The sequence below is a fragment of the Falco biarmicus genome, chromosome 3 (genome assembly GCF_023638135.1).
Source record: "Falco biarmicus isolate bFalBia1 chromosome 3, bFalBia1.pri, whole genome shotgun sequence".
Lineage (NCBI taxonomy): Eukaryota > Metazoa > Chordata > Aves > Falconiformes > Falconidae > Falco > Falco biarmicus.
The window spans coordinates 20,993,020-21,065,108 of NC_079290.1; the positions used below are offsets into that span (position 1 = coordinate 20,993,020).

Sequence of the window (72,089 nt, forward strand, 5' to 3'; positions counted from 1 at the left end):
GTTTTGTCCAAGGCTTAGCTTGCTAGGCATCCTGGGGTTTCTTTTATGCATCTAAATGCAGTGATTTTACACTTTTTGCAAGTGAATATGAGGTTTCCAGAGATGATGTCTTGCTTACAAAGATCTTCTGGATTTATCACACAATGAAGTGTCAATTGAATGGCAGCATTTATACTCAACATTTCAAACAAAGGCATGCAGATGTTTGCCTTGTGCCTGCTACAGAATATCTCACATAACAGGTAGGGTTTTTGATAGCCCAGTCCTGATCTACATCAAAACATAACTTTCTTATTTAAATATGCAAAGTTAAGACCAATATATTTGTTCCGTGGCCCATAGCATTGCTACATCTGTCTTTCGCTGCTTGTGTGTGGTCATGCTAAGCTCCCAGCTCATGTCCCCTAATGGAGCTGCCCTGCTCTTGCTGCTTCCTGAAAATGGGACTGGAAGGTGATTTACTTTAAAACTGCTGATCTCACTTGTGCACTCTCACACTCCCACAGGCAAGCATCAGGATGTATACACACAGGCAGTCTGTCCAGCACCAAAGATGCCTGAATTCAGGTGGTCTGCCCAGGGTTCCTAGTGGATGACAAGACACCATCTATCCAGTCCTCATCTTGTCTTCTCCTGGTTTGGGAACCATGTTCTGATTTCTGCACGTGCCTTTTTTGTATCCTTTTGGGCCTGATGGTGATTAGTGTCTCCATCCCATCCCACCTCTGTGAGTTGGCAGGGTTTATTCACTGTTCTTTGTCTCTGACCTGGGTGTCCTGAGAAGCTGCGCTGCACTTCACTGTATGCTAGGGTTGTGATGAGCTGCTATCTCTAGGTGTCTTCAAAACATAGTCAGGCATTTCCATTCATTCCCCATTCACACCAGTCACAACATTTCCATTATTTTTCTTTACACATTCTGCACAGGTTTTTTATGCACTGAACACTTCCAGTGGTGGTCAGATCTAAAGATGTATCAGGGTGCCCCTTTTCCTTCCAGAGGAATAAATCAAACCGTACTAGCAAATTTTAGACACTTTAATTTAAGAAAAGATACGTTTCCAGAAGGAGAGATAAAGGGGAGATGAATAAATTTTCTCCATGTCATAAAATAAATTCAGGCCTAGATTTAGAATTGATTGTGTTTGGCAACAGAAAAATACCTGTCTTTACTGTTTGATTCAAAGGCTATTGGGCAGAGCGAAGCAAGGATTCTGGATGGGAAAAAAAGCCACCAGCTGTCTGATAGCAGTTTTTGTGCTGCAAATGTCATTATCCATGTAAAAGAGCAGCGTTACAAAGAAAGGCATTTGGAAAAAATATGGGCATTCACTTTCAACAGGATTTAAAACTGGGATCCAGCACAATTTGGTCCTTTCTGTCACCATAATGTACCTGTTTGCAGCTTCTGCAACAAGTGAGAAGATCCAAACATTGCTTATTACTATCACCCAGATTTACAGTTTATATTATTTCTAGAGAAAGCCATGTTTCCCTGAGGAGTTTGTGACCATACAAAATGAATTAAATATGTCCAGGACTGTTCTCCAGCGCTGAGGTCAACTGGTATGCCACAGCCTGCATCCATCAGTCCCAGAACATGTCAGCTATGTGAAGACCGCTCATGGGAATGATTGCTTGGCCATGACAACTTTTGAACCTTGCCTGGGAATATTTAGGAGGGAACTAACTGGCTTGGGGCAAAATCACACCAGAGTTTGTTCTAAGAGTTTACTACTGTAAATGAAGGGGTTATCATTCCCAGGACCTTTGGCAGAGTTTAATTTAGGACTAAGTTCTTTGAAAAAATACAACATATCTCAGCATTTAGAGCCAGAGGAAAGGAAAGACATACACTGTGCTGTGTCTAGATGGTTTTTCTTTTTTATTTTCCTCCACGTCTGCTTCAGTTGTATTATCTCCGGAGCGGATATAACAGTATTTAATCTTGCTTCTAACTTTCTTCTAGGAGATTATGTAGATATTATTTAGATAATAATTAGATTTTCTCTAATATTAGATCAGATCCAATGTTAGTATATATAACTTTGATTGTAACAAGAAAATATTTCTATTTCATAGATAGAACCAGATAATTAGTAGAGAGGATCATAAAGTCAATACCTTTGAGTCCCTTCCTCAGATTTGATTAAATGCTAATTGCAGGACTGCTGTTTGCTCATGATAGTTAATAGGATATTTAACCTTGCATGTTTCCTAAAACATTAAGCTTTTCTTTATTTTTTTGTTGCTTCTTTTCCTTCCAGCCTGATTCTTAGCTACAGGCAGTTAATCTCCATTCTACTGCCTTCATCATTTAACAGAAGACACAAATGGATCTGAGATTTTTCAGATCTGTATTTGACAAATATTTTTTCTCCTGGTGATGGCCTGGGAAGTGTTTTTAGAGTGGTTTGGAGACAGAGGTGATGCTTTGCCTGGGACTGGGGAAAGAACATCTGTTTTCTTTCTTTTTTCTTCTTTTTGTTCATTTGCTCTTCTTAAACCTCCACTCCTTCTAAATCACAAACTGGGGATGTTACCGGACTTATTATCCTGTCTCCCAGTGCCTTGAACAGTTTGTGGATGTGCTTTTTAACAGAACAAATCCTTGTTTCATGGTAGTTTTCCTCCAAAATTCACATCGTCAACAGGGAAAGTATAAAGTCCTTGCAACTGCTAGGTTGCCGTCAGTGATGGGAGCAATAGGCTCCACATGTGTGGCAATTAGAACAGCACTAGAAAATGAGATTGGTTATAGAACAGAAGATCTGTTCAATCTCTTCAAGCAGTGTGAGCTGCCAGATATAAAATAACTAATGCAGTTGCCAAGTTACCAGGATCAGGTCATGATTCATACGGCAGCCAGCCATATTAGGAAATACCTTTAAAAATAACTAGTTTGAAGGAAGGCTATTTTTAGCTATACTTTAATAACAAAACAACTGGTCTGCTTGTTATTTACCCTGAATGATTTGCTAAAAGACCAGCTTTCTGTCAGAATAAAGCAGACTTAATTTTAAAGTTACATATATAGTCAGTTCACAACAGCCATCTGTGAATGGAAGACTGACATCCCACAAGGACACTTAGGTGTCTGGATAAATCTAGAGAAATCCAGCACCTCCTTATTAATTCCCCTGTGTCTGGTAAGATTTTTTGCACGCATATGGGTATGTAACATCATAGATGTTGTGTCTGCAGGCCAAGACTTGTTGGTCTTGCAATGAGAGGTACAAGAGAAAAATAACACAAACAGACCATGTAATCATCCTAAAATAAACATCTGATCATCCTAAAATAAAATATGCAAGGTCAAGGATTTATAAATATATAATGATAGGCCAATTCAGTGATCACGTACTGGGGAGCAGATCTGCAGTTGCAGTAAAGGTCAGCTCAGCAGCTTCTTGTGCTAGCATTGACTTGCTCGAAAGCCTGCTGCACTGAGCTCAGGGATTAATGGCCTTTTGGAACAGCTTCTTACCTGGGCTTGCTGCAGGACCAGTGGTGGGAATGGTGACTAGGCTGCAGGCAATGCAGCGGAAGAGCTTGCGGTGCAGTTGCATTTTGGGTTAGCCAGGTCAGCAACTGCTCTGACTTTGTGAAAGCAGCTCCTCATCTGTGTGGACACTGCGTGGTGACAAGCTGCCAGGAATGGACAGACACAGTCACAACCGACTGCATCATTCACAAACGAGGCATTTCATCAGCTGTGTTCTCCCCACAGCCAGTGGCAGGAAAGAAGCACAGGGGCAGGCTGAGCTGTGCCCTGTCTCTTGAACCCTTGTCATCGGAGGGGAGCAATGGGGTGTTCATCCTGGCCTCAGGAGCCCCACGGCTGGCTGGCTGCAGCGTTTGGGGGGTGTTGTGGGGAAGTCTGACCACTTGCCTGAGCTGTTCTTGTACTTTCCCCTTGGAATCTTAGGCTGATCACTTCTGGAGACAGTACAGGGCTAGACAGTCTGCTTGCATCTCCCTGTTCTTAGATTTTCATTTACTTAAGGATTACCTCTGGGATTTCTTTCTGTTTCCATTGATTTTATATGGCACTGAAATGACAGGCTCAGACTAGATGCCTTAGTTTTAGATACAGTCAAATTATATGAATTCTTCCTTAAAGTATTAACATTTCTACTTTGGGAAAAGCAAATATACAAAAGCTTTTCACTCCTTGTCCTGCAAGTAAATCTATAACAACATTTGGACTTCGCATGCGTTTAAAGGTTTATTAGTGCCTTAATAACTAAAATGATACTGAACCATTTTGGCAATTATGATAACACAACTGTGCATGAATAGAATATTTCTCACTGTACTATGGTGTAAGCTACAATATGCTTGCAAAGTAAACCTGCAAATACTTGCTGCTTAGCCTTTCTTGTCTCTGAAATTTGTAATTAATTCAATCAGGGACTTTTCTGTTTACTTGAACTGGCTTTGATTGGAACACTAGTTAAGATAGCATTATGCAAATTCATGGCAGATGTGTAGAAAATTATTTTTCAGTTGTTAATAATTTTGTTCAATCCCTGTCTTCCTAGACAATGTTCCTACAAAAGACTTATTTCCTTTTTAAATGCTGCCTTTTCTTTCCCAGGGCCCTAAATACATTTGAAAAGAGTGAGAGGATTTGCTTTAAGCTAAGGAAATTTCCTCTTCCATATCCTTCAAGACACCTGAAATGCTGGTCCCCCAGCTGCCTTTAAAAGACCTTCCTGAGACGGAGCCCTCCCTCTATCTCAAAATTTTACATAGAAAAGTGGAAACTGCTGCAATGTGGCTGTCATCAGACCTGTGCTGCTTCTGCCATTACAACAGGGGTGTTGCATCATGACAAGAAATGCCATTTTCTCTTTAAAGGTAGAACCAAAAGTTTAATCAAAAAGAGTAGGCTGGAAAATCCTTCATATGATTACTTTAGGCAGGTTGTCTTCATGGATTTATATGCAGTTCATACTTAGTTTACTACTTAGTAAAAATTTTCAGTCAATGGGAATTAATGCTCAACTATTACTATTAATTGAATACTTTCATTCTTTAGTTATATTTTAAATCAATTCCTATATGTCTAGGTAATGAAATGTCATTCTGCCAACCAAAGCAGTTGTTATACTGCAATGCAGGGGAAGAAAAATATAACATGCTGGTGTAAGGAAAATTTGTCTGGCTTCACCTTCCTCTTCACTCAAAGTTTTGAAAAAAATTGCACGACAGTTCTAATAAAATTCCAGAGATATAATGCAGATACAATACCTCCAGAGTTGTTCTCATTCCAGTGTTTACAGGCACTAATACCTGTGAAATAGTTGGAAATCTTGCGAAAAGAAAAACAATTGAGCATGGATGTGAACTTACTTTGCTTCTATTGCTTCTCACCTCTATGCAGACGTATATGTTTTCATCAAGCTGTTCCTTTGTACACTACAAAAAAATGCATCTGCAGGATAATCTTCTTCCCTGGCCTATTTTTTGCAAGAGTCCTGAGAAGATTCTATGTTTCTCCTTTTTCAACAAAAATAGCTTTCTAGCACAACAGAAATGTTCGTGGAAAACATCTGCTTTCCCTCAAAGCCTGTTTTTTGTCAGGAAATGAAATCCACACTCAAAACCCTTTAATCCAGAAATCCAAAATTCATCTGATTTATGCTGGCATACATTTACACAAATTTCATATATGTAGGTTTAAGACATTGCATAACCACTCACTATTAACATGTCCCATAGAATTACCAGCCTTATTTTTGTTTATTCAAGAAACAGGGGAATGAGGCATCTTTACTTCTGCAGCTTCTGTCATTGTAAACCTCAACTGCTGCTTTCTGCTATATCCTCTTGTTATTTTCTTGCTGTCATCTGTAGTCAACAGTCCATCCATCACCGTTGCTTTGATGATTGCCAGAGCCCCTGCATCGAGACCACACTGTCAGCTTGACATCCTGCATGTGGAATAACCTTCTCCCTGCAGCAGGGATTTCTAGGAGCTCACATGCCAAGAGGACAGGCTATTCTTTGGAACTGATAAGCATGCAGAAAACCTCTTATCTTTCCTGATGTTACCATTCTTTTATTATTATTGTCTGTTTTGATTTGTCTTTTTGGTCATTTTGATTTCTCTCCTATGCTCATGTTGCTGCTTTGACACAATCTCTTATCAAGGAATACCTTCTGAAAGAACTGAACATGATTTTATTTACTCGGGTGACCACAGTGAGCAGGATTGCATTGTGCATCTGTATTAGGTCTGATTTCTCAGTAAACATCAGCAAAATGGTGCTGTGAGTGCTAACTCTCCTGGGTTTTCCTTAGTTTGCATGAAAGCGGTTTTAAACAGCATATTTTAAACTGGGAAACAGTATGTTTGCTTTCATCTTTTCCCATATGTGTAACAGCCCCCCACACCACCACCTATATGTATAAAACTATTGAGTTAAATATATATATATATCAAGCAAGTCAGATTCAAGGCATGAACAGAGCTGACATGGAAGTTACCATGCTATATCCCATGGCATGGTTTAGCTTTTGAAGTGGCCGTGCATCCTTGCATAGCTGGGAATTCCTCGGTGAAGGAACTCTATGAATGCCATTTCTCTACCACGTCTATGCAGACTGGGATATGCAAGCAGGCCCAGAAGGTTTCCATTTTAATCAGTCATAGTCAATTAGTACACTTATGTCTTTCATTAGATTCTTTGATGAAAAAAAAAAAAACCACAGAGAATTTTTTTAGTTATATTTTGGTATAAAACATGTCCTTTTTCTTCTCCCCAATGCCTACTTGTGCTTTTGAGAGCATTATCTTGAGCAGCTTTTTCTTGTACTCAGAGCCTTGTGTTATTAAATTGCCTAATTGGTCAGTCCCACAGTATGGGAATAAAACATCCCAGAGCATAGGATCTTGCAAAAGATCTGTTTCAAGAGCATCTTCCCTTGTTGCAGATTTTTGCATTTTTCATTGATGCAGTCCAGGACTGCTAAGGCAACAAAGTGTTCCTGTTCTGATGTTTGGGAAACGATGTTGCCACAACGGACTTGCGTATTCCCCACCGTAGCAGTTTTCCCAATTGTAGTCAGCATGATGCATACACAACGACAAGGCGGCTTACAGTTTTTCTTAACTTCAGCAGAATCAGCTAAAGTATGTGAAAAGTGAGGAAGCTTGAACATCTGGTCAGAGATGATAAACATAAAAGTTATATTGGGATAAGGCTTTGCTTTCTACTTTCTATTACAAAAAAATCACTCTATTTTTCACAAGAAATCAGGAAACGGTCATTTCCTCATAGTTACGGTTAACAGCCAGCATCTTCAGTAGTAGACCAAATACTTGCTCAGTTTATAGTTTTCCAGATACAGCTACAAATGGAAAGGCAAAGTCCTTCAAATAACAGAAAGTGTTAAAAGAAACTAATAAGCAGCTTCTGCGCAATCTTGAAGACAGCATTTGACACAGCATTAAGATGAAGATGTTTCCAGAATTGGAGGAAAAGTATTTTGGAAAGGAGCTTCAATCCAAATGTTGAAAGACACTGAATTGTACAAAGTCTAATGAATACAATTTGAAGCAACTATCAGAAAGGAAAATTACATTTAATATCTCCATGGCAGAAAGTGCACCAGAAAATAAAGGGGAAACTGCACTTCATTACTGGAAAAATGAGCAGGCATCATTTACTGAAGGCAATCAATTCCTGAACTGCCAGTAAGTGGTTTGCCTGTGCCCATGGTGTCCACGTATGTCAGGAATTCATCAGTTCCTCTCAGAAAATTTATGACTAACTCTGCCATTACTTGGTCAGATAAATTCTGATTTTGGTAAATATGTGTCATTCAAACATATGAAATTGAAAGAAAAAATGTAAACAGCAATAAATTTGAACATTAATATCCACAATCATAGCTGTCAGTTTTCCAAAAAGATAAAGGTCAATCTCTCCCAATCCTAATTTTAAGCTAGTGTGTCCAATACTGGCTGAATCATACGTTGTTTTATGAAGAAGGTTCCCAAAATAGTTTAGATGCTTTTTTTCAGAGACATGCAAAACACTCCCAAAAAGGAGGTGTTACGCAGCCCTGGAGCAGGGATCTGCACAGAAGCAAAGGATGGGAGCAGGGACAGAAGTAATGAGATGAGGACAACCTCCCCCACCACAGCAGAACCAGCCACTTATCCTGGCTTTGTGTGTAAGCAGAGCTGCATGGCTGCCAGAAGAAGGAAACTACAAGAAGAAAGAAGAAATGAAATCAGAAGGAAAATATGTACCTGTCATGCAGTTGCATTGACTCTCCCGATTTTTTAAAATATAATTGTTGCACTAAGTGCCTCATGGGACAAGGATAAGCTGCCAACCTGGAAAAGAAATTGCCCTCAGAAGAGCAGAAAGGACAGAAGGGCACAACCTTTTGTCAAAGAAGACAAGAAGACTATTATTGCCCACCCCCAAGCACTCAAAGGTCATGCTCAAGCTCCAAATAATATAATACTGGCTTGAAACTCATAAGATTGAATGAAAGGTTAGATTTATTATATTTACTGCCTGATTCCTGAGCGTGGTAGTAAGGAGGCATTTGTGTTACTTTTTCAAATTTCTCAATGACCATTAGGCTGGACCTTGTGGCTGCCTTTTCTTCTTTTAACAAAAGGAGCCGAGATTGGCACAGAGTCACTTATTTCCAGAGGTAAATTTCCAGAGATAAACCATAAACTACTGCAAGAATCAATGAGATACTGGCAGTTGTCAGCACCACGTATACTAAAAAGTGGCAGTAATGTGACTTCAGCTTTGCAGAAATAAATAATACAAAGTGCAATTTCAAAGTGAGCAGGATTGGGGGCAAGAAAGGCTCTTGTCAGATTCATGCTCTCATTTCCCTATGGCTATCTCCTGCTGACCAGATGGCAGCATTTCCAAATGCCTGTCTTCAACTTTTCTACTGGTCACAGGATTTTTATGGTAGTTTGAAGAATATTCTTCTTTATCAGCAAGTCTTTCTTGCCAAGAGTCTTTTGCTGAAGAATTTTTGCAATCTAAAAGCTTCTCTGTGTCTACAGAAGTTACCTTACAGATGAAGGTGTTTTGTTTAACATAAAAACTACCATAGACTTACAAGTTTAGACTTAATTTGGTATCTAGTAATCCAATAATAACATTTCATGGCCTCTAGGACAGAAGGCCGCCTTGACAGAGTAATAGTTTTTTCCATCCCCATTATTTGCCAGATATGGGTCAAGGTCTATTTTTAGTGATGGTGGTGTGAGCCCAAAACAGTTCTGTTGAAATGAAATGCAGTGATGTGCTGGTGTGAAGGAAGGCATTTCAGCTCACGTCCCATTCATCTATTAATCTCTTATTTTTATTTTTCTTTCTTTTATTTAGTTTGGATGCTTGTCACCGTGACTGTGGCCCTCACAGGGTCCTGCAGATGCACTATAGCAGGAGACTCCCTTGCGCAGCAGCTCTGCATGGTGGAGCCCGGTGAGGCACTGGGGTCTGCCTGCGTGCCACCAGCAACACCGGCTGAGCTCCTCTGCCTGGCTGCTGTGGATGGGGTCGGTCAAAAGGCAAGGCTGAGACAAAAGGTTTATTAAAGTTTAAATGACCTGGTTGCTGTGAAGGTATCTTTTATTTGTTCTGACATCTCCGCTGTCAGCAGGAATGACAAAGTGTTCATCACTCACCTGCTTTCTCTAGAACTGAGGGAAATAGTAATCTGAAGGGTTTGGCTGGGGCATCCAGTCAAGAAGAGTCACAGAGTTTGATAGTGTTATGGCAAATGTTAACAAACCGACAGGGCAAGGGTTGCCAAAAGGAAGCTGAAAGGACACCAAGACACCTTCACTACTAATGTCCCCAAGGTGCCCTTTTCAGGGGACCTTTGTGGCATTTGGTGAGATTCTCCAAGCAAGAATCCATTTTGGACCCGCCAGGAGAGAGCAAACTCTCCAAAAGGCAACCAGGTCCCCAATTCTTGCTGAAACCTGTGGCTCTGAAGAGCAAGACCTGAATTCTCGGTGCTAGGACAACTTGCAAATGACTGACTGCAACTGTGACAGTAGGAAACAATGTCTTTTTTTCATGTCCTTTTTATGTTTCCCCAAACTCTCGGTTACCCTAGCATTACCTCAGTCTCATTCAGTTCCTCCTCAAGATGTTTCCTGAGGTGCTCAAACACATTCATCAAGCTTTCTGAAGTGGAAATATAAAACTGAGTGTCATCAGGATGCCCTTTAGGCCATGTCTCCTCTGAAACAAATTGAACATTTGTAAAAGAGGAATTAATCTGCCTTTCTGTTAAGACTCAGAGGCTGAAGAGGAATTGTCCTGCCCTACCCTCAGACTTTCTTTCTCTTCAAGGGTCTGCAAGTTAGTGAGTTTCACATCTCTCCTAGCTTCAAAGTTTTTGCTAGATCAAAGTAAGGACATCGAAGGACTAATATGAGTTTCCTTGTCTCTAGCAGGAGATGCTTCTCACTCGCAGTTACACAAAGCAGCTGGCAAAAACATCTGACTTCAGTAGATGGCCATCCAACTGCAGACAGCAGAGACAGGGACTTGTAAGGACGAGATCTTCATTATGGGCTGCTTTTCTCTTATTTCTCACTAAGTGCCAGGAGTGAAACTACAGCCTTAAATTGATCGATACTTTGCCGTCACCTTGAGAAAAGTAAAGATTTCACCTGCAGAGTTTGAGACTTTTCTTTTCTGCTAATGTGTGCAGAGAGGGCAAGGGTAGGCTTCCTGGGGAACCAAAGTGAAGAAAGACTTTCCATTAAAAAAAGAAAAAAGCTTTGTTTTATAAATCGAACTTAATCTCCTGTTTGATATCCTGTCCAAGGAAAGGACAAGGCAGTGACCACTGTCTATTTAATATTGCTAGTTTAGAACTGAAATAACTTTTGTTAGAAGTAAGTGACTTTGTGTAAGTACTTTTATAGTGATAACAGAGCATGTACTAGTCATTTGGAATGCTTACAAGTAGACCAGACAAAGTTAGGATAATCTTGGATCTTGACCCTGCTTATTTGGTATTGTAAGAGTTAAAGACTCTAATACTTTTTTTATTCTGTTCTAAGAAATAACTAGTATTTTGTATTGCATCGCAGTTACTGTATGAGCATTGTAGATGACCTTTTATTTCTCTTCATTAAGACACTGGTCATATTTGACTGTAACTTATTGAGATCAATAAATGCTTAATGTGTTAACTTCTCAGTCTAATTTTATGTGGCACCTTGCTGAACCAGCAAAAGGAATGGAGGACAGATTGGGTTGTGCAGTGATATCTGAGAGAGGTATTTATATACAATAGCTATGGATTTGTGACATGTTTGCCAGGATTATTAAACTTTTCACATTGGTGTGTCCTGTAACTGTCCATAAAATGAAGAAAGGGTCATCTTGCAGTTCAAATGCAGAACTTGGTTTCAATAGAACAGGATTTAGTTCCTATCCATGATGTAGATTTTGACTGTGACCTTGGGCAAATCACTTATTCTCCCTGCCTCTCACTCCTCTGTAAGCTGAAGGAGGGATAATAACTCCTTAAAGGTGAGAATTAATATGTTAGTTTTCATGTCACACTCACACTACTATTCAGCTCAGGGTCCCACCTCTGGCTTTGAGCTAAGACAGAGCTGATCAAATTGTATTTCACCAACAGTTTGTTCCAAAGTGCTCTTTTGATGTTTAGACACAGTTATAGATAGTGACTGAGCTGAGACTGTTCCTAAAATGGACAGTTGTACCCCAATAGATTTGAAGACCTTTGTTCACCCTGTCTTTGGTGTGGAGCACTGTCTTCTTTCTCAAACATTAAGCCAGATCCTGCCTCGATCTAACTCATTTCAGAAGCTGAAGGCTTTCTGGGTACCCAGCATTTCCACATCGCCAGTAGTAGGTCTTCATTTCATCAGTGTAAGAAGGCACAGTTGGAAGGAACATAAGACCTTGGACAAAGAATTTGTTGGGTTTTTTTGTTATAAATTACACAGTGATAACAATTTACATAATTCAGTCTGGTCCAGAGCATGCTAAGGGGCATGAGTATCTACTTATCTGCACAGCACTTAGCCAAGGCAGCCAGCAAACACATAACTCAGTTATGTTTTGTTAGCAATGAAGATTTAATCATCTTCCAGGACACTCCAGATGCTCAAAAGTTTGCTGTTGAAAAGATTAACAAAAGGCCTTTGTATAATTGTGGTGGGTTATACGTAATTACTAGGACACATTCAGTACTGTGGTGTGGTTCTTTGCCATTTACAGCTGTAGTGGTTTCATCTGTCTCTCCTTCACACAAAGTAATCTTCATGATTTTATGCATCTGGCACAGGATTTGCTTAGTGTCAGTATGTCACAGGGCGTGGAAGAGACTTAGGAAGGTCATAGCTGTGCCCTTCTCTGCCTTTCTTCCCTGGTATTTGACAAACAGCTCGCACAGTTTGCTTCTTTTTTCCTTCCCAATGGACATGTTCCAAGAGACATTTGGGTAAAATCAGAAGAATTTCTTCATGGCACCAGGGTCCTAAACTCTCACCACATGATAGCTACATGGTACAAGCCACAACAAACCCCTAGATTTGCCATATGCCATTGCCTATCAGTGATGGTTAGATGCAGTGATAAAGTGCTATGTTAAGCGTTCTGCATTTAAAATCCCAGAAAGCATCCAAGGCAGCAGGACACATGATGCTCTGATCCTGTGAAGAAAGTAATTGCCATCTCCTCTCCATCACAAATGCCAAACAACTCTGGTTACCTGTTGGGTCAGCCCTCATGCTACCTGAGGTGCCAGCAACTAAAATCAGCACACTCTGAACTGAAGTTGCCTTTCTTTTAATGCCAGAAAAAAGGGGGGGGGGGGGGGGGGGGGGGGGAGGCGGGGAAAGCAAAAGTCATACTGAATCTGCCAGCCAGCCTTTGAATACAAGTACACAGAAAATTCCCAGTATACAAGGGATCAGTGCAGAGAGCAGCACTGGAATTACTGAATATAGCTGGCAAACTATAAAAAAGAAAAACAAGAACCAGTTCTGTCTGTGTTATCTTAGATGAAACTAAATTTTCTGTTGGAGAAACAAACTATCTTAAAATGAAAACAAAGATAAAAGAAGATATATTGGGCAAGAAATGGGCATTATTCTTTTAACTTGTGTCGAGTGTACTTCATCCTGAAATGGGAACTGTGATAGAGAATTGTTTGTTACTGGCAGCTTAAGTTTTCAAATTAGAATCAAAATCCCATTTTGTTGGATTCATAAAGGGAAACAGAGAGCTTAGAGCTGTCCTGAGGCACTGCTGTGGTCTAGAGTGCCTCAGGGGAAGTTTTTAAAAGTGCCCTTAAAATTAAAGAGAAAAATATTTCCACAGAGAGGGTTTTTTACATCAAAAGGAACAAAGGGCATGTTGAAACTGTTCAGATTTGCAGAATGCAGTGTAAAAGCAAAGGTCATGAAAACCAAATATGAACTAACAAGCACAGTTTACCAAGGGTGAGCTAGGTGTTTGCTCAGCTCCAACTGTGCCAGGACTCTGAGAGACACAATCCCTACATCCTCTTGGGGGAATCTCCATCCTTTATTGGATGTGGGGGGAAATGTAGTGACAAAGGATGAGGAAAAGACTGAGGTGCTTAATTCCTCCTTTGCCTCAGTCTTTCATGTTAAGACCAGCTGTTCTGAGGGTACCCAGCCCTCTGAGCTGGAAGACAGGGACAGGGAGCAGAATGAAGCCCCCATAATCCAAGGCAAAGTGGTCAATGATATGTTACACCACTTAGACACATACAGGTCTACGGGGCCATATAGGATCCACCCAAGGGCAATGAGGGAGCTAGTGGAAGTGCTCACAGAGACTGGAGGTTAGCAAATATGATGCCCATCTACAAGAAGGGCAGGAAGGAGGATGTGGGGAACACCAGGCCGGTCAGTCAGACCTCAGTGCCAGGGAAGGTTATGGAGCAGGTCATCCTGAGTGCCATCAGGTGGCACGTGCAGGACAACCAGGGGATCAGGCCCAGCCAGCGTGGGGTTATGAAAGGCAGGTCCTGCTTGATGAACCTGATCTCATTCTAGAGAACTGACAAGGCAATCTGCTTAATGGATGAGGGAAGACTGTGGATGCTGTCTGCCTAGACTTTAGTATAGCACTTGACACTACTTCCCACAGCATTCTCCTGGAGAAACTGGCTGCTCATGGCTTGGACAGGTCTACTCTTCACTGGGTAAAAAACTGGCTGGATGGCTGAGCCCAAAGAGTTGTAGTGATTGGAATTACACCCAGTTGGTGGTCTGTTACAAGAGATGTTCCACAGGGCTCAGTATTGGGGCCAGTCCTGTTTCATACCTTTATCAACAATCTGGACAAGGGGATCTAGTGCACCCTTAGTAAGTTTGCAGATGACACCAATGTGGGGGGGAGTGTTGATCTGCTGGAGGGCAGGAGGCTCTGCAGAGGGATCTGGACATGCTGGACCGATGGGTCGAGGCCAGTTGTGTGAGGTTCAACCAGGCTCAGTGCCGGGTCCTGCACCTGGGTCACACCAGCCCCACGCAGCGCTACAGGCTTGGGCAGAGCGGCTGGAAAGCTGCCTGGGGGAAAGGGCCTGGGGGTGCTGGGTGACAGCCGGCTGGGCATGAGCCAGCAGTGTGCCCAGGTGGCCCAGAAGGCCAACAGCATCCTGGCCTGTATCAGCAGTCGTGTGGCCAGCAGGACAAGGGCAGTGACCGTCCCCCTGCACTGGGCACTGCTGAGGCGGCACCTGGAACCCTGTGTTCAGTGCTGGGCCCCTCACTGCAGGGGGGACACGGAGGGGCTGGAGCGTGTCCAGAGACGGGCAACGGGGCTGGGGACGGGGCTGGGGCACAAGTCTGATGGGGAGCGGCTGAGGGAGCTGGGGGTGTTCAGCCTGGAGAAAAGGAGGCTGAGGGGGGACCTTGTTGCTCCCTACAAGTACCCGAAAGGAGGCTGTAGGCAGGTGGGGGTTGGTCTTTTCTCCCAAATAACAAGCAATGGGATGAAAGGAAATGGCCTCAAGTTGTGCCAGGGGAGGTTTAGATTGGATATTAGGAAAAATTTCTTCACTGAAAGGGTGGTCAAGCATTGGAACAGGCTGCCCAGGGAAGTGGTTGAGTCACTGTCCCAGGTGGTTTTTGAAAGAGGTGTAGATGTGGCACTTAGGGACATGGTTTAGTGGTGGCCCTGGCAGTGCTGGACTAATGGTTGGATTCAACGAACTTAAAGGTCTTTTTCAACCTAAATAAGTCTATGATTCTGAAGCTGTACCACATAGCAGTGACCTTGTTACTTGCATGTAAGCTGTACATTGATGAAATTGCTAATGGTATTACTGAGAAAAGTCAAAACAGCATCTTCTGAACAAGTGCCCTTCAAAACCAGCCTTTGCCTTACAAAAGCAGACACAGCATGCATGCTGCATCAGTCCCTTCAGTAAATTTGCAACTGGAAAAGGCTCTGCCCTCATCTATGAATAGGTTGCTTCAGTTAAGCTTGGAAGAATAGAGATAATTAAGCACTGCATGCATGCTGTGTCCCCTGAGGGAGAAGGGCTGATGCACATAAGAGGATTAGTGAAGGAACTTCAGTGAATTGATGTAACATTCATCTTTATATTAAACTTTATATCAAGGCCCTAATTTCAGCTTCCAATGAGAATTCATGGGTGAGGTTAGTATTTATTGAAAGTCTGTACTTCGAAGTGACAAATACTCAGCTTAACCTCTTAAGATCTTAGTGCTAGGGTAGGTATGTCCTGATATAAGACTAAAGAAAATTTTCATATAGGGTTCTTTCTGAGATTTCATTATTCTTTAATGGTTAATTCCTTTGGTCAAGGTCTTGTCTGTGATTATGATTTCAAACTCCTCGATACAAGAAAGGCATTTACAGGCTGGAGCAAGTCAATGGAAAGGACACCAAGAGAGTCAGGGGCTGCAGCACATGATGCAGGAAGAAGTGGAGAAGAGTCTGGAGAAGAGATGGCTCGTCTTCTCAAAGAAGATCTTACTGCTATCTGCAACTGCCTGATGGGAGGATACAGGAAAGACAGAAAAAGGCTTTTCTCAGAGATGGGGACAGTATTGGAGGGCAACAGACCAAATATGATATTTGGGAAATTCCTCTTTGATAGAATGAAAACTTTTATCATGATGGTGATTTGGAATAAGTTGCCTGGAGAGGCTGTGCAATATCCATCCTTGGAGACTTCTAAAACTCAACCAGAGTTGAGCAGCCTACTCTAATTAGGCCTGCACTGAGCAATAGATTGGACTAGATGACCTCCACAAGTCCCTTCTGACCTAAATTATTCTATGGGTTTATGGGTCAGATCAACAAGATGTTTTCATTGGTTGATCCAATGGCTTCTGGTTTCCACACTTGGAGATAATGTCTTCTGAGGTGTCAGCAGGGAGGAAATCAGAGGGAGAAGAAGTAAGTCTTGCTCCCAGCTTCTGCTATAACGGGTACCAGCATGACCTGCCTGGATCTTTCTTCATAGTCCTGAGCAATGCATGGGCCACATTCAGGCAGAAGGAAAGGTCTGAATGACAGCACCATTGGTGATGGCTAAATTCAGCATTTGGAGCATACAAGCTTTGTTTCTGTGCTGTGCTGCTGAAGGGTTGGGTTTTTTTCAAGTGAAGGGATAAGATCTTTGGAGGTCTTGTAAAACACTGTGTTTCTGCTCCAGATGCTGGTTCAGGCCCTTAGAAGGAGGAGGAGAGGAAATGATTAAGGCCCTTTGGTGCAACCATAAAAAAATAAAAAATTATAAAAACTCTGCTGTGACCAATCCTGCTTCTGCAGTCTGAGGGAAATACATCAAGTGAGGTAAATGGGAGCAGATAAGGCCTGAGAGCATTTCACTTGGGTTTTCCTTTAAGAGCTAAGCACTACCCTGTTTTTCAGGTTAATCTTGGCCCTTCATCTCATTCCACACTGGCATGCTTGCATCTGAAGGAAATATTTATAAAGCAGAATAATTCACAGAACTCTTTTCCCTCCTATATGAACCTACTTCTTATTTTATTCCTTTTCTCCACAGTCCCCATATGCATTTGCCAGCTGAAATTGTGTTTGTTACATAAGCTGTCAGGTTATCTGTGTAATGTTGTGTTAGGGATTTAACTGGAGAAACAAATTCCCTTGGTGTGCGAGTAAGATTAGAACAGCATGTGTATGTGATGGATTTGTGGACTGAAACTCATTCAACTTCAGTTTGATTATGAAGGCAAGGTTAAATGTGAACAATATTAGCAGAAGTATAAGCCTGACTCTTCAAAAACCCGTGAACTTTAAAATCTCTGCAAAACTGTGTTTGGTGCAACAACATTCCATTAAAATTGGCATGTCTTCCCCTCTGGTTTCTATTTCTACCCTTAAGTAACTAAAATTGCTAAATACTTCAGTAAACAGCTTTCCTAGTTGCACTTATTTTTCTCAAAGCCAAGTCTTCTAGATGTCTTCACAAGAAGAGTACACCCAGGTTCACATGCACTTTTTGGAATACTAGAAAGAGCAAGGCATCACCGACGCCACAACTCACTGTCGGTGATACCATTCCCACAGAGACACACTGAAACATCCCCAGGAGCGCCCTGTGCTCTGCTGTCTGGTCTGGACATGGCGATAACACAGGCTGGTACAAAAGGCTGTGCAGTACCAGAGTCTGAAGCTCACTGAACACACCTTTCAGCACACCCTATGGAAACACAGGCCAGGGAGGACAGGCTTAATGTCACATTTCTGCCATAAGATTTGTTACCCACAGACATCCCCAGACCAAAGGCATCCTGAGCATTGAGAGGCCACCAGTATCAGCTGTGAATGGGGCACATAAGACCGGGTGAAACACACTTCCCACCCAAACGCCATGCCTATAAAGGAGATCAGTGTAACCATTGAGGCTGCCACGTTGTATTTCATGGTGTTTTCAGACTCAGGAACAAGTTAGCTGGGGTGGTTTACTTAGCCTAAATTCCTAGCAAGTCTGCTGATGAACTAACCAAACATACAGGAACATCTGGATTTGATTTCACTGTTAAAAAAAAAAAAAATAAAATAGGTGTGGATATGTTGTTTTAAAGAGACCCTTTCACATAGCCAGCATCAGTGAGACAAGTCTGCTGGCTGTTGCTGCTTAAGTTACTTTCTGTAGGTATTTACCTCTAAATAGCAGTACTTGTTTCTCTGTATGTGTTTCTCTGTTAGAAAGCAACACTACCACCGAAACACACTTCAAACACCTTTCACATAGTCCACTACAAGAAAACGGAGTAAATAAATCAGTTGCTTATGACCTGATGGTGGCCCATTGTCTTTCCTGTGTGTACTCTTGTTAATGATCAACTGAATGATGGAAAAACAATCAGCAAGCAAACTGAGTTTTTTAGGCTTCTCCCTACAACTCTTCTCCCTTAGGTTTCTGTAGGAACTAGACAACCTCTGCATTGAGCTCTTTGGCTGTTGGAATAAAAGCTGACATCATGCACAGTTGTACTTCCAACCACACCATTCAGAGGAGTCAGCGAAGTTGGAAAGACTACAGTGAAAGGTTAGCTCTGTTGTAACTCTGTTTATCTCCTGCTGTTGCGGTGCAAGGAATTGTTTGAAAACTGGAATTGAACATTGGCAGCACCAACATTTCTGCCCAGTATGCTAACTGATTTGCCTCATTACCTGTATTCTGTGATGGCAGAGATTTCAGTTTCCCCTACTTGACAAAAAGTTCGGTTGTCTGCAGAGAGGGACAGACATGATGTATACATACTTCAGCATGGATTTACTGTTATTTCATGTCACAAAGTGCTGTGTTTTGAGGTAACACCTATTGGTGGTCCTGGAGGTTGAGGGCAGATTCACACACTGCAGATTGTGCCTAGGTAAAGCAGCTTTGTTATAGTATTTGAGCAGAGAACATATAATTTTTAACTACTACAGCGGTCTACCAAGTGAGTGAGTGTTAAGCATCATGGGAGCAAAGCCTGCACTGAAACAGCAACCTGTCCTCTGGCATCAGTGGGTGCAAGAGATGCAAACCCTTTCAAGTTCTGTTACACACCTGGGAGATACTAAAAGCAAGAGAAAGCTCTGCTTGACATCTCGGGTACTGGCAATTGCAAGACAGACAAAACAGATTTTCCAGGTCGTCTCTGACTGAACACTAAAAAGTAGCTTGACACATAGCTTGAAGCTTTAGCATTATCAAAAGTGAAGCTACAAAAACATCCCTTTGAGCAACTGAAGATCTAGAACCCAACCCTCCTCATCAGTATGTTTTTTCCTCATTACTAGCAAAACACAGAGCTAGTTCCTGCTATGAACTCGTCAAAGTTTCAGAAATGTTGGAATCTTAACTGCTATTCAAGATGTTAGCCTATAAATTATAACAAACTGGCCATGACACTTCCAGTCCTTTCTGGTCAGCTTTGTATTCTAGTAAGAGTATAATAATTCAAGAACTCATCAGCAGAGACTTTTGACAGCACACCAAGGTTGTTGAGTACCTATGTTTTTAAGTACCATGACAGAATTCAGAGACACAGGCTAATCTGTTTAAGAAATTAGAGCAATATTAGGTTGTGCTTTCTCAGTTTATCAGGATTTCTAAACCCCAGAGAAATAAAGGCAGAGGTGTTGCTGGAATGCAGCAGACTTTTCTCCTTTTTAATTTTTTTGTTTGTTTGTTTTAATATAACAAAGCAAAGTCACAATTTAAGCTAAAACTGCAAGTAAAAAGTATCTCCACCTTATTTAGCGAAAGGTGCCTCCCCTGGTACTAGTAACATTACAAGTCTGTTTGTTCTCCAGTGAGTTTAGTTTGTAGATTCTTTCAGGGAAAAAGACTTTTCTAAAGTTAAAGTAAAACCCAGAGAGAAAAATCCACCTTTTCATTCCCTAAAGAAAAAAGATAAAACCCCAAAGTTCTCCCTTTTTGCAAATTCTGTTTGAAATAACCCAATGAATTAAAATGGTTTAATGGTTCAAACTGAGAACAAACATATACCCAGTTACTCTTTTGAACAAGCATGTAAAACAGAGCTACAGTGATAAGGTAAGGTTACTGAGGCACTTTGTACTGACCAGAGCTTTAACCTCTATTACTTGATGGACCTCTAACCAGCTTTGACTTTTCATTGACTTTTCTCACCTTTAATTTAAGGCTGCATTGACTTTTCCTGTCACCTTAATCCATTTCTATCATTTAACCGCTGCACAGCTAGCTACAGTGCTACTCAGTATTGATTATATTCTTTCCTCTCAATAATGTTTTGTTACATAAATTGAAAAATAATCAAAGAAGCTTCTTAGTGCTTTGCTGTTTTTTAGTAGTTAATAATTCCGCTGATGTTTTAAAAAATGTTTTCTTCAGTGTTTCATTGCTCTCTTAGCCCAGGTCAGTGTTTTGGAGAAGGGAAAGCTGTAAATGAGATGTGGTGCAGTGGCTATGCAGAACATATTTGATCCCTGGGGTTCGCCGTGAATGACGAGCTGCTTGAGAGGAAATCCTACCAGGTCCTGGTGGTGGCTTTCCAAGACGCTGAAATCCTGTTCCATGGCTGATGCCCAAGTGGTTTCCACGCAGGGTCACCACAAAAGGAGAGGGTGACAAGGAGGAATGAAAGCTGCCTTGGGACTTCCCAACTGTACAACCTACCAGCAGGGAAACAACTCCCCTGGGGATGTGGGGTTCATACTTCAGACATCTGAGAACCGTCCACTAATTGCCAGCTACAAATGTGCCCCTCAGGGACACAGCAACACTAGAGAAGCAAGACCTGTCCAGACAGCACCCGGAAAGCCAGGAGTCATTTCCTCCATGCCTTTGCCCTAACATGGTAGCAGAGTCTGCTTTTCAGGCAGCTCTCCTTTCCAGGGAATGTGGGTTTTTACGGCAAGGTGCTCAGTAGGATGTCACCTCCACTACAATAACCCAGGCATGATTAAAAGGTATTTGTATCTTACAGAAGAATTAGAATTACAGAAGTGACAAGATGAAACAAAATATAGTATTCTACAGGCAAATACTATATGGAAAAACACTGCGTTAGCTGAGGCTTAAAATACTCTGGGGAAAGTTAAAAGTTGCTTGAAGAATTATAGAAGGAAAGATAAAATCTTTTTCTTCTGGCCTCAGTATTTTTAGCTTGAATTTATTGTTCCATGACAGGGTGTCTCCTCTCACCATTTAGTGGATCATAAAAAGAAAACTTCATTTTTCTTGTTTCTAGTAAAAAAAAAGTGACTCATGCTTGCAGCCCAGGCTCAGCAATATGCCTGGCTGGGTAGGTCTTCAATACATTTTTTGGTAGTGAAGGGAAGTGACATATCCGTGATAAATATAAAATGGGTTTTATGTTGTTTGGATGAAGGCAAGTACTGCGTTCATTCCTGACTCTCTCCTTGACTAGCTATGTTGTCACTACACAGGCTCACTCCCTTGCTTGGACATTATACAGGAGATGTAACCCAGGGCTCATGGAAAGCAAATTTCTCCCTTCTGCCTTCCTGCAATAAGGCACACCTTTGGTTGTCCTCAAAGTCAGCCTGCTTCAGTGGGCACATCACTAAAAAATAAACTATAGAGTTTCAAGAAAATGTAGGTGATGTGTTCCAACGCACACTTCTAGTAGCAGCTTTAAGAGAAGGTTGGTTGGGTGGGGTTTTTTTCTCCTTGTGTCTTGTGTTTGGTGTCATCTTTGTTAAGGATGGGTCCTCTCTGATTTTCCTTTCTTCCTTCCCATAACACTAAAGTAGCTGTTCAATGCCACCCAGTCCGCACAGGTAAGTGCTAACAGGTATATGATTGTGTGTCTGTTCCTGGGCAGGGCATTAAAGCAGGCACAGAGAAAGCTGGTTTGTAAAATGGCTTCCACCACGGACCTCAGGTGTGACCTCAGAAAAATCACTCTGGTTTTCCTCACTGTGCTCCCTCTCTTGTCTGTCCAGCCCTAGTAGAGCAGAGTCCTCTTGGGGCCGAGACCATCTCTTTCCCCAGGAACCTAAGCTGTGCCTGCTACAAACCCTACGTGCTAGGAGAATACAAATTAACGACATGAAACTACTGTTGAATAGCCTTATTGACTCACGTCTTTTATACAGTCGTGAAGCCTATATAACTCTTAAGCCTCTCTGTCACAGTTAATACCAGCTTTCAGCCATATCTTTGCAACTGAAGCTCAGCGGGGAACTAATGGATGACCGACTACTCCCTGCTAACATGCAGTAGGAATGACTGTGCCTGATCAATTCTTAAAAACACTCACAGTGAAAAAAGTACTCGGAGAAAGTTGAAACTGTTCTTTTTAAGAGAACTTTTTTTTTTTTTATGATCTCTGATTCTGCATTTAATTCTGTAAGTGTAGTTTAAAGGGTAGAGGGAGTTGTTAAATTTCATTTCACATCCACACTCTTCTGTTGGCACTCCTGTGGAATTGTCACTGCTGCTCACGCACACTGAAGGGCAGCACACCCCTTTGCAGGCAGAGTGCAGCAATGCAGCTCATTCCCAACCGTTTCCCAGGTGATACCGTTGAAGCCCACAGGATTTCCCATTTATGCCCTTATCATTTTTTCTTGCTTCCTATGAGGGATCTGCTTTTGCAAAAGCCTCTGTGACAGAGGAGGGCTGGGTGTGATGTCCTCCTAAGCTGATCAGCAGTTTCTGCTGCTCCTTCAAAGGGCAGCACATCCTTCGAAGCACTGCTAGCACTTGCCTGTCATCACATGAGACACCAGGGCAGGAACCGAAAGTTAAAGATCCAGGTTGCACACTGCTGGTGGGAAGCACACTGGTTCCAGGCGTTTTGATATCAGAATTACTGCCTAGACCAGGAGCTAGCCCAGAGTGCCTAGTGCCTTTGCGGATTAGTGGGTTGTGCCATGATTAATGAATTCTTGCTCTTTCTCATTTAGGCAGAAGCTACGTGAACTGTTCCAGTCAGCTTCAGTCTCCAAGAAGAAAATTACTACAGAATATAACTACACAGCAGGAAAAAAGAAGTCAGTGCTTCACCAAAGGCTTGATGCTCGTTCTGCCCATGCAGTTCAGGAGGAGCTCCCATCGTTGAGAAGCTTGTAGCTATAGCATGCGAGGAGTCACATGGCATGTGTCACAGCAGGACACCTTTCATTGCATGCCATGGCAGTTTCTGTGGCGTCTGGTAAGGACAGACAGCACATCACAGCAGGGCGGGTGGCGGTGCGGTTTGGGAGACAAAGCTACAGAGCCCTGCTGTTTAAGAAGAGTGCGAGGCGTGGGGTAAAATGCCTCTGATGCCACCAGGAGTGTTTCACAATCCAACCTTTCTAACTCCTGTTCATTCATTTCTTTGCATACCTTTTTTTTTTTTTTTTTTTTTTTTTAAATCAGAAGTCAAACCTCTAGACTGTAGTGAAAAGCAGATGTATTTCTCATCAACGTAACACCTGGGGTGGAAAATTCTGCAAGTGCGCTAGTAACCGTGTCAAAATCCCTCGTTATGCTTCCCTGCCAGCCACTGTTCTCACTGTGCTGCTCTCCAAAGCTTCTTCTGCTGCAGTGCAATCTTGCTAGGCACCAACACAAAGTCTGAGCAAAAGGAAGAGAAGTCGGAAGAAGCAGTTCAGCAACTGGATGTCTCTAATTCCTTTCTTTCTTAAACTGTGTGTACTCAGGTGGGAAAGGATTTTATTTTTCTTAGCTGAAAGAGATTATCAGCAGGCTTAAGAATGTGAAAGAGTACCTTAAGCTGGATGTGGAGCAGATAATATTTTGGCTGTGAAAATTCTAAGTAACTTTAACACAAAGTAAATATATAGTGGTGTTTGACGTGGGCCAATACGTGATGTGTGAAATGGCTGTTGTTCTTTGTTTTTATAAAGTCCCTGTTATTATTGTGCTAATGATAGACTCAAATGAAAAAAAGATGGTTTGTTATACCATATTTTAAACAAACATGGAGCAGAAGGTAGTTTCTTTCTGAGGAGCTTTTATCTAACCACACAGGTTGAAGAGGAATAGGAAGGGGTATAAACAGAAAGGATATGTGATAAATATCATGCTGGCATTGAAATTTGAATAAGTGGCTGGCTGAGGCATTGCTGAAGAAAAGGCAAATGGGGAAAAATCATAGAATAGAATCACAGAGTCATTTAGGTTGGAAAAGACCTTGAAGAGCATCGAGTCCAACTGTTAGAAGAGCAGAGGCTAGAAGGAGACAATAGTTGACAGGGATGAAAAAGGAAGGAAAGTACCTCTGCTATGGTGAGGGAAAGGCACTGAGGAAGGTGTGTTGGAGCATGCTAGCTTTTACAACAGGGGAGAAAATGCTCAGAGTGAAAATTGATGTAACCTCTTGACATTGGTAAGAATGATATTGCAGACCTGCACAGTCCTTGTTGCTTAGGCCAACATTTGCTGCCATGGACAGGACTGAGACATCTTGTTTGGACTTCCTCTGGAGGTGATAATTTACTGTCATGACGTCTCACACTAAGTGGGCAACATAATCCTCAGTTGCACATCCAGTTCTCATAACCACTTCACATTTCAGACAGGAGAACACAGGATGGTGTCTACAGCTATAGCTACAGTAAGGGACTGTTCCATTTATGCTAATGACAGATTCATGCCTTAACTGTTTCCAGTTTGAATAACTATAAATATTTCTGTCGCTATTTGATGGTCATCTCAGCATAATATTAGCACTTAGGCCCTTCGTCGGTGCTGAATGAGGAAAGTTTAGCTTTGTATTTGCCTGTTGCGTGGCTTCTACTCCAAAAAGTCTTGAGCTTCTGCAAACTCCTTATTCTTAGGCTCTGCTCAGTGTGTTAGATTTTGGTCACAGAAAGTAAAAAAGAGACAGTGCTTTTGGGGGAAGGGAGAACTGTATAATTTACAAGCTGCAAAATGAGTACATTAAAATTTAGGGGAAAAGGAGTGTACTTACGTACGTAAAATTTGAGTGCTAGCCAATAAAGCTATGTACTTGCCCATGTGAACTGAACTTCACCAAGAAATGGTTGGACATGAAAAATAGACCGTTTATGCAACAAATACTTTTCTGTTTCACAGCAGTTCCAAGAATGAATTAGAGGTAGCAAATTGTTGTCAATTTTCTTACAGGTATTCTGTAAACAATCAAAAGGTTGTAAAGTTAATAAAAGCAGAGCCATCTGGAAATTGTCTCTGAATTTCCCAGACCTGGCTTCGGTATATCACAACAGTATTTCTGCAGAAATCCTCCTCAGCCAGTCAGACAGTATTCTGAAAACAACCTTGTACCGAGATAATATCACTGAGGATCAGACTAGACTGGGGTGAAGAACAAATACACATTTTGCATTTATATACATAGTGGGAGCATTAACGATTCAGCTCCTTATAGCAATGTTCATAACTACAGGTAAATACTTGCTCTAAATTCATCTTCAACCTATCATATTTAAGTAAAATTCCCTTAGGTTTTCATAAGCCATCATGTCACTTTTGCTCCAGTAGTCTGCTAGAGTAAATTCCACAACAGAAAGTAAAGACAATTGCACTGTCTCTAGCTTTTGCTAAAGATACATGGTTAAACTCTTTCTGAAATACAAGGACTACTGCTGTAACGAACCCAAACTTCTCCTCTTCCTCCCCATGCCTGTCTGTTGGATCATCAGGATTACTGTGGATGGCAGCTGCTACCTCACTTCCTTCTTAAACCTTCTTTCTTATAACTTTCCCCCACACCCTTTCACTAAGGATCATTATTGTGGATTAATTCCTTCTTTCCTCATATCTGTATATTTCACTGCTACTTTTTCCAAAACATATTGAAAGACTTCCCCATCCTTTCAATTCACTTGGATGATAGCCTCATCAGTCCTGGTCCAGGCTGCTGAATCTTCTTTTTTTCCAGCTCCTCTTGTGTTGCTTCCGTCCGGTTTTTCCACAGCTCTGCTACTTAGCGTAGCTTTCTTGGTGGAACATGTCACTTGTTTGTTAAATTTTTGTTTCCAATATAAACGCTTGCTCTTAAACTTCTGGTCTTTATCACCACCTCAGCTTAAATCTCAGCACTGAATCTGTGTCCTATATGGATGCTTCCGTCACCCACTCATTATCCTTTATGTTGTCCTTGACCATAAAAGTATTCCCCCAAATTCCCTATTATATCTGGGTCTGTGTCCTAACCTTATTCAAAACATTTTGAAAGATAGTTTTTCATATGAAGGCCACAATGTTAACTTGTCCTCCCCAACTAATGAAAAAGATGCTCAGGTTACTTAATAAGCATAGCTGAGTCGTCTTTGATAGGAGGCAGCTATGCTCAAATATACCAGCAGAGAAACTGGCCAAAATACAAGGTAATTTCTTCATTCAGGGTTTCTTACTGTGCTTTGATTTATCTGTGTCTTATCTTGTGGAGTTTCAGCTGTAAAGGGCAAGAATTGGCTTTATCGCTGTACTGAATACCACTGCTATGGTCTCAGTTCTTTCAAGCCAGTAAATAATGAGATGCTCATGAAATTCTTAGCGGGTGTTGTGTTTTAGCACCTTATCTGATTTCAGTGGGAGGTTTACCTGACTAAGACCTTCTGAGATGCCTCCACAAAGCAGAATAATTTCTTGTTCCCCTACCAGGTAACAAATGCCAGCTTAATACATCAACCTATCATCACATAGTTATGTATTATCCATAGCCAAAAGCCCCTAATAATAAATTCTAATCTCCTTAGGATGATGAAGTAGAAAACTAATGTGAACTTATTGCAAATAAAAAAAAATTATTTCCCTAAAAAGCAAGGCTTCTTTATACCTCAATAACACAACACTCTTTCCAGCTGTTAACATAGAAACTCAGTACCACTCGGTATCACATACTTTATTCTGTTCTAACAAACCTGTTAGTAAAATAAGCCCTATAGCTGTTGGAGTGAGGACCGCAGAGTGGGAAAACATTATGCCTGGTTCTGCAGTGAAGCTCGTGAAGCTGCATTGTTATGACCACGGGCAGAACTGAAGCTGTTTTGTGAAGGAGCACTTGAGCGTGCAGTTTGAAGTGCAACCCTTGTTTTTGCTAACAGGTGAGAGTTTAATTCAGTTGAATAGACAAAAATAGAGGCACTGCAGCCAGACCTGGCTCTTTGTTCCTGGTTCTGCAGTAACAATTGCCAGATATGCAGAAGAGGAAGGTTTAACACATCCTGTTGGGAAATGTGGGAATCAGCTGCTTGAAAGAGAGGCAAGTCCCTTCCATGTACAGTGAATGGCTGGGTGATATTCTAAAGGGGGTTTGAATCATCTGATATAATGTCAGGGATGTAGCGTCACTGGGTAACACCCCACAGGCCATACTGTGAAGGACACCAGATGTGATGTTCACAATGGCTCCCAGACTTTCCTTGTCCTAATTATTTTTACCTTTTCTCGGAGCACCCAGTCTGGTTTATTGTCACAACGCAGTGGCACCTTGTGACATGGACACCCAAAACTCCACTACAAATGTTCCATCATGACTTATCATGATGCAATGCAATAAGAGTTAGGTGGTGTCTTGATAGTAGAGAATACTGCCCATGTCTAATGGAAAAGAGTTTGGCTGAGGGCTAGCTGAAAAATAAGTAGGGCTAGCTAAAAAACAAAGGTCTATTTGCCAAATGTGAATGGAATGAATTCTCTTGTGATCCACACTGCAGAGTATGGTGCACATCTGATACTTCCTTTAATAGGAAGGGAAAGCACATGCCACCATCTCTTTCTTTCCCAGATATCTTCATCCCCCATACTAATTTAAATATTTTATTTTATCCTGAGTAAGTGTTGAGCCTTGCTAACACGAAACTTCCGTTCCATTAGATTTTGTGATAATTGGCTTGCTGATAATTTGAAGGTTGATTAGTTTTTTGTTACCTGTGATTACAAACAGGCACTCTTAAATGTTGCTTTAGTGCCAATTTGCTGCTCTAGTCAAGAATAATTCAGATATTTTCTCTTGTAATTCAAAGTAACTGCTGATGGACAGGTAATCTAGCTGATGGATGGACCTAATACGTGTTCTCTCCTGGTAGGTGGTACCAAAAAAAAAGTTCACGCACCACTCACAGTGGCAGGGCTTTTTAGTTCAGTTAATTACCATTTGTTGTTAATACATTACATGCAACCAGCACATGTAGTCTCCATTGACCTGTAAGAGGAGTAATTGCTATTTTGTATAGCATACTGCCCCCTTCAATCCCTGGGCTCTTGACAAAAGAAGCAGTCTCGTTTCTGGTCATCCCCTGATTCAATCTGAATGGTGATGGAGTGAAAGCTGTAGTTCTCAGACAGGGCTTGGGTAATATCTCTCAAAATCTTCTGGTTGTCTGATGTGTCTGCTATAGATACCAAACAGAAAATAATCAAAATGCATATAATATAATGCTTTACAGAAGGGTAAGTGTTTACTGACAGAAACTATTCACAAACTTCCAACAAGAAGTTTGTTTTGAGAAGTGTTTCTTGTCCTTTTTATCCTCCTTCCAGGAACCTGCATGTCAGCAAAAGTTTGTTCATTCAAATGTGGTTGGAATATGCAATTTTGGCAAGAGCTGAGCTAAGAGTAATCACCAAAGAAATTCAACTTGGCAGAAGACTGGAGGAAAGCAGGAATACTTAATAAAGATGACTTCATCCAGTCAGGGAGTAGCAACAGTGCCAAGTGATTCGGGTGTCTGACAGACCCACTCTTTTTGGGAAGCAAAGACTACATAGAGGACTTCGCCTCTGAGCCTATTCTTGGCCAAACACAGGTGGAATTTTTTCTTAAATAATCCTTAACATGTAAAAAGCAAAAGAAAATTGATCTGGGTGGTGGAAAATTTGTCAACAGGGATAAAGACTACATTTAAAAACAAACAAACAAACAAACATTTTTAAATATGAGCTGTTCCCCTTGGAGTTACCTCTATGCTCCAAGCTGTTTCAAAGATTGTTTTACAGCTAGAAATGCAGATTTGCCCTATGAGTTTTTCTTATTGGGATCAACAGTTTTCAAGTTTGACAAATCCACTCCAAAACTCATTTGATTTTGTGAGAAAAACCCAGCCTGGGTCTAATTCTTCTGATTTATTTGTAATATTTTCTTGGTTTTTTCCTTGCTGCGCAGCCTTTTCAGTTTTCGAGTTTGGGGCTAAGTAGAAGTCCCTGTTGTTTTGGCAAGATTTCTGAGAGGAGGATTTGAGAGCTGTTGTTGATGTCATTTTTCCAGCAAAATGATGACATTTGTTTTAACAAGCAATAGATATACAGTCAATTGTATCCCAGTCAGGAGAGACTGACCTTTACTAGGCAGCAGCTGAATACTTACTCCCTGTTTACAGAAATTTACTGACCTGTGGCAACATGAGCAGATAGAATAGTTTGATTCATTGTCAGAGACCAAAGATGAAGGTTGTGAACAGACTCCACTTTCTCAATTGCTAAAATTCTTGCTTTCACTGCATCATAAGCAAATCCTTTTGATGTTCCTTAAAAGGAGAAATTGGTGGGAAAAAATATTCTTAAGAGATAAGAATTATGATCATTAGAGGAAAATGTGTCATGAACCTTTATTCACTTAGATGTGTAATTTTTATAAAAATATTCAGTGCTTTGGAGAGCCTGACTATTCAGAATTCACTGTGAAATTTAATCCTATCCCTTGTTTTTATACTTCTCTGTGGAAGAATGAGACTCATGCATGCCTTAGTAGATACTCTGAGGGTCCAGTTTACATAGCGAAGTGAGCTGTTTAGCCAGATCACATCCTGATTTTGCACCAACAACGTTTGTGAGTGCAGATTTTATGGCATCACCTGAGCACCTCTGAGGGATTCTGTCCTCAGTACCTTTACACAATAGAGAAGCATCTGTTTAGCAGAGAGGGAAAGACAAACATGAAGATTAAAGACTTAAAAAAGACTGAGAAATCTTAGGTGACATTAAATCTCAGGTCTAGTTACTGAGTAGATCAGTGATTGTTTTCCTAGATGAGCCTTTTTATAAGAGACAATGATGGTGATGGGCCTCATTCAGAGTGAGGGCGGTTGTGATCAGGTGAGTTGCAACATGGAATTCAGAGTTTAATTAAAATCCAAATTTGACCAAGGAATTTAACTTGGTTAACTTGGATCTTCCCTGGAGTGAGACCTAGGAGTTTGAAAATGCACCTTTATGCCCACATGAATGGCTATGCTCATCATGCTTCACTTGGATCAGTAAACTGAAACATATTTTTAATATCACCAGTTATGAAGTATAATAATGATAAGCACAGTATCGGTTAATTTTGTCTTTCATACCATAACTGACAATTATTTGTAATCGTTGATGACCTCAGTGTTGTATGCTTGGTCCTATCAATTTATTACAAGTTTATTACAGAGTACTGACTTAGTAGAACATGATGCTGACATGCACAAGCTCTTTAGAGATGGACATGGACAGTCAGTACCTGCATAATGCAGTCAGTCGCAGGGGCTGTGGGGCTGACACCCTGGGACAGACTGGATACATGGGGTAAGAGCCACCTCTAACACCAGCTCCAACACCCAATTTCTCTTCAGAAAATTCTGAACAGAATATGCTACCGATGAGGTAGGAGACTGGCTTCAGAGACCAGAAGGACAGCATCAAGGAGCTGGCCGCAGAGGGGAGCAGAGCACTGCCAGTTTGGGCATATCAGCACTGCTTGTGGGAGTTGGGAATCACTGCTCTGAGACAGAGAGAGACCCCTGAGTGTCAGGGGCTGCCAGGCTTTCCTGGTGGTTTGTGGGGTTTTTTCAGTCATCAAGAGACCTGATTTTTTGGCAGCCAAGGCACAGTCAGTTGCTGCACCCTGTCTAGGTACACTTCTACACAACTGTATCTCTTATCTCATGATCACTGAAAGCAAACCAAGCCTAGAACGAAGCTTTACTGTACAACAAGATTGGAAATGTTCTTTCTTGGAACAGAAGTAGGTGCGAAGTGAAAAAGAAGTCACACTGAGTAACTCGTATCCATTCCAAACCGACACTGTTAGAGCTACTTCTCCCTTTAATCTTTATGTCTTAATAGCATGAGAAAGAGGTTACATTACATTATCCAGTCTAAGGGAGGCAAAAACTTACAGCTATGATTGCTCAAGTCACTTGGCCTTGCAAATCAAATGTTCAGGCCCATAGCTGACAGGATTAAATATTGCTAAGCCTAGTTCTTCTCGCTGCTGATGTGCTGAGAATTGCCTATTTCCTTGCACCTGAATGCAACTGGAAGGCTCCATTGGCTTGCTTTTCTGGACTGACGTAATTAAAAATCTTTTAAACTTCTGCCTCTTGCACTCAGTCTATTTCATAGACACAGTTCAAAGCGCAGCCTTTTTCTTTTCTTTGGTTTTGGGGTTTTTGTTTCGTTTTTTGTTTGGGTTTTTTTTTGGCAAAGGCTTTTATTTCACATGGGTAAAAGAATTACACAATGAACAGAGCGAGTAGACGTCTCTTATGCCAAAAGGGTGTTAAAAAGCAATGTTACACATATGACAAACAAAAGCAACTCAAGTTTTAGGAACGCATTGGGAGTTCATTAGCAAAACACCAGTACGCAGATTTTTATGACAAGTGGCATATGTATAAATCTTCTAGTGCAATGGTAGAACACAGTTTTTATTAGAATTATGATTATGTTTAAACTATGATCAGAATAATAAAAATATTAGAAACTGATGCAGAAGTGTGATATTATACTTTTGTCACTGAGTATAAGCAGTATGGAGAAAGGAAGAGAAAAAAACCAGGATATAGCTATATTAATTCTGAAATCAAGTCCTACCTTCCATTAACACAAACAAAATATCCCTTGAAATGGTGATGGTGGTTGCCAAAACAAAGATGGAAAACAGAAATGTGCAGATTGGGTCAGCTATTTTGTATTCTGGCTAGAAAAATATGAACACATCACTTTGTTAATTTCATTATTGTCTGTTATTGCCATTTTACATTAGTTAATCTCAAAGAATAATGTATTAATAGAATCCTAGACCCGTTTGGGTTGGAAGGGACCTTAAATATCAGGTAGTTCCAACCCCCCTGCCATGGGCAGGGGCATCTTCCACTGGACCAGGTATTTATATATATATATGTGTGTGTGTGTGTGTGTCTGTGTATATATATCTATATATGAATATTCCATCCCTCTAATACAGAATGAGTGCTGACTTCCTTTGCCAGTTAGGGAGCCTCAGCACAGGGAATGAAGGTGCTATAGATGAAGAAAGTGAGAGACACCGAAGTATCCTCCTTGCAGTTGAAACACCAAGAAGTGCTTCACTCAGTGAACAGTCATTTCAGTTCCAAAGAATAAGTATAATTGTCTTTGACTAAATTACAATGTATATCATTAAGACAGAGAAAATATTTACATAGTACCTAATGTAACAATGCTATGAAAATAACTGTTATACTTAATTGCAAGGAAGGCAAGTGAACTAATAACACTAACCTTAAAGAAGATGATAAGTGCGCTAATTAGCACACTAATACTCTGGAAGAGATCTCCAATGGCATGCACAAAGGCTGCCCGCAGACTGGCATTGCTCAGAGCTGGCTTTTCCAGAGGGGCTGACCTGTGTTCCCTGGCTTGGTCCCCACAGCTGTGCCCGTGGCTGCTCTGGTGCAGAGTCAGGCTTAGTCTGCAAGAGATGTAAAGCTGCAAATATCAGTGGGGTTACTGCCTCTCTGACAGCAATGATGTCACTCACATCATCACCCCTTTCACTTCTGAATGCTGAACAGCAAAATCAGGTATGATAAGTAAAAGTGCAGGGTGGTTAAGCAGATAATTCCTAGGTGTTTCAGTGTTTTGCATACAAACAGGAAAGTCCGTGAACGGCGTAATTAATGAGGCCTCTTTTTCTATAGACTTCTTGAATGTTCTAATAGCTAATAAAAATTGAGGTGCCAATTAATCTGTTCCTGGAGCTTGTGCATTCATTCATTGTTCCCTTCCCCGTGTGACAGCTAACAGAAAGGAGAGCAACTGCAACCTTCACTGAGAAGCAGGATCTCTCTTCTCTACCCCTTTCCGCATCTTCACAAAACTCATAAATGCTTAATATTTTTGAGGCCAATATCTATCACTTTTTATTGAAATACAGCAGCAAGTTCAAGGCTCAAAAGTTATATGGGGAGGAAAACAAAGTAACTTACAGGATGTTGGCAAGCACAGCACAAGCAGAGGTAACGAGCATCACCGTAGCATCAATATCGTAATCGGGGTGTAGCAGCCTCATACTAGCCAAATATGCCAACACACCAGTCACCATCCAAACGATTAGCACAGACATCAGAGCTCCCAGAATTTCTAAGGATTAAAACAATCCGATTTTAACAGGAGTCATAACAGAAATGCAAGAAAGTTTAAGAGATTGATGGTAATGGTTCCACATTTGTGAGCTTTACAGCCAGGAGAGTTACTTCTTGTATGTTGGCAGCTTTGATGCTCACAAAGAATGGGCCAAAATCCTTTCTGGTCATAGAAAATCCTGTGTATGTGGTGGTCTTACCCTGTTCTGCCTGCTCCTACATTTTTCCCGTTTCCAGTGTTGAGTTCATGAAGCATTTGGAGAAACTGGAGAGATGAAAAAGATAGTTTGGGGGGTTTGGGGAGGAGCAAAAGGAGCTGTAATGTGAAGAAAAGATAAAAACAATTTTTTTTACATCTTATGTAGTTGCCTGGCTCTGGCAGCATGGTGTGAAGACCCCAGGAACCCACCCCTCTTCCCCAACAAGATTATCTTGGTCCCGGGAGCAGAGGTTGGCAGCCCGGAGAGAGGCACTGCTTACACAAACCCACTGGCAGACATAATCCCCCTCCAATAACCTCCCTTGCTTCCGCACACTTCTTGTCACTTCACACTTCAGAAAGGCAGTGACAGCCCCCAGCAAGGTCCTGCCAGCAAAACCTCTCCTTCCCCTCTCCTGGGACTCATTCTGCCAATGCCACAAAATCATTTCTGTGCCACCAGCAGTGATGAGGATAAAGGAAGTTATTTTTTCCCTGGGGCAGTAAAATTTAATTTCATCTCTATTGGCTCTGAGTTGGGCTCAAATAAATCCGGTCCCCAAGGCCACCTTTTATTGCACTGCCATAGGACAGGTCCAGGGATGTTCGTATGAACGTACAGCATGTTTTTAATAGGATGTGGAACCAGTAATTGCCGTGTGACTTGAATGGGTAAATGTTGCGCTTTATGAGTCCAACTGAGAAAATACCAAGGAAAATGAAAGCTCACAGGAAAGTAAAAGGCAGTAGATAGCCAGAAAGAGCAAAGCACTTGCACAGACCTCCACTGTCAGTCCATGAAAACAGCTGAAACTCAGCTTAGGATTCTGAATATATTTTATGAGGGTCAGAGCTTTTGCAGCAGCCCAGGCTTCAGACGCTTATGAAAATAACCATTTTGTCTAAAACTGACAAGTAATGGATTAAAGTGCACTGACAGAGAAACCTAGTTTAGCTTAAAAATAGAGAAAAACTAACATAAAGCATACCTGGTGTTTGTATTTTCTGCAAGTTAGAGATTGAAACCCTGCAGACTTTGCCCAGCTGAAGGTGTTGATGGCTATGCTATCATTGGCATGAAAGGAGCCAGCAGCTTTTGTGAACACCTGTACGAATATCTGTGTGCATGTGCACATATGCTCCACAACGGAGTTAGAGGTTATGTTAGAGGTCATCTTTAGCTACATAGGTGAAAATACATATTACTTTTCAATGTAGTATCTTAGGAAAAGTTTAGCTAAGCTTACAGACCAGTTCAGGAGTACTAAAGGCTTACTCAAGAGGTTACCTTTCTTCAGCGCTACTAGCACTAACAGAGCGCAGCAAACAGTAGTGTAGGATTGTTTGGGAATCTCTGAATCATACCAGGGATAAAGAAATTGAGGTTGAAGATACCTTTTGTTGTGGTTTAATCCCAGCCAGCAACTAAGTACCGTGCAGTTACTCTCTCCCTAACTCCACACACACACATACCCCACAGCGCGATGGGGAGGAGAATCGGGAAAAAGGTAAAACTCATGGGTTGAGATAAGAACAATTTAATAATTGAAATAAAGTATAATAATAATTACAATCACAACAACAATTAGAATGAAAAGGAGAGAGAGGGAGAGAGGAATAAAACCAAGGAAAAAAACCCAACTGATGCCCAATCCAGTTGCTCACCACCCACTGACCGATGCCCAGCCAAGTCCCCCAGCAGCAACTGGCAGCCCCAGACAAGTCCCCCCAGTTTATATACTGAGCATGGCGTTCTACGGTGTGGGATATCCCTTTGGCTAGTTCGGGTCAACTGTCCTGGCTCTGCTCCCCCCAACCTTCTTGTGCACCTCCTCGCGGGCAGAGCATGGGGAACTGAAAAGTCCTTGATTTAGAGTTAAGCACTACTTAGCCACAATTAACACATCAGTGTGTTATCAACATTATTCTCATACCAAATCCAAAATACAGCACTGTACCAGGTACTAAGAAGAAAATTAACTCTATCCCAGCCGAAACCAGGACAGCTTTCCTGCCTGGAAATAGGTCTGGCTCACACTATCGGTTTCATTCAATATTGTGCTTCCAGCCATGTTGCTGAAAGTAGCTGCACACCCAAAGGATTTCACTGAATTGCTGTCTTGGCTGGTTCTGCTCCCTGGTTCTGGATTAGAGGACAGGAGGCATTCAGATGGCTTCTGCTAAACCTATGCCCTGTCACACACAGTCTTTGCATGACAAACTCTGTCTATCAGTCTGAGAAAACCAGTGAAAAAACAGCTTCCAAGATCATGTAGGGCTGCAGCTGTGAGACCTTGGTAGTCAGTGCACAGTGACTGCCACCCACCTGACTGCCCTCAGCTACTCTATTAAAGCATCCACCTGCATATCAAACTGGAAATACAGCTGGGGAAAAAAACCCAAGAAACAGGATAACTATCATGGAATGCAATTAAATAGCCACTGACATTTTATGCAAGGCTCTCTCTGCTACCAGGATAAAAATGTAATAAAGGATTGGTTTTGAAGTTCTGCATTGCAACAATAAAAACCTAAAAAATCTAACACAGACTGAGGTGGCTAAACCTGCCTACATCAGCAAGACAGGAGTTTCTCTCACTTTCCTTTCTTCACAGGCTAAGAGAGCATAAACACAAAAAGTAATTATGGATCAACTGATGGTAAGTAGTAGTTTTCTAAGGCTGCAAAATTCAGCTGTGTGTTGTCTACATAATGCCAGCTATGCTTCTGTCACACTAAACCTCCCCCTCACCCAGCAGCCTGTTTCCAGCAGAGCTGGTAGAACATACTTGGGGAGCAATATAAAGACAATATGAGTATGGCATATGTCTCTCCTGGTACATTCTGCAGCTACAGGCAGCCTTGGCCTACAGACATCCTGACTCAGAAAGCTGCTTCTGGACCTTCATGTTGAACAACCTTGAAGTATTTATCATTTGAGTCCTCAGTTCGGGTGTACAGGTGTCTAAAGCCATTTGAGGTACACTGACAGCTCCATGTATGGCTTGGCACAAGATGTATAGATGACTTCCAGAGTGGCAGCTGGACACTTTGTGGAACGTGTTAGGGCATTTCAAACAGCACCAATCACTTACACATGAGCAACTAAATTAAACCCTAAGACACACAGCATGGGATTTGTTTCCAGACCGAGATGACTAAATTAAGATGTCTACATGTAGGTGTGAGCTAAATGTCTAAACTGCCTCTGTGGGCAATGGACATCAGATTAATGGTGATTCACACAGCTCCCTGCTCCACTGACTGCCTGGGAACACACCTGAGTTTCTAAACTGTGAGTGTCTGGTGGCATTTGAGATGCTCTGGCCCTGTGCTTGTTACCCTGTGAGGTCTCCCGTGGGTCTTGTGTGACAGCTGCCATTCCCATGCATAAGTCTCAGACACCCTAGGGATGGAGCACTAGAATTCTATGTTTAGGCAGCTGAACAGAGTCTCAATTTCTGTTGAATGTATCAGAAACTTGGACCCTGTGCTTGTATGTGCTCACGTATGTGTAGGCATTGATATTAAGGTGTCTAAATCTCAAACAGAATCATACCCCCAGAAAATTTTTCTCATGTCTTGCCTTTTGTAGAAGCACTTGTGTTTGTAAAGCTTTTGCTGTTAGGTGTCATGCATAAATATATTGATTTTGGTTGAGGACAGAGAACTTTAAAAGCCTACCAGTGCTTCCACCTGATAAAAACCAGCAGTGATACAGAGATGTGCAGGGAGAAGATTTAGAAAATGGTAAATGTTAAAGGATCTCACTTTTCTACAAATATAACATTGTTGTCTTTTTAAAAATAATTTAATGAATTGTTTTATTATTCTATAAATGAAGTAGATCCTAATTTTTATGGGTATTGCTGCTTTTACAGAAGCTTGTGTTTCATAGTAGATTGAGGGCTCGGTCCTCCTCATACTTACTGAGGGAAGTTGCTGTTTATCTCAGCCAAAGCTAGCACCAGCCCACAACTATATTGAATAATGAACTGAAAGATACGTTTGCAGATAAGAGATGACTGTGCTCTTTACTTCTTAGAAGTTCACTAGCTTGCTTTGTTTGTTGTGTGTCCTGGAGGCTTTGAGGGCATTAGTGTGCTACCCCTAAACATCTACAGACCTTTGTGGGACATCGGCACATTTTCTAGCTCCTGCCTACGATGACTTCCCTTTCCCATTCCACATGCTCACATTGTGACAATTTTACTACCTGCTCGGTGCCACCCAAAAGTCAACTGTTTGGTGGGAGGTTTGGAGGCAAGCCACAGTGAGAAGAGGCTGATCAGGAAGCTTGTCAGGTCCACCAGGATGTGCGCCGCGTCGGTGATCACCGCCAGGCTCCCAGCGATCTGCCCACCTGTGTGAAACACACATCCCTATCACGGCTCTGGTCAGAAGGTTGAGTCAACCAGGTCAAACTCAAGAACTCTTTGCTGTGATTCAAAGGAAACACTCAATTTTCAGTGATCATACACATGACTCAAAACTCTTCAAAGATTGTTTCATTTTGTACCTTATTCAGACAGTGAAAGGTATGAATGAGTAGGAAAAAAAAAAGCTGAATTTCTTTGTCTGAGAGAGATCAAGAGCCCTAAGGACGATGAGTTGTAATATATTAGTGCTGTGGTTATGTTACTATTGGACTATTTTACTATGACTATTTTAATATCAGATTTCTTCATGAAAAGCAGTATTAAGGATCACATTTCCACTATCCCCCCACTATCTTCTCACAGATCACTGATATGTTTATATATGTACAAAACCTCAGAGACTTAGTTTATGGAATTTATTCCTATTTGTTATAGGAAAATATGCATGTTCTTCCTGAGTTTTGGACAGCTGGATGCGCAACTGTTTATTTGTCACAGGCAACACTAAAACAGGAATAAAAGGAAAGGTCCCAGTAGAAGAGCTGGGATAAACAACCAACTGTTTTGGTGATGGCATAGAGAAAAATGTGTTCACAGGAGCAATCTATCATTTTGCATCTGTAATGCATGATTTAATTTTCCTACTAGAGCTCAAAAATTGTGGCTGAATATCGTTTTACTTTGAGGGGCTTCAGTTTCATGTGAATTCTGAAAAAAAACCCACCCTAAACCCAAACCCCAAACCATTTTAGGCAATCTGAAACCACATTCTTTTACCCAGTAAGCCAAATATCATTATTTTGCCAAACTCTTCTAACCATGTCTCAGGGTTAAAGGCAAATCCAAAAAAAAAAAAACCCCTAAAAAATTGCTCTAAACTACCCCAGGTGCCAGTGGCTGCAGGAGAAGACAAGGAACACAGGCAGAAAGCTGTCCTGCCAACTTGTTATGGCAGGGGAACCTTTTCATCAGAGTAGAAATGTAGAAAAACAGAAATGTGAAGTAATAGAACCAAAACATCTAGTCTCTGTGTTTGGTGATATATTTCCATCCTTCAGTCATTTAATTAATTTCAGCTCACCTGTTTCTCCTGACCACAATCCATATGAAAATCAATTAAAAATGTCATAAAATGCCTCATTCAAAACTTTGGCAAGATACCACTGCCAGAGAGACCTGTAGACATATCTCTTGTTTCCTTATAGATGAAAAGGCTTCATGCCAGCAGGGTGGTCTGTTTAATTTCCTCCCATATGCAGATTTTAGATTCGAATACCTAATACTGTATGGTTTGTCACCACAAGAGACTATATATCACACATATAGGGGATATATTATTTTTCTATGTTTCCTCCCTATACATATCATTTAAAACTGTCTGAAAATTACTTCCCAAAAGGCAGCAAGCATGACTGCAGAATTTGGGGGCATCTCATTCTTTGCAGCAATGTGAAAAATTCAACAGAATAGGGATTTCCCAGAACATGGCCAGGTGTAAATGCACATATACTTTGTGGTCATGACCCAGCTCTTAGACTTTCACTGTTTGCAGGACAGCTGTTTCTAAAGTGGTAAGCAATTCTGCATAGCAGAGGGAAGCAGGCTTGCCTGACAGTGCACAGATGTTAACAACCAAGGCGTCAGCTATCTTTCAGCAAACAAATATATAGAGCACAAGCTGCCTGCAAAACCCAATTGCATTTTGGCTAGTGTATTTCCATCTTCTGCGGGACATTACCAGAGCTTGCTTCTAGATTGTCATCTTTGAAAAAAAGTTGGCAAATTAATGTTTTATGTATTGCTGGCATAACTAATGCCTTGGGTGAGCTTCTGAGATCTCAGTCTGCTTATCTTAGCAGCACGGTCAAGCCTTTATATTCCTTTTTGACATGAGGACACGTGTGGGGCTTGCCTCTCTTTCTAGTGCCCAAATGGAAATAAAGTACTTTGAAAGCCACATTTGGTCCTTAGCCACTAAAAATCCTTGGAAACCACTTTCATATCAAGGCTGTACACGGGATGTCGTCAATTTGACTGGTATCTCCAAATGTACAGAGATTTTGATGGATCTGCATTAGAAGAACAGAAGATAATTGTCTTTCAGAGACAGTTGGTATATCAGGCTCAGCCAACAGTGTCCCTTTTGGGAGAGCAGTAAGGGCCAGCACAGATGGTTTGGGCAAAAATATCACGGAAAGACCTAGGGATACAAAGAAGCACAACTTTTCAACCTCTTTGAGAGTGATGCAGCTTTGTTTCTTGTTTAGCGTAATTATGCCCACGAAAGCCGTTTGCCCTTAAGAGGAGAAGGAAAGGGAACATATTCTTTATTTTCAAGAGTAAAGCCTGTGTAATCATTATAGGCTTTTATTTCTTTGTGTCATTGCTCCCAACAAGTGACCTTTATGACTTACTATTACCTACAATGGATGTTTATAGCTTTGTATATCACAAAGCACTAGAAATTGTCAGTCACTGAATGGTCAATCATCAGGCTCAGGCAGTCTAGCCTAACGATTAAAAAAATTAAATGCATGGTTCGTAATTACAAAAATCTCCATAGACTGCTGTCTGTAACTGCAGTAACTGGTTTGTCAAAGTTTAATGGTCTGAAGCAAAATGGTCTTCAAGCCTGTTACTTAAGCTGTCACTGCAAAAAAGCTGTATGATTCATTAAGCAAAATGAAACATTTAGTTAACATATCATCTGTCCTTCCAATTATCCTCTAGCATTGCCGCATTCACCAAAATTAAGCGTACTGATGATATGGTTTTATTAATAATACATTACTTCTGGCACTGGAAATTACTGCATGGAGATTAGCGGTGTGCACCGGTTTTCATGGAGGAAATGCACATGACCTACGAACAAGGGGCTTCATGCAGAAGCAGCGCGTGGGAGGGAAGAGTTGGAGAAGTCCCTGCTGGCTTTGGCAGCCAGGGGAAAAAGCAGAAATGCAGCGGCTCTTTCAGTACCTCCACTTCTCACCTGTGGGGAAGACAAAGCCTTTCTGTTTCATTTTCATGGGGCTCCAGAGATGCAGAAGCTGGGAAAACATGGGTTTCAGAGGCATTCCTGGCTGATTTTTGTTACATCCCCTGGGGCACATGTGACAAATGTCTGTGGGATTCCTCATCCCTTTACCTCACCTCACCTCACTGCAGAGAAGTGGCAATTAAAGAGCCAGGAACTATCAGGTAGGCATAAATATCACAGAAGCCATGCGGAGAGCAGATCAGTTGGACAAAATGAAAGCTAATGCTCTATCAGTGAGCCAAGTACTTGTACTGGGTATTGTAGGATGGGTCCAGAAGTGAAAGCTAATTAGACAGGGGAATAATCTTCCATTGATCCCGAGACACACCAGCAGGCCAATTCAAAAGATAAACGTGCCCTGGTATAAATACATTCACTTAACTGTAGAAAAGCAGATGGTGAATCTGGCCCTGGATTTCCCTGGATTTTGTAAAGACTGTTGCATTTAATATCAGGTCCTGCTGCTAGCAGCTTTCATCAGTGCTGAGGTCTCATTGGCCTGGATAAATATATAAAATCTTTTAATCTTTCCAAAAAAAATGTAACCCAGTTTATTAGAAACCTTTTGTGACAGGATGCTAAGACATGCTAGTCACTTTCAGCTGGGCTTAAAGACCTGGGAGAACAGTTTAGACCATTAACTGATCTTTGTATTCCTACCCAGATTGCAATCTTTAAATGGATATATGAAAATATTTTGATATTTTCACCTTAAAAAAACCCCACAATTCCTGTAAAGACTGGGAGAAAGGAATGCTGTTTTATCCCAGGTGGGTTCACCTCTGTGCATCATGGGTCCCTGCAGTCGAAGTGTGTGCAAAAAGGCATGAATACGGCTGTGCTGGGCAACAAACTGAGCTCTCTCGGAGCAAATGTACTCCCCTGTAATCTCAGCAATCATGAAGAAGACGCAAATTACTGATGCTACACAGAGCTTCCTCCTGGCTCGCTGCTGCTCCCTTTTCCTGTTCTCATAGGCCTGTGAGTAGCTGTGACAGTGATGCGCTGGATTAGCTTCAGTGACTTCTGCTTCCTGCTGCTGCCTCTCTTCATTTAAGTTCTTCTGATGCCAGCTTATCCTTCAGGATTGAAAGAAACAGAAGGTTAAAAAAGAAAAACCCTGGTTATTTGGGCTTCTAGCCCTGCATCCCCAGAAACTATGTAATTAATGCTTTTGAAGGATAAAAGCAGCATTGGGAACAGCTGAGCAGGTCACAGAAGAGGCTTGCTTGCACAAGCAGGGCTCTGCAGAAGGGAGCTGCACATGAAATGACTGCTTGGCTGTGTTTCCCTGCTCTTTGGGCTCTCCTACATCATTTAGCAGTTTATGAAGCACAGAGTGACTTTCTTAGGCTGTGTATTTTATGCACACCGTGTGATTTTCAAAAAGTCATACATCATGCAAATAGTAACCAAATTTAGCATAGCATGGAGATAATTCGATGGAAAAATTCAGGTTTTTATTCATAACAGCTTTGTCAAGAAGACTACTTTTAAAAAAGTTTACTTCTTCTCAAATGTAATTGACTAAAGATATTTCTCTCCTCTTTTTGCATGCAGAACTATTTTATCTCGAATTTCCACATACATAGGAAAACTATCGATCTTCTGGCAGAGCCTGAGCACAGAAAATATTAGCCAAAAAATTTCAAAGGCACTTAAAAAAATCAAAGAACTAAATTTTCCATAGTATGCTGACCCTTTTCTGCCACTGATTTCATAGAAAGGCAAGAAGTTTGGTGGAAGTGGCTCTTTGAGCATTGCTCCATCACAAGTGATTTCCCAACCAAATCTGCTCTGCCACAAAAACTCAGTGCAGCCCTTCTCAGGGCTTTTGCATAGGAAATATGGGATGGTGGTAGAGAGATCCAGGGCCACGCACATTGCATTGCAACTGCAGGAGCTCCTGGATGACTATGACATCTGGTGCTTTCACTAGAGCAGCCCAGAGACTCCCCCAGGTGGTAAACAAGCACCTTCCCTCCTCCTTACCTCTCAACTGAGAAGTGCCCAAATGGCAACCCCTCCCCAAACTCTGTCCCAGGAGGCTCAGCTGAAAACCATTATGTCTCTCCAGATACAACATTTTTTGGCACAGCTGCTCCTAAGGTGATAACCCTGTTGGTAGAACATCCCCTGCCCTATACTGAGACTTGTGGGAGCATACTGTGACTTCAAAAGGTGAATTCTGCCCAGATGCATGTGTGTAAAAGCCAGGTAGCCACATTTTACAGCCATGTGAGGTCTGTGCATGAGGGCTGTGGTCTGCAAGCCTGCCCAGGGATGCAGCAAACTCCACTGCTCTTTCTGAGTCTGAATTAGCCTGGGGGCATGATGTGGGGCTGAGCTTAACTGCCCCAGTAATAACAGTCTCTTTCCCCATTCTGACCAAGGACTTCCCTTTGGGACCAGGAAGTATTGTTTCTTCAGTTGTGTGAAGGAGACCTGTGTTCTGGGATGTACATGGATCTTGGTGACTTCATGTAGCGTTTCTGCACTGTCTATCAAAGTGTCAAGATGCCTAAAATCTTACAGGAAAGAAATTATGCTGGTGGCCGCCAATCTGCAGTAGTTGATGTCAAGAAAAAAATCTTACTGAAATCACAAGCTTTTTCCAGCTGCCTTTTTGGGCAGCCTGAGGGGGCTGCAGTTGCTCAGCAGGTCCGAAGTCCTGCCAGGTACCCCGCAGCACACATCCCGCTGATGGGCAGGAGGCAAAGCCTCCTAATCCATGGAGCTGTGAATGCCTCAGCCCCTTGCATCCACCAGCACCACAGAGGTACTGGCAAAAGGAGAAGAGCTGACCCAACTAGGCAGCCAAGCCTTGTAACTGTAGATAATCAGCATGGATTTGGTTTTCTAAATATTATTGAGATGTTCCAAGGATGCAACATGTTCCCCTGAGTCAGCCTGTTTCCCAGCCAGGTTAGCATGTGGTCTCTGTTTGCTCAGCAGAGGCCACCGGTTCCCCCTGTACGTAAGGAGATTGTGTGAAAGAGCAACTGGTCAGATTTAATGCCTGATGCCTGGAGACAGTGAGTTTTCTTAGTCCCTTTGTCAGTCTTTTCATTTATCTTCCCCACAACAACAAATAAATGGGAGCTGGGCCGCCTGGGGAATGGGCTGCCCATCTGGCAGCCAGGGTCCCTGTTAGCCAGTCCTTCTCCAGTCTTTCAGTTTTACATTCATCAGGCTCCTCATGTGCGCTGTGTCACTTATGTACAATATTTTCCTGATGAATTAGACTCAGAAGGTACCACAAACTGATTCCTTCCAGATGGCTGAATGAAATACTGTAGTTCTCTCACTTTCCCCTGGAGATCAGGGTATGCAAGGTTTTCTTTCTCATGATCCCTCTCTGGAGTTAACTTGTAATGCTTTTCTATAGTTTGCATGTAAAATTAATTTCCCTTTAACTCAATTTTCATCAGCTGGCATTGAACATTAAAATCATCTTAACGACATGAGTCATGATCATCTCAACAGCCTGTCAGGGCAGGGATGCCAAAATTACCCCTGCATATTTCTGAGCCACCAAATCCTTTCCTTGCTGCTAACAAAATAGGTGGCTTTGTGATCCCCCTCCCTTTTTTAATCTTCAAGTCTCTCCATCAGCTACCAAAACCTCAGAGTAACACAAAGGATAGGAAAGCACTGTCCACAGATCTTGTTTGACAGATGTAAAAGCAAACAGAGACAGTGTAAACCCACGAATGTCACATTTTTCTGTCTAAAGGGTACCTAAATAAAAGTGGCCCAGTTGGCAGAGGTGGCGAGCATCCGCTGCTCCCTTTGAACTTGCAGAGCAGCATCTGGCCCGATAAGTTAGGAAAACTCCTGCCAGCTCCTGTGCGTAACCATTATTTTTTTCTTCCGAGAGCAAGCTGCCACTAATTAAAAGAATCTAAGAGATAGTTTTATAAATGTGTAAATCAAAAGCTTAAGGTGCAGAGATCAGCTCTGTCAAACCATAAACCCTTTCTGGGCGTGTTAGAGCAAGATGTAGCCTTTGAGCATCGGATCTCTGCACCAGCACACTGCAAGCAGAGTCCCAGATTAAAAAATAATTTTTCTCCATTTCACATTCCTTTTCCTTTGTGAAAAAGGTATTCAGGGGAATGTCACAAAAAGGCTCCTACTGAGTCATGCCCGGAGGGAGGGAAGTAGAAAAAATTAATACATATTGCAGATTCCACACAGATCATTAGCAAAAGCTTTTGATTACAATTTCCTTTTGTTTGTTTTCACTTGATCTGTTGGGTGCCTTGATCTGCAAGCTGATGGGAATAATTGCCATCCTCCTAGACCATTATGAGATCCTCAGCCAAAAGAGCAAAATGTAGAATCACTGCACTTCCCACAGGAGATCATCTCCTTCACAAGGGAAAATAGTAATTTTTTTGTGCCTGGAAGGATAATGAAACTGCCTTCAGAGAAAAATTTATCAGAGCCATAGTCACCTCCCTTATGCTGGCACCACTCCAATTTCAACTGATGTACCAATCTGAAATATTTCCAAGGCATTTGAGAATCTGTCTATAGCCTGGCTGTCCAGATTCTCCTTTTCTTTATTGTGGCCACAAAACAAAGGCTAATATTTATGTATTTGCATACTTTTAGATGTCTAGTAGATGGGAGTTTGTCCTGTGGTTACTTTCTTTAGTCTTATTTTGAGGGCCTGGCCATGTATGCATAAATATATTGTCAATAAATTTCCTTCTGTGTAACAGTTTAACGATAGCTGCATGGAGTTAGACCAAAGGTACACGTAGCCAAGTATCGAAACTTCGTCATGAGCAGGAGGGAATACACAAGGACAAAGTACCAAAAAGGAGCATGTCCGGAGCAGTACTGCACCCCAGTCACACAAACCTGGAGACTGGGAGGTGGCTGAGCCAGAGCTTGTGTCTAACAGTCCTTCACAGATCTTTCAGCCACAAACGTGGCTGACTTGAAACTGCTGAGTTCCACAATTTAACTGTGATTTGTGTAAAAATAATGCATTCTTTGTTACCCTTACACTGTCTGCCTGCTATTTTAATTAGTTCCTGTACTGTTAGAAATAATGAATTACTATTTCCTGTTTAGCTTCATCACATCGTTCATGATTCTATGTATGATTGTTAGACCTCTGAACCATCAGTTTTCTGAGCTGGTGTCCTAGCTATTTAATTTCTGTTTCATACCTCTTACTATTTTGGTTCTGATTTTTTTTCTGAGATGAAGTGGGCATAATGGAGATGGCATATGGGCAGTACTGAGCAGACACAGCCCTTTCCAGGGGGTCCTAATGTCACCTAACACAAGGGCAAAAGCAACGGGATGGGTTTTGCTGAGTCCGCAGAGAGGACACCTGAGACTGTGTGCTCCTGGGACCAGCTGGCAAGCTGGTACAAAGCAGACATAACCACAGGACCCACAGCTAAAAGTCTTCAGAAGTTACAAGAAACACCTAAAGTTTTCCTGAGCATTGACTTTTGCAAAGCACAAGTTGTGGTGGAAAGCCTGTATTTGATGAAGACTGTTTGATCTTATAAGAGTTTTCCTACTGCCTGCAGGAAGGCAAAAAAAGAAGAAAATATTCCCTACGTGCTTGTTACAGAAAATCAATCTCCACCTGAAGAAATCATCTCCCAGGCTCACTTCAAACTTTTTGCCTACTGGTATGAGCTTGGCAGACAGGAATCAATTACAAGCCTAAGGCTTCACTAATAGATAGACATAACCACAGGTCATGTTAATGCCCTGTGTTAAAAGCTTTTACATGAAAACAAGCCCTAGGGTTTTTACACATCTCTCCTTTCAGCATTGCCCACTTTTTTCCTTCCCTTTTTTTTTTTTTTTTTGTTGTCTGTTGCCTCAGAGACAAAATAAAACTGAAGACTTTGAGACTAGATGCGTCAAGTTTCACTTGTGTGATGGTATTCAAAATCCCACTATAATGACATATAAAGAACATAATCAGAAATCCAGATAACCATGCTGGATCAAGCCAAAATCTAGCTCACAGTGTAGTTTGTACATGAGTTGCAAATCCACTGACATATGAAGTGGGATATTGAATATTTCTAGTGAATCTATCTGATTTCCTTCTGATCTATCATCAGCAAGAAATAAGATCATCTGGCTTGTCTTCATTCCTGGAAACTTCAGGAATTTGCTCAAGACATTCCCTAGACTTTGATAAGTGGTTATCTAGATCACTAGATAGATGATAACAAATAAAAAATAACATAACAAATGATCAATCACCTGAAGAATTTATCCTCTCCCACCACCACCATTGACTGTAAAAAAAACATAGAAAACTATCTTAGACACCTAATTCATATCTAATTGAAAGGCAGATGATACGAATCTTTCTTGATATGACTTACAGACAACACTTTTTGCATAAAGCAGGAGGTTCTGAGTGCTCAGCTTCAGACCCTGTTACCACTGTGGTTCATACCCCTCCTGGAGGCTGGTGAGAAGTGGTGTCCTGCCCTGGTACCAGTCCTGTGTGATATCTTTGTCTGTTACCTACAGGAGGAGATGGAGTGCACCATGATCAAGGTGGCAGATGATGCCAACCTAGGGGGGCAGCTGGTACGTTGCAGGGCAAGGCTGCCATACGCAGGGTGGAGGAAGAGGTCAACAGGGGCCTTCTGAAATCTGGCAAGGATGAATGCAAAGTCCTGCACCTGGGACAGACATTTGAGACCACATCTAGAATATTGTGCCCAGTTTTGGAGTCCCCAGGACAGGAAAGATCAATAAACTGGCACAGGTTCAACAGAGTGACCAGGATGGTTGAGGGCTGGAGCACTTCTTCTGTGGGAACTGAAGGTGGGTTCACAAGCACCTAGTAGCAGCCTGGTGGTACTTTTGAGGAGGCTATTGAGAAAACAGAGCTTTATCGCTGTGCATGGAAGAAGGACTAGGACAACGGTCAGAAACTGAAACAAGAGAGGTTCAGACTGAATATAAGGGAGAAAAATAGACTGTGAGGAGATTGTCCAGAGACGTTGTGCAGTGTCTGTCCTGAGAGATTTTTTTCAAGAGTAAACCCTGAGCAACCTCATTCGATCTCATCTGACCCCACTTTGAGCAGGAGGTTGGACCAGAGACCTCCTGAGGTCACTTTCAACATGAATTATCCTACAAGCCTACAGCTGACCTGATTTTCAAAGAGTTCAGCTAAAGCCCAGACCCCTGTAGGCATTTCAGGTTTGGCATGAGAAACCTCAACACATCCAAACCCACTATGACTACAGACGGGCCTGGCATGTGCAAAGCATGCTCCCCCACAGCCCTGTGTGCAGGGAAAGGGGTCTGTTTTCATACTTCCTACTCATGTGGCTAAGATAAATACAGTTTTGTTCCCTGCGTATTGTAATAATGGCATTTATTAAAAAGAAAGGCACTGGGGGATGGCAAAGGAATAGGCAATCTGTGTGCAAAATAAATTCTGATGAAAGCATTAGAGCTGTTCATTAAGCCTACACACAGGGGACGAGAAAATGTGGTAATTTATACTAAAGGCTAAGATGACCTTATTGCTACTGAACAGCTTAAGACACCTGAAGCTGTGCGTGCAGCTGGTCTGTGCAAGCCGGAGCCCAGAAGGTACATGTATGTACACACACACACGCCCCAACACACCCTGCCACGCTGGCTCCAGCCCCTGGGCTGGCACTCTGGCTCACCGGGCTGCCAGGGGGAGCAGGGTGAGGGCTTCCCCTGAGCTGCCAGCTCTTCTGAACAGGTGGGAGACCCCAGCTCTCAGACCCCGTTTCTGGTTGTTGCTGGGGCAGAGTAATTAGATTGTGCTGTTAGTCAAATTTCACCTGCAAGAAAAGCTGAGAGCAGGTGCAGCACAAAAGCCACATGCTGGATGACAAGTCCTCCTCCTGGAGAGCTGTGTTACCCCTGCCATAATCCAGCCACCTCAGGACCTCTGCTGTGGAGCCCTCCTGGGACTAGCCCCCAAGCTCAAGGGCTGTTGGACGTATCTGCAGCAATCAGCCCAACACTCCAGTCGTTGCAGTGGTTCACCCCAACTAATTTAATTCCTGAGTTAAGAAATAATTATCAGAAAGAAATCAGCTCCTCCAGAAAGTGAGTCAGCTCTCAGATGGGAGGATCATCTGCCAGAGACTGTGCCCGCCACGTGCATCCTACCCCTCTTCTCACTGGGATATTCCCTGTTGCCAGTGATCAAGGGAAAACGAGAGCTTCCTCACAAGGCAGCCCAACAACTACCCCTGTCTCTGGGCACCCTTCCCCGCACTGTGTGAAGGGTTTGTCCAGAGATGTCCTTGTGTCCAGAGGTGTCAAGGGGCCAAAGGATTTCAAACGCTGAAGCTGTGCCCACAAAATTGCAAACTGTCAAAAAAGCTCTCAGAGTCTTCAGTAACTAAAATGAATTGCAGAATCATATGGGATCTTTTAAAAATATAAATATTACCACAAAAGTAATTTTGGACAGTGCCATGTGTATTTATGGAGCCATGTAATAATATTTAAATAATAACCCAGACACTGAAATGACTAAAATACGATGGCAGTGACCCCAGTATAAGAACAGGGAGAGACAGATTTCCATTTGAACTGACAGTGTTTACGCCAAGTTTCTGTCCCATACATTTTAAGAAAGCCAAGACATAAACAACCTGAAAACCAATGAGATAATGGAAATGTCAAGAGGTGCTAGGCTGTAACTGAGCAGCTATTTTCTTTTAAAAATACTTGCTGGTCTGAGTCAAGAGGAAGAATGAATAGAAGTTCAACTGCAAAACTATTTTGTGATAGACATTTATATTCATTTTTTAACCCAAGCTACAGCATATCACATGTTTTCAGGTCTTTCCTCACTCAGGCAAGCATTTACTCACAGGACCTCTGGCACATGAGAGGTACATCAACTCCAAGTCTGATAGACTATCCGCATGAATAAAATTTTTTGCAGGATCAAGTCTGTAACAGCATTGCATTTCTTTCAGACCAAATAGATAATTTAGACATTCAAGCATGAAGGAGCCCTGAATCAAATATGGTGTCAATAACACTATTATAATTCAGCCTAAAATTGCAGCATAATCCATGAGGTTTTGCATCCTACAATAAATCTACTAAGCTTATAAAATATATATCAGGAGACACTGGCTTCAACAGTAGATTGGTTCAATCCATCACAGATGCAGACACGTCAGGCTGCTGTCTAGTAAACGCATCAAACACTTAATAAGAAAGTTTGGGAAGGAAAAAATCAAACAAAACATTTTGAAAGTAGTGAAAGATGTTCCCTGTACGCACTGTGAAACTCCCCGTAATTTGACTGCTGCAGCCCGCCAGCAGATAGGTGATCTCGTATTGCTCTCAAAGACAAAGCAATGGCAGCGAAGGAAACAGAGAGTTGTGTTACCTGTCTAGGGCCAAGGAGTACTTCTTGGTGTCCCTCTGACTCACAAGGCAAGCTCTTTCAAGACCCTTTTTGGCAGCCATGAGGAAAGTTGAGGGGGAGGGGGTTGCCTGGGTTTTCCCCCGCCTTAAACTCTTTTTTCTCTGTTGGAAGCAGATGTGGGCACAAATGTCCTCCCGACTTAGGCAGAAATCACTGCCAAATATTTTTAAATGTAAAGCTTTTAATAATCTTCTCAAACCCACTGCAAGAGAAAGCTGCTTTCCCAGCACTGGTAGCGCCACTAAAACATGCCAACCAGCAACTAGGTGGCTATGTCAGATTAGGAGACTTGAGGCCACCCACCCCGTTTTCCTTGTTTTCCCCTCCATGCCTGACGCTGTGACACGCTCCGTGGTCAGGCAGTGGGTGCATGCGTTCCCTGCTGCCGGCTCGGGGTCAGGCACGGCAGGTTGCACACCGACGCGCACACAGGCGCTCGCATGGGTGCACTGAGAGGGGGGAGGAAGGTGATGAAACAGCCCAATTCACCTGGAAACAGTCGAACTGCTGTTTGCCTTTCTGCTTCCTCGGCTCAGGAGGAAAGTACACTTCTCTCACCCTGGCTCAGCGCAAGCCTTTTAATCTAAGTGATTGCTCTAAAGACTGATTTCTACCCCTGGCACGTTTGCTCCTAACGGTTTGAAACAGAAGAGACGGCTTATTATTGCCATTTGCAACACAGGTTATTGAAATCTTCATTTCACCGGGAAGGACTGCAGGTTGTTAGTTCTGCTTTATTCAGTTTGTTAGTTCCGTCGGCAGCCGCAGTCCCCGGAGGGGAGGAGAAGACTTCCATTCTCACCTCTCTACAGCCTGGCCTCACACATGCTCTTCAGTGCTAATGGGAAATTTTGCCCCGGCACTGCCTGTGTTTTACTCTGCCCTCAGCAGAAGCAGGCAGGGATGGAGATCCCTACCTGTGCGCTGCCTTCTAAGGAGAGGTTAGGAACAGGCAGTGAGCAAATGCTGGGTGCTGCATTTAAATTGTGCAGCTTTTTTGTACCATTGGTAGCTTAATATGTACATGAAGAGCTGGGATCTCCCCTCCCTTCCCCCAGCTTGCAGAATACATAGTCTGTCTGAGATCCATGGAGTCGGGGGGCGCATTTGTACATCATATAACTGCAAACAATTGGGTTTATGCTGTCAGAGATCCACATGTTGCCTCACACTTCGCTGCAACCTGTAAGCCAAGGAGCTGATGGTATCTCAAACACTTTTTTGAGCAGCTGTCAGCAAGCAGCAGAAATACATGTTTTTTCCACAATGTGCTGTCACCTCTGCCTCTCTAATGCTCTTTTCTCAAGAGCCTTTTCTCAGGTGCTTATACCCACCTACTCACCCTTATAAGCCCCTTTGGTAGAAGAGATCAATTTTCTGACTCATTCCTGGGACTTCCTAGCTTCTTCTGGACATTAAAAAGTTGCTTTTTAATGTTTCTTAAAAGTTGCAGTCACTCACTGGACCTGACAATGTGGATGGCTGGCAGAGCTGTTTTGAGAAGAGGCTCAGGTCCAAGTATGGACCCAGAGCATTTGCAGAAATCTTACAAAACAGAAGTACCACATTACTTACCACCCCAGAAATGCCACGAAGTGGCAATTTTTTTCTGCCACCAAGAGGGAGGAAGGAAGGACAGGGAAGGTGGCCTTTCCAGCTGTGCACCCTGGAACCTGACACAGGCTTGTAATTCATACCCAACAAACGCTTCTCCTGGCTCCCCATCCCATAAATACCACTGTTATTGCAGTGTCCCTGTGCACTTCTCAACTCATATTTCCTTTAGAAATTACCAAACACCAACATCCTGTCACAGACAAGGGACGCCTGAAAGATAAACCTGGCCTGGGACATGATTTATAATGGATCTCAGTATTTCTGAGGTGCTAAGCCAAAGTATCAGGTCTAAGCACCCTTAATTTAAGGAAAACTTAAAATCCACCTCAGAAGATTACAGATAAAACCTGCTTCTGTTTCAAATCACTGGAAGCACATAACTTTTGTTAGTGAGATAGATGAGTTTCCATCATTTTGCAAAAGGGTCTTCAGCCTCAGGTGCATACCAGAAAAACAAAGCCATAGATCATTCCCAGCATTTAATCTAGACCTTTGTTTTGTGTTTATTGTTGTCAGTGCTGATGGTTGTGCTTCTCAGGAGACAGGCTGTGAGGCAGGATAGAAAGAAATCTCTTCAGAGCTTTCCACAAAGACTTGGGTTTCCTCTTTACACAGACTCTGAAACTCATTAAGAGAGAGACAGCAGCTGTCTGTGGAATTTCTGCTTCAGAGAAATTATTCAGACTGTCTCAATAAATTCATCTTCGACTTCCAATAATAATGCAGTTTGTTTCTGAATCTACATTAAAAATGTCACATATCCCATCATACCAGTTCCATTGACAAGGACACTGTCCTTGTCAAGGACATTTCTCAAGATTTGCATCCAATGCAGACATGTGAGGCAGTACACTGGCTTTTTCAAATGAAAGCTCCTTGTACTTACTATACAAAATTTCCATCAGTAAAAATAGCATATCCTTGATCCCATTTCAACTTTAATCAGCCACACTTTAAATATATATATATATTTAAAAAAACCCCAAACTCTCATCCTGTCATTATGGGAGTAGATACTGACAGCTTAAATGTACCGAGAGAAATTTGGTGCATCTATTAATTGAAAATGCCAGTGAAGTCTGTTAGTTTTATCAGGCATGAGACATCTTAGAGATGGTCTGCAAAGTTCTTCTCCACCCTTCTGTGGCATGGGCTCAAGTAGCTCTGTACTGCATTGCCTGCAATGAAGGGATCCAGGCATTTGTGATTCCTGGGGCTTGATTATTACAGTTTTTGCATTTATACTGAGGATATGCTTTTTCACCCAGTGAAGCTCCAATGCCTTTGACTGGAACCTCTCCAGCCATCTGTCATTTTGGGATTCAAGGTTGGAGGCAAGACAAATTGAGAGAAAAAGCACTTCCCTCTTCTTGTGAAACTAGTAATGCAGTAACCTTTTGAAAGTGACTGTCAAAAGGAAACTATCTACTCTGATTTAGAGCAAATTTAAAAATCATTAAAAGGATGTCAATGTTCAATATTTTAAAATACTGAATTTTTAAACTTCAGTATTTTTATCTTGGATTTGACACCAATATTTCAAAAGAATGGAGACTTTTGATAGCCACTGACTATGTCTCTACTGAGGGGTAGTAAGTCCTTTGCAATGTCTTACATGAGTATTTCAAATTACACAAAGTAGCTGGGGAGAAAAAGTCTTCTTACTTTTCAGGCCCTTGTCAAAGAAATTTGAGTTTTCCTTGGGAGTGGGGATCTAGCAGGAACATAGCATGGTACCACTTTGTGGTGTACATCACTGCCTTCAACAATAAAAGTCTGTGCTGCTACCAAATCAAATGGGATTCTTCCATGCAGGCTGGAGCCCCAGGTCAGGGGGTATCAGACACCTGCTCTCCATGCAGGGAAGTGTCCAAGCTCAGAGTTTCTCCTGGTGAAGCTAATGGTGTGAGACAACCCCTCACAGATGAGGAGCTCAGGACCTTGCTATGGATAGCGAGAGAGCTCAGGGTGCCCAGGCTGGGCAGGAAGGACACTGGTAAGTACGTTAAGAAGACATGGGATGAATCTAGAGCACAGCATGGGAGTCCTGAAGGACACCACAGGCATGAGCCTTGCACAGCTACAAACTTCATATTGCCCGTGCCAGGGCTTTCGAAGGTTTTCTTTCTCCATGGTGGGGTATGAATATGGGTCTAATCTGTATGACCACATAAAAAGTAAGGTTTAACACTTTTTGCCCTTTTTTATTTTATTCATTCAAACTTCCTTCTAATGTTATTTTCTTAGGGCAAACATTTTGGAAGTGCTCTGAATCAGCTTCTCAGCATCTCAGCTCTCATGGTTGAATCCACATTGCCCAAGTAACCCAGCTCTCGTTAAGTTCCTTGGAGGGAGCAGACCTTCAGAAATAAATAATGTCAAGAAATGTTATTTTGTTACAGGTGCTTTGTTCTTGTGAGAGTTTGGCAAGCTACCTTGGTGTCTAAGTGTCCCAAAAGTCCCGTTAAGGAGTAGCACAGAGCCTACCCTTGGAAGTTTTTCATTCTAGGTTGTAGCTTAAAAGAAGAAGACAGTACAGTTGAAAAACAAATACTAATGACTTCTCAAATGTTACTGTCAAAGAGTGTGTCAGCTTTTGTTACAAAAATATATTATTAACTTTCTCTGAATACTTAGTGTTTTTCTGTCTCTTTTTCATTGCTATTGCAAAGGGCTTCTGCTTGTTTTTGTTTTTATGATGTCTGAAGTTGGTTGGGGAATTAAGCCTGTAATTGCATTGCTAACAAGTATTTCTTAGATACATTTATTTTTCCTTGGGGAAAGAGACTGTTAGGAAGAGAGTACACATATTTTGGCAGCAAAAGAGACAGCTATGACATTTGGTTCCTAAGTTACTACCTAGATATAATTTTAATTGTTTTCTTCTACTAATAAAATATAGTAACTTTACTGCATTTGTTCCTTTATTACACTTCCAACATACATTTCATTGTCATGGTCTTCCTAAGTATACGCAGGTCATGAAGATACATTACAATATATATTGAGAGCCAGTTTGTTAAAGACACAAGGAGTTCTGTGTTATTTCTCACCAGCGCAAAACTAATTGGTTTTTCTCAGCTACTGCATATATATTTATTTTCCATTTTATCATCCCTGTAATTGCAGTTTGAATTAAGAAAAGGACAGAGCAACCTGGTAAAAGCATTTGCAGGGACATCCTGCGCAAAGGCTTCCCAGCAACCAGGATTTCTCAAGCCTGTCAAATTGCTGGTGGTTAAACAGAGCTCACGTCCTTCTTGCCTGTGCCATGCAGGCACTGGTCATCGCTCAAACACTTTTTCTTCCCCGCAGGACTTCTGAACTTTTCTTTGCGATGATGTGTAATATTACTGGCAGGTAGGAAACCAGGGCTCACCATTCAAATGTTCAGGAATGGTGAGACTTTGAAAAAGTGAGGGGGTTTTTTCACTCCCCTTCCAGTTTCCGACTGTGTAGGATGTCCTCAGGCACCAGAGCTGGGTACACCCCTGGGGCAGCACGAGGGCTCCCTGGCCACACGAGCACACTTGTGTCATTACAGAGGGACAGCATCCTTAAAACTTCTTGGTGAAATGCAGCCCACATTGCTCTGACTCCTGTGAATTGTTACCTGGGTAAGATTTTCTCTGCAGACATGCATTTTCTCTCTCCTTTCTGCTAAAGACCAATTGGAGATTCCGGTATAAGTCCGGGGCTGGGACATCAAAGACTGCCACTCATACACTGTATCATGGCATGCAGCGATATACCCATGTAAGGCATCCGAATGGGTCACAGTGGCTGTGTTTTAAGGCAGGCAACGCCAGGGGATCCAGGATCCAGCATCTCAGAGGTACAACACATATGTGAACCCCAGGCAGCACCAGCCAGCATGAAGGGACATCAACCTGCAGCCTGAAATGCAACCTGTGGAAATGGTTGAAAGGCTTCTAGCTTAGGGAAGCAAAACACACTAGGTAAGCTATGATTTTCATGGTGTTTTCCACACATGCATACCTCTGAGCTGCCTACTGCAAGCCTGTTTCCTGCCTGGGTTCTCTGGATACCTTTTATATGGCATATATAGAGCATCTGGAAATTAAATAAAGAGTTAAATAATGTGTCTCTTGTGTATGGAGCACAGTAAAATTTACGCAGTGAGTTTTTATAACTTTTTTAATATAATAAAGATAAAGAGATTGAATGCTGGTTTTATGATACGAGATTTCCAGATTGCTCCCAACCCGGCAACAAGCTATTCATAATCTTTTATTATAGCATTGTCATGATGACTGTAATCAAATCCCTGAACTACCTGACGATACCAAGGGTAGTGTGAAGCTGGTAAATACTGCTAAGTTTGCATTTAATATGACATTTAAAGAGTCTGGCTCTTGCTTTTTCCAACGCTCAAAGCCTGTTGATAAATTTGTATCTAGTTTCCTCTCTTAAAAGTACCAGGGTTTTGCAGATATCTTTAGGATACCAACATATTAGCTGATTTGGTAACATACAGGTTAGTGTTCCTACTATAAAAGAACTTCTTCATCAGCCTCCCTCTGCACTCCCCCACTGCCTAGAGTATCCAAACACCAATTAAAAATTTGATCTAAGCAAAATCTGGCAGGAAGGCATCTAAGTAAGAGCACGCTGATTATTACAAAGGTTGGTCACACTCTCCTGCTAGGCTTTTTCCTGCCTATATATAGTGGTACATTGCAGCATCAGCTGGAGCCCAGTTCCTGCGGAGCATCTGGGCTAACCAAGGGATGGATCACAGGGTTTACTTTGATGCCCCGTCCTGTGTGTTCCTAACATTTTGAGGTGCCATCTGTAAGAATAGGCCTTCTGTTGGGGTTTGCACACATTAATAAATGAATTACTTGCTCCAGGTCATCTGTGTGCTAGTGCTACGCAAACACATTGTATCACAGCCATGAGATTTGCGTTTAGAAAATGTAAATCCTCTCTGCTTGCTAGCACAAAATCAGAACAGCTCTTCCCCCTTTTCAGCCCCATGGCTGGACTGCCCATTCCTGTACAGCTTACAGACACTTCTAGCCTCCTCTTAAAAGCCTCCAGTGATGGATATTCCTCATGCAGTCTATTTCTGTGCTTAATTATTCTTGCTATTAGAAAGCTTTTTCTAATGCCTAACTCAAACCTCACTGTAATTGAAGCCATTATCTCATAATGGACAATTAATTCCTTCCCTCTCTATAGCTACCTTTTATGTGTTAGAAGCGGCAATTGTGCCTCTCTGTTCAAATGGCTCCAGTTCCTTTGGGCTGTGGTTTTGGACCGTTCTCCCCTGGACACTCACCAGCCGCTGCATCATTTCCGAGCCACAGCGGCTGGGCACATGCTCCAGCTGGGGCCATGCCAGAGCTGAAAGAAAGATTTCCTCTATGTGTCAGATAGACAAATTCCTGCTTATGTATCCCATGGCAATAGATACTTCTCTGGCAATAGTATAATGTTACAGAAGTTGGTTCACCTTGTGATTTGCTAAGTGTCCTCCCCTGCCAGACCAATCTCCTGTTATACTGGTGCTTACCCCACTCCAGTTATTGCATATTTGAGTAGATGATTATCACTACCTATGTATAAATACCTTTCATTCGGACTGATTGCATTGCATCATCTTTCTTTGTTTTAATCATGTATTCAATTTGTCAAAAGTATTCTGAATTCTAATCCTATTTTATAGTCCTCCAGGTAACCCTTTCCAGATTGGGGTCATCTGAGAAATTAATAAACATATTCTCTATGCCTCTTTCCATGGCAATAATGAAAATACTGAATAATGCTAGTGAAGGAGAGACCACAATGAAACCCTGACTTAATGAATTAAAGTGCATTAAAGTACACAATTTGCAATTGATTTAGCATTGAACTCTCAGATGTGGATACCTACCTGCATTTCCTGTGATCACCATGGTGATGCTGTAATATGGCAATATACAGCTGCAAGTCTGGCAGCAGCAGTGAGAGCACAGTGAAAAACTTTTCAAGTTATCCTTATTTTCTACTGGGAGTATAAATGCTTTCCCGAACCACGCTCTGACCAGGATAATAGACGGTCTTCTGGAAAAAGTCCTCACGATCTTCTTTAATGCCTGTGCCCAAGAACATGGAGAAATGTTCTGTATCTGATATTTTTGTGAAACGTTGCTCTTCACAGTTGCCACATGGAAAGACTTAGGTCAAAGCCTCCAGAGTGGATGAACTGTGGGGATTCAGTGGCTGCAGCTCTGCACTAGTGACCTGCCCAGTAGTGAGCGCACATTCCTGTTCTTGTGGCTCTTCTGGGTCCCCATTAATATCAGGCTTCCTTCTGCCCTGAAACTCAAAGGATCCTCCACCTTTTCCAAAGGGCCTGCAGCAAGGTTTATTTGTTTCAAAAGAATATTTTAAACTGACATTAAAAATCCATTTTTTATTTTTGCATATCATGGCTTAGGCAAAATGAAGGCAAAAATCTCTCTTATGTATTTAAGAACTTTTTCTGTTGAAAGAAGTGAAAAAGGAAAAAAAATAAACAAAAGAAAAATTGTTATGAAAACTACATCTGTTTTGGTTGCAAATTCCAAGTGGTTCTATGCAATGTCATGTCATCCACCTCTGAAATCCCTGTAATGACCTTTGCTGTGGCAGTTCTTGATCAGCCAACAGCATATAACAGCTTAATACATGATTAATACTTGAACAGAAGCAGTGTCAAAATCAAAGAGCAGTCATCTCTGGAAGCCAAAATGTCACAGGGAAGATATTGGTCAATGGGAGCGAGTTCAGCTGAGGGCTACTGAGATGCTCAGGGTGGGAGCACTGGTCCTGTGAGGAGGGGCTGAGGCAGCTGGGCTGGTTCTGTCTGGAGAAGAGACAGCTTGGGGGAAGACCTAACAGCAGCCCCCAGTGCCCACAAGGAGGTCCTCGAGGAGGTGGCGCCAGGCTCTTCACAGCTGTGCATGGTGGGAGGATGAGAGACAATAAGCATCAAATGAAAAAAAAAGAGAAATTGAGGCTAGATATAAGGAGAATCTTTTTCCCTACAAGGACAGTCAGGCACTGGAGCAGGATGCCCAGTGAGGTCGGACCATCTCCATCCTGCAAGTGTTTCAAGCCCTGCCTGGGTACAGCCCTAAGCAACCTGTCTGACCTGAGAGCTGACCCTACTTTGAGCAGGTTGCTGGGCTAGAGACATCCCGAGGGCCCTTCCAGCATGAATTTTCCACAATCCTGTGATTCATACACTAAAGCAGGACAGGTCATGGCAGTGATTTTAACTTCCACTTTGAATCTACGCTTGCCTTTAGCTCAGGATCGCACATGCAGTCACATACATTATCTAGCGTTTCTCACAGTGTAAATAACCTGTGTCACCCAGTGATGAGACCCTGGTTGTAGCGTAGAAGTAAACAGCCTGCTCTAAGAGACAGCAATATGTCATGCAGCCTGATGAAACATCTGCAATTAAAATAATTGCTGTGCTGGAACATGGCATTTATTCAGGAAGAGCCATAGGCAGGTAGAAACAGTCATAATGTATCATTTTCCTACCACCAAGTCTATGGTAGTTTTACATCACAGATTTGCAGTTTAAGACTTTCGAGTGCAGTGAAAGATGATTTATCTGATCTATATGGTACAGTTCAAATGTTCTGTGATAAAAATGAGCTATTGATCTCAGGAGATTCTAATTTAGATCAGTTCACTTAAAAAGAGTAATAAATTGAAACACTCTGGGAAGCTTATGTTTCGAATGACTTATCAAGAAGTTAAAAAATTTAGTAACCTGAGCCAGCAATAACTTAAACAGTAGTCAGAGTTCCAGATTTTACACAGCCAAACTTTTTTGAACTATTCACACAAGTATGTGGATAACAGCTCTTTCTATTAAACTGATGGCCAGAGAGATGCTCATTTGTAGTAGATCTTATGAAAATAAATAAAAAGTAGAAGACATTCCGGAGAGCCCAAAACATAACCTTAGAAGTGATATTGAGTAATGGCTTTTTAGGCATTAAGTGTTGTAAGTAGAGTATGAGGAGGTCAGCTCTATTTTCCCACAGATTCTCCACCACTGAAACTTCAGGATTTGCCAAAGATTTGGGGAGATTTCTAGAAAAAAGCTTGATTCATGTTTTATTGCTGAAAATCTGACTAAATGGGTACTTTGGATGTCCAGTTGATCACAATCACAGTTTGGTTTTAACTGCCTAGTCTGCGTAGCTCCGTTTTTATGATGAAGCTTATGAAATAAGCATGAATTGAGTGGATTAAAACACTATAAAGGTGAATGCGCAAATTGCTGTAAGATTGCACTCAATCTTCAATAACTCAGAACAGGCTGTGTCCCGCACAATTAGGCATACTGTCCAATATCCCCATCAACGACCTGGATAATAGAAAAGCATGGATGTTCTCAAATGTGAAAATAATGAGCAAAGAAGGACTGAAAGCACTTGAGACGGTCAAAATTTAAAACAATACATTGGAGAAATGATCTGAAGTTGGGAAATTAAGCGCAGCATAGAGAAGTGCAAGAAGTGCCACACTTGGAAAGAGGAACAAACAGAAAAAGAAAAAAGAACTGGGCAGCAGCGCGGCAGAAAAGATGGTTATAGGGAATCATAATCTAAATATGATATAACTGATGTCATGCTGTTGCCAGATAGGCAGCTTCTATCCTGGAAAATGGACAGTAGTTCTCCTCTCAGCACTCCTGAAGCTTGACAAGAAGTGTCATGTCCTGGTTCAGATATTACATATCCACAGAGATGAAGACCTGTTCGTTGATGTTAAGAAAAGTGGCACTTAGAAAATTCTTTTTTTTTTTAGGGAATGGCTGAAATAAAATTAGTTTGACTTAGCTTAGCAGACTGGTGGGAAGGCAGAATAAAGGTGATATTGCAGAGTTTGTACAGAGGGATGGAGGACAAGAAGGACAAGCAGTGAATTAGGATAATTTACAGCAAAAGAGAAAGTTGGGCAAGAAAATTGTCTAGTTAGAACAGTTAATCAATGGAACAAGTAACCAAAGGCACAAAACCTCTGTCACTAAAGATTTTGAGAACGTTTAAAACATATGAACTGCTCCTTCCAAATGTGCCCTATAAAGGAAGCCATGAGTTCCTAGCTCTTAAGTAGACTCCCAGTAGTAGATAAGGGGAGTACCAAGCAAGATGGCAGAGGAGATTGCAGGAGGTCTTACTCAAAGTTACAACAGACTTCTGGGATATGAAGGACCCATGTTTAATTATCCATGAAAAGATTTGCTTCAATTCTCCCTGTCAGGAGACCATCTAATTACCACATGATATCTATAAGATGGCAGAAGATCTTTGTTAAACACTTCCCACTTCCAGTGAAATAATAAAATATGCATTAGCACGAGAGCTGCATTCCAAAATAGGAGTTTTAGGAGTAAGATACTGGATCTGTTTGTTTTCTACACCAAAGGAGAGCTGCTCCAGTGGAGATGAAATCATATGCCTCTTTTCTGTGTGTTGGGTATCTCGGGGGCTGCTGCTACGTACATTTTCTCAGTGTCCCAGAAGCATTGCACCACTGGTACGCTTGTTGCACAGACACTCACAGACAGACCTTTTGTTAAAAATAAAGAGATTTAAGGGGTTGTTTCCACGGAGTAATGCTCCAGTCCCTCAAACAGCACGGCTGGTTACTGCCCAGATGGTGATGGGGAATCTCTGTTGTGAGGGTCCTTGCAGCAGTATCTTCATTTCGACCTGGTGAGACTCCCCAAACCTCTTCTCCCTTGTTATGATCCAGCTGAGCTGTGGTCCTGCATGACCACTCCAGCACATGCATGGTCTGTTCTATTGGCAGTGTTAAATCATGCACAATATATCCAACTATCTTGACTGCGTACAAAAGGTTGTGCTATGTGTCAGTTTCCACATCTGCAAGAACAGTTTCCACTATGTATAAGTATCTTACCTACATGCAGTCTGGTCAGTTCTGTAGCAGAAAGTGCCTGGGTGAGCCCCTTGGATAGCCAGGTTCTTAACCAGGTGAATCAACACATCTAACACATAAATAGGGTTGGGAGGGAGCTCTGGGACCAGGAATAAAGGATGAAGAGTGCTGGGTGCACAGCACTGATCCCCAGCTACATTACTGTTACACCTGTGGGACAACTTGAATTTCAACCTTAGATCTCACTTATGACTGGGATCCCATGGCTTTTGCTCTGCACACATGCACAGAGCAAAGGGCGCGCACTAAGCTCCAGCATGGAGCCCTGCTCTGCCAAGCATCCTCTGCGCCACTTTACCACCTTATTATTTTCCATGGCAGTGTTTTCACTCTTTCCCAAAAGAAGGCACCCTCTATGCTTTCACTACTTGTCATCTTAGAACTGAAGCTCTTTGTTAAAAAGCTTCTCTTGCTGGACAAATTTAGAAGCACATAAGCCTGATGAGGGAGCAAATCAATAATGGCCTGCCTGCATAAGGCAGTAGTAGAGATGTTGTAGTTTAAGTGACTGTTCCAGGGCTGGTAGGTAAGATTTTTTGTCTCCTGTATGCAAACTAAACTTCCTCACCCAACAGTAACGTCTGTCTGCAGTAAGTACAAAGCTCTGCTTGTATTTAATCCTGATATACATTTCCCAGACTGGGGAACTATACATTTCACTACATCCTTGAAGGTTCTTTCCCCATGACTTTCCCTACATATTTAGTTTAGAGAATACAATAATGTAAAAAATTCCTTTCAAACTATTGCAGCCTCTGCTTTGCAACTCCACCAGCCTCATGAGACCTTTGATACTTCTGTTAGTGTTACCTGTAGAATTAAGTTAAATGAATTTATTTGCCTACACATGAAACAATTGCCCATTGTGACTCGTAGTTTCAAAATAAATGTCCACACTGTATTTTGGAGGTTTTCATGGGGAAAAAATAAGATGAAAGATCTTTCAAGGAGGGGGAGAGAAGAAATGTGCCTATTATGGCAAAATACAGAAATGTCTGCTCTGAGGAGGTAATGATAGATTTTTTGGGTCCATGATCACTCTTTTCTTCTAGTTCTTAGCTAGGCACAGAGTGGAAGCTCTGAATGAAGGAAAGAGATCCACACTGAGGAAAATTCAGATAATCAAAGATCAAGCAGTGCTCCGCTTTGGAGATAAAATAAACCATAGCTAATTTCTTCATTATTTTTTCCTAGTTAGACAACAAGCTAAATAATGGCTATATTTTTCTAGATTTATTTTTTCACTTACAAACAAGGATACAACTCCCCTCTGCTACAGTGGGAACCTAGTAAGAGTTTGAGGCCAGATATCACATCACCTAGGAGGACATTAGTGACAGCTCTCCTGAAGAGATAAAACACCTAAAGGAATTAATTTCATATGCATCCACTGGGAAGTGTGGTAAGACAAGGGTGTACGGCTAAGACCTTTTCAAACTGAAATATAGTAGAGCCAGGGATAGCCTGTGGCAACAAAGTTCTGAGAATTTCAGATTCTTTAGTTATAAAAGAAAAATAACGGCACTGGTCTTCACTGGAAAACATTTTGAGATAAAAGGAACCTGATAGCATTGTAACAGAAAAACCAGTTGGGAATCATGAAGTTGCCACACTTAAGTAGGAAATCTATCAGTGTAAATATTTATTGACTGCTGAGAAGCTGTTTTTAAATAAATGAAAATAACGTGGTGTTGCAGTATTTTAAAGAAAAACAACAAAATCTTCTTTTTCCTGAGCAGCCTTACTCTTTATATAAACCTAGGGGATTTCTATAGCTTTCAGTATCACAGCATCTGAATGAAGGATTATGTTTATAGTTCTAAACTCAACGATCCCCACAAACGTTTCTCTGCTGCACACTCAGGACTTCACAGACATAACCAGAAGAGAGCTCCAAAGCGGGCTGGAAATTACTATACTTATTCCAGCTACTTCAGAGGACTCCAGATCAGACCAGAGGGGCACAGGCTGCGTGAGCTGAAGCAGATCCCTCTTTTGCTACAACATTGTTTGACCCTCACATTGAATCTACAGTGCTTTAGGCCTCACACAGTGCTATTAATGCAAAACTCTCTATGTAGTGCTGGTGTAGCATGATAGTCGCAATGTGTGACTGAGAGATGCTTATAGTTTCAATAAGGATGGGCAGGGAATGGGGTAATGACCTGCATGAACGCACTTGAAGGTAACAGTGTGCCTTCAGCCACACAGGCATCTGCCTTTCAGCCATCAGGGGGGATCACAGCAGAAGGACTGGGTACTAAAATAGACACAGAGACTGAAATGTTAGACTTTTTAAGCTATACTCATTAGCAGTCACTTTTGTGGATTTTCAGAGTATTTTGGATGCCAGGTTTAAAAATCCAGCATCTTTTCTGCGTGTACAAAACTGCTAGATTTCTCCAAGTGCAAAAATGACAGTGTTGATATTTGCATAGCAAGAAAAAGTCATGTTGTTTTCCCCAGCTATCAGAGGGGAAATAACTCCCCCATGGACAGCAACCAGTTTTCCAGATTTGAGGAAGATTTTGGCCACTTCATGCATGAAGGATACATTCAGGAGATCCGTGCATTCATGGCTGGGTATCTAAATCAGCCCGAATTATTGCAAAGGGTTCCTAGTAGGAAGGGACCCAAATTCAGCATACAGTTTATTTGAACTTCATTATGCTGGAGTAGATAGCCTGCCCCATCTCCTGCAGTTTCCACCTGCTTGCATTTGTGAGCTGTATCAGCACCACTGCCTGTCACTTGCTTTGCTGTATTTTGCCAAATTACATTTTATCCGTGCTTTGCTTTCTTGCTGTAGGACAAATTTCACTCTTACTAACAAAATGCTACTTGCTTAACATCAGTGCAGCGACACCGGTGCAAGAGGAAACCAGCTGTGTTTATACTCACTCTGCTGCTGACTATTTAGACCTAGTAAAGGAACCTAGGAAAGCAGTCTAGCAGCTATTACCTTATAGACTATTTCACACTTCATGTGCCTTTTGTCTACTTTCAGAACTGTGCTGCTCAAAAAGGTTTGTCAAATTTTACTGACTTTTATAGACTGTGCTCATGCTGCCAGCATTAATTCACTGAGTATGGATTTCCAATTTCTCTTTTACATTCTTACAGTTTTAACAATTATGCTTCTTTCCTATCATCATCTGAAATAGCCAGATGTCAATTCTATTTTATCCTAATTGCTGCTGATGATTTATTGATGCAAGCAGTTGCTTTCCTTCTCTTATTGTCTTGGAATTGTTTATGTACGAGTCTTTAATGCAGTATCAGGACAAAGATTTCATAGCAGGAGCTAGGCTTTGGTATAATTTTCTTAATTCTTCTTCAGTACAGATCTTATGAGTATCTCATGAGATGGTGGAGGTCAGAATACTTAGAATTACTAAAGACATGATTGTAAAGGTATGGAAGCACCTGAAAATGTACATAGCCGACTAATGACAGGAAAAAATGCCCAGGCATCTAAGCTAAACTGAAATCAGTGACAATGATCTGTGAAATAGATAGCAAATGAAAATAGAAGGTGTCAGAGCACAAACAAGATACATGTTCATTGTAGGCTTTGAATTCTAAAACTTAAATATATGAATAATAAAAAATGGGAATTACTGTCCCAAAAGATAGCAAAATAAGGATAATTTTTAAAACAAGAGATTTCAGAATTATAGTAATTGGATTTATGTAGGCAACACTTTTACCAACATGCAAAAACTGGTATTCAGACATTTTTCATATTCTGTAAAGCAACAATAGAAAGACTCTACAACACTTTTTCCTGAATGACCAGACAAGTCCATTCCCCTAGTGTGTTTGTGTTCATAATGAGTGAGCATGTCAATACTGAATGTTCTAAAAGCGTGTTACACAAGCAATTTACAGTGCTTTAAGCTTACAACATTCACTGTTGCAGTTTGATATTAGTAACAGCACAATAAATGAGACAAGCTTAAAATGGGGCCAGATTTCATGACTACACATGACTTCTGTCACACTGCACAGTTCCACCGACTTTACAGAATTCTCCATCAGATCAGGTAAGGCAAGAACTGGATCTGTGATATCTAAAGCCATTCCTGTTCAGGTCACTGACTTGGTGATTTCTAGAAGACTGTTATCTTTCACAGAAGCGAGTTCCTCAGTAGCAGCTCTACAGAAATTTCCACAGCTTCTCACTACTAGCCCACAGTCTTGCTGCTGGTGCAATTAGCTGTGCAGGAGGTCCTAATTGCCGGGTCATGTCTTGGAAAGCTATGACCAGGCTTCTGGAGGCCCTAGCACATCACCACAGAAAATCTCACTTAGGCTACCATAGCCGGAGTGAATGCAGAAGGTAAAGCAAGAATCTGAGGCACTTGGTCTAATGCTTGGCTGGCCACGTGTAACAGGGAACATTTTGGGTTCTTGATCTAGAATAATCTCTGATAATTATCTTGATAAATGCAAAAATGACAGGTCAGATAGTGCAGTTTCCTTCTCTTAAAAGGAAGAGTATGTTTTCTGTTTTCAGCATTGCAATGCTTAGGACAGAGCTCTTTAGTGGTATTTCATGTTATTGGTATGGCACTGGCTTGGAAAACTGTTTCTAGTTATCTCTGCTTCTAAAGAACAGTCCTAAAAGTGGACATTAAACAAGTTAAACTCAGTGAGTTGTTAAGAAAGTGGGGGTTGGGCATGCACAGTTAGCACTTCTTTTGTCAATTTTGTAAACTATTCAACTCTATACCTATTTGGATTAGTCTCTGGAATTCAGCATCCCAAACAACACACCTTCAATGCAGAATTTTTAATTTAGAAAATTCCAGTTTCATTTTCATTTTCTGGATGACATTTTTTTACCTTTGTATTTCATTAAATGCAAATTCTGATAACTTTTTTTTCAAGTTTGATGCTTTAATGCTGGTTTAAACAAGAACAGTAATGGCATCTGTCAGAGAGATGCTGCCAATAAAATTCTGGGTATTTTGTGCAGCAGAGACTATAAAGAACATCTACTATAATGCTATTCAGAAACATGATTACATGATTGTAAGAGATGCTCATATCCTTCTGTTCGCTCTCACCTTGAGATTTATCATAATGGAAGTTAGTGTCATAAGACAATTCAAGGTTGTTTTCTCCTAAGCACCTAGTGAAAATTGCATTGAGCAGCAGGAAACAATTGTTTTCAATAGTGTAAGAAACTGGAAGGTGAATTTTGGAAGCATTTCAAATATTCTACCATTCAGTATTGTCCTTTTCCGTCAAGCATTCGGTAGACATTTGAAGGTAACTCTCCGAAGGAAGGACATTCCACTGGCTGCGCTGAGGGACTTGAAATCCACATAACCCAGCAACCTGGCACTGTTCTGTGACCATCTGCACAGGTCAAGGGCACTCATCCTACACTTCCCTCAATGCAAAATGGTGGGCATTCATCTGAGAGCAAAGGCTGCAGCTCCACCTGGGGGGTCTGCGGTGGCTGATGCCTCCACCCAAATGGAGCTGCCAAAGGGAGAGGCTGCAGTGCAGACCTCAGGCTGCAGAAGGTGTCCCGACCTCAAGCAGCAGACCTGCCGGCAAGAGGTGTGCCCACATGGAAGCACCCATTTGTCAACCTGATGTGCTCCCCAGAGAAGTGTGCTGTTCACTGGGAGCTCATATCAAAGATGTTACCAAGGGACTACCTAGCCTAGTACAGTCCACTGACTATTATTTGATGCTGTTGTTTCACATGGGCAGCAATGACACAGCCAGGAGCAGTCTGAGGGGCATCAGGAAGGGTTACAGAGCCCTAGGAGTGGCAGTAAGGGACTCTATACCACAGGTTTTTTTTCATCAGTCCTCTTGGTCGAAGGGAAGGGGTTTGAAAGGGCCAGCCAAAACTGGCAGATCAACAATTGGTTATGGGACTGGTGCCATAGCCAAGGGTTTGGCTACTTAGACCATGGGACTCGCTGTGAGAAACCTGGCCTACTGGGGGCTGATGGGGTCCATCTGTTAGAGAAGGGGAAGAGCATTTTTGGTCAAAGGCTTGCCCAGCTGGTGAAAAGGGCTTTAAACTGAAGTTGCTGGGGGAGGGAAACCTCAATCCATCCCAATATAACCAGTTTGATGCCAATGTCAGCAATAGATGCCCAGAGCCTGGGGAGGGATCACAGGTCAGCAGGAGAGCACCTGAAGAGCAGCACAAGGGAATTCCAGTCGCTCTAGCCACTGGGGGCCCAGCTTAAATGCCTCAGTGTTAACACACATAGCATGGGGAATAAACAAGAGGAGTTAGGGACATGCGGATGCCAGCAGGGCTATGACCTTACTGGCATCATGAAGATGTGGTGGGATGGCTCTTATGAGTGTTGGAATGGAAGGATACAGGCTCTTTAGGAAGGACAGGCAGGGGACACGAGGAGGGCGTGTAACCCTCTCTGTTAATGACCAGCTGGAGTGCATGGAGCTCTGCATGAGGACAGGTGACATTACAGTGGGGACCTGCTACAGGCCACCCAACCAGGAAGACAATGCAGAGGAGGCCTTCTGTGGGCAGATAGGGCAGCCTCATGTTCACAAGCCCCTGGTCCTCATGGGGGACTGCAGTCACCCCGATATCTGTTGGAAGGACAACACAGCAGGGCATAAGCAATCCAGGAGGTTCCTGGAATACATTAACGATAAAGTCCTTCTCCAAGTGATAGAGGAGACAATGAGGAGAGGTGCCATGCTGGACCTTGTTCCCACCAACAAGGAGGGGCTGCTGGGGAATGTGAAGCTCAAGGGCAGACTTGGCTGCAGTGACCATGACATGGTGGAGTTCAAGACCCTTAGGGCAGTGAGGAGGGCTTACAGCAAGATCACTGCCCTGCATTTCAGGAGAGCAGACTTTGGCCTCTTCACGTATCTGCTTGGTAGAGAACCATGGGATAAAGCCCTGGAGGGAAGAGGGGCCCAAGAAAGCTCGTTAAGATTCAAGAATCACCTCCTCCAAGCTCAGGAGTGATTTATCCCAACATCCCAGCAAGAGAAAGTCAGGAAAAAACCACCAGGAGGCCTGCATGGATGAACAAGGAACTCCTGGACAAACTCAGACACAAAAAGGAAGCCCACAGAGGGTGGAATCAAGGACAGGTAACCTGGGAGGAATACAGACAAATTGTCTGAACAGCCAGGGGTCAGATTAGAAAGCTAAAGCCCTGATAGAATTAAATCTGGCCAGAGACATCAAAAGCAACAAGAAAAGCTTCTATAGGTACATCAGTGATAAAAGGAAGACTAGGGAAAATGTGGGCCCTCTCTGAAAGGAAACAGGAGATCTGGTTACCTGGGATATGGAGAAACCTGAGGTACTCAATGACTTTTTTGCCTCAATCTTCACCAGCACATGCTCCAGTCATACCACCCAAGTCACAGAAGGCAAACACAGGGACTGGAAGAATGAAGAACTGCCCACTGTAGGAGATCAGGTTTAAGACCATCTAAAGAACCTGAAGATGCACTAGCCCATGTGGCCTGATGAGATGAGTCCTGAGGGAACTGGTGGATGGAGTCGCTAAGCCACTGTCCATCAAATTTGAGGAGCTGCGTTAGTCTGGTGAAGTTCCTACTGACTAGGAAAGGGGAAACATAACCACCATTTTTAAAAAGGGAAAAAAGGAGGACCCAGGGAACTACAGGCCGGTCAGTCTCACTTTGGTGCCCAGCAAGGTCATGGAGCAGATCCTCCTGAAAACTATACTAAGGCACATGGAAAACAAGGTGATTGGTGACAGCCAACATGGCTTCACTAAGGGCAAATTGTGCCTGACAAATTTGGTGGCCTTCTGTGATGGGGTTAGTGTTGGTGGATAGGGAAGAGCAACTGACATCATCTACATGCACTTGTGCAAAGCTTTTGACACTGTCCTGCACATCCTTGTCTCTAAAGTGAAGAGATAAGGATTTGATGGGTGTACCAGTCGGTGGATAAGGAATTGGCTTTTTATGCTGAGGGTGTTGAGGCACTGGAACAAGTTGCCCAGAGAATCTGTGGGTGTCCCATCCCTGGAAGTGTTCAAGATTAGGCTGGATGGGGCTTTGAGCAACTTGGTCTAGTGTTAGGTGTCCCTGCCCATGACAGAGGGGTTGGAAACAGATGATCTTTAAGGTTCCTTCCAACCCAAACCATTCTATGTTTCTATGATTCTATGACCTATGATACTCCTGATGGAAGCAGAAGGAAACAATCAAGTTCAGATTATTTTTAATGGAGTGATTAGTGCTTAAGCTAATTGTGTTAATGAAAAAACAGGACAGCTCTGGAAAAAAAAAAGTAGTAATATCTGATCGACAGCTGCTCACTGATATTTCTTCCACAGAAGAGATACTGTTTGATCTCAGATAGTGGAAGGTAAAAAGAGAAAGTTGCCCTTTCACTGCCACCATATAGACGTAGCATTCACTGAAACATTCAGGAGGGGAACTAGTACCAGCTAATTGAGTTATTGAGGCATACGCATAGAGGTTTCCCCCTTTTCACACGTTCTGCTTTCCGTTTCTGAACTCATCCTGTTACCACAAAAATTTCATGGGTCAGTCTCAGGTTGGGATAAAGGATAAAGCCTGGGACAGTTAGTTTTTTGCAAGTAAATGTCCATATGTGAGCTTAGTGCCTAAACCGCTGTTATAGTCAGTACCCTTGCTGGAGGTTAGGGGGATCCAGCAGCCAACCTGGTGAGTGCTGCATCTCTCTACTGACTCTCTCTATGTCACTCAATCTAATCGTAATTAGGGTTCTATTAAATTAGTTAACATAGATGCCCAGCGCCATTTGGGATGATCTGAGGTATCTACACAGAGCTGGCAGACACAGCACAGGACCTACAGGAGACCCATGCTCTTCTGGACTTGCCGATGAAGGCTAAATGAGCATCTCAACAAATTCACAAGGGCATCTCACAAAGCACTAGGCACCTATGTTTAGGCACCTGAATAAAGCCCTTACATTTAGACACCTCAGTTTAGGTGTCTTAGTCTTGAGTTGAATGCCTGTACTGCATAGAAAGGATTTTTGAAACTGAGTTACCTTTAATCTCTGAAGAAGTCTGCAAGAATCACATGTTCCTCGGAGGGAGGTACGGACTCCCCCGTAGCAGCAGATTATGGGGAGGATCTTTATGGATACTAAATCTTCCCATGTGGAAAGCACTGCTGTTAAGCTTAAGTGGCTAAAGAAATCCAGTCACAAAACTAGAGAATTAGAGTGGCAATATACAGTTTCATCTGCTCATTAAGAGAGAGGATATTGACTGTTTCTGTTAACCCGGGGATTAGAGAAAGCATCAATGTCACAGTTATTTTACATGGAATTCATTTTTAAGAATTAGATGAGTCAGTAACTGGGAAAACAGGTTTCCAGACCACCTTTAGCAAAATACTGTTAGCATAATAATTAACAGCTAACAACCCACATATTCTTAGTGAATAAAGGTTTACTGGAGCAAGACGAATAAAAATAGGAAATGTCTATTCAAATTCCAGACAACCATGGGCTCCCTTGTCCCATAGGAACTGAGAGATAATTAGCATCTCTGAAAATTAGTTCATTGATTTTGATGGCTACAGAAGATTCAGGTATTTCACTTCAGTCTAAATTGAATATTTTGTTACCTTTAGTGGTTTCCATAAAATACTACCATGGAAATAGAAGAAAGACATGTCTGGGATTCCTGCAAGTGGCAAGATAGATAATTACACTGGTTAATAAATATTTTAGCAGTACAATTCAGTACTTAACCTCCACCAGGTCATTGCTCAGATAGACAATGAAATGCACTAGATTTGTTGAATTGTTGTAATTCTTCCTGCTTTAACTCTAATTTCTCATCTTTAGGTTGTTTTCTTCTTCTGAGCTCTGCTGCAAATCTTGGTAAGTCGCCAAAGACAGTGGAGTCCACAGTTTCAGCCTGGTTATGGTTACTGACCACCCAGGCTCTTCTTTCCACCAGAGCTGAGAAGCTGCAGCCAACCAGCTCTCCATTGGCACGGGTTGTTGAGGTTGTCTTGCCCCAAGTCAGAAATGATACTAGGGGTTCATATATATATCACGTTACACACTTTGGCCTTCTTT

General features: G+C 42.0%; 1 protein-coding gene and 1 long non-coding RNA gene across 3 annotated transcripts; one reads left to right on the top strand and one right to left on the bottom strand.

The window, feature by feature from the left end:
* Positions 1 to 18,406: 18,406 nt before the first annotated feature.
* Positions 18,407 to 29,339, top strand: LOC130146856 (uncharacterized). Of its 2 annotated transcripts, none has more exons than XR_008821036.1 (3): positions 18,407 to 18,576; positions 22,938 to 23,678; positions 28,510 to 29,339. It is a non-coding gene; the product is annotated as an uncharacterized LOC130146856 (long non-coding RNA). The 2 variants fall into 2 exon arrangements; XR_008821035.1 differs by lacking the exon at positions 28,510 to 29,339 and having other exon boundaries at positions 22,938 to 23,185; positions 23,519 to 28,212.
* On the bottom strand, positions 28,216 to 50,445 carry SLC30A8 (solute carrier family 30 member 8). The gene is made up of 8 exons (XM_056333392.1): positions 50,366 to 50,445; positions 41,830 to 42,038; positions 37,760 to 37,906; positions 33,189 to 33,342; positions 32,482 to 32,671; positions 31,813 to 31,918; positions 29,358 to 29,492; positions 28,216 to 28,361 (listed from the first exon to the last, which is right to left on the bottom strand). The coding sequence occupies exons 1-8, from the start codon at positions 50,443 to 50,445 to the stop codon at positions 28,216 to 28,218; spliced, it is 1,167 nt and encodes a 388-aa protein (XP_056189367.1).
* Positions 50,446 to 72,089: the final 21,644 nt, after the last annotated feature.

Bases quoted from the DNA above. Each gene is read 5' to 3' on its own strand.
- SLC30A8 (XM_056333392.1), bottom strand. From the start codon at position 50,445: ATGGCTGCCAAAAAGGGTCTTGAAAGAGCTTGCCTTGTGAGTCAGAGG. The intron at 31,919-32,481 runs GTTAGTGTTATT...ATATTTTTCTAG, and splicing joins CACTTATCATCTTCTTTAAG to CCAGAATACAAAATAGCTGA. The intron at 28,362-29,357 runs GTCAGTAAATTT...TGGTATCTATAG, and splicing joins ATCTGCTCATGTTGCCACAG to CAGACACATCAGACAACCAG.